The sequence below is a fragment of the Pristiophorus japonicus genome, chromosome 24, assembly GCF_044704955.1.
Source record: "Pristiophorus japonicus isolate sPriJap1 chromosome 24, sPriJap1.hap1, whole genome shotgun sequence".
NCBI classification, from domain to species: Eukaryota; Metazoa; Chordata; class Chondrichthyes; family Pristiophoridae; genus Pristiophorus; species Pristiophorus japonicus.
In genome coordinates, this window is record NC_092000.1 from 14,754,668 (window position 1) to 14,826,756 (window position 72,089).

General features: G+C 46.0%; 2 protein-coding genes across 2 annotated transcripts in view; both read right to left on the reverse strand.

Annotated features, from left to right (window-relative positions):
- Nucleotides 1–14,450: 14,450 nt before the first annotated feature.
- LOC139237945 (UV excision repair protein RAD23 homolog A-like) lies at nt 14,451–47,540 on the reverse strand. The gene is made up of 9 exons (XM_070867274.1): nt 47,232–47,540; nt 43,409–43,567; nt 41,688–41,833; nt 38,452–38,609; nt 33,356–33,483; nt 32,514–32,598; nt 29,624–29,754; nt 24,921–25,076; nt 14,451–15,554 (listed from the first exon to the last, which is right to left on the reverse strand). Exons 1-9 carry the CDS (start codon nt 47,295–47,297, stop codon nt 15,441–15,443), a joined length of 1,143 nt encoding a protein of 380 aa, XP_070723375.1. The 5' UTR covers nt 47,298–47,540; the 3' UTR covers nt 14,451–15,440.
- A 5,270-nt stretch (nt 47,541–52,810) lies between these two features.
- Nucleotides 52,811–72,089, reverse strand: part of LOC139237944 (calreticulin-like) — a 20,106-nt gene continuing 827 nt past the window's right edge. The window contains exons 2-9 of the mRNA XM_070867273.1: nt 66,000–66,101; nt 64,971–65,174; nt 61,878–61,972; nt 60,397–60,606; nt 60,181–60,294; nt 57,980–58,123; nt 56,247–56,339; nt 52,811–54,284 (exon numbers count right to left, since the gene is read on the reverse strand). Coding sequence (XP_070723374.1) covers nt 54,072–54,284; nt 56,247–56,339; nt 57,980–58,123; nt 60,181–60,294; nt 60,397–60,606; nt 61,878–61,972; nt 64,971–65,174; nt 66,000–66,101 — 1,175 coding nt within the window. The 3' untranslated portion in view covers nt 52,811–54,071. The remainder of the gene's footprint in view (nt 54,285–56,246; nt 56,340–57,979; nt 58,124–60,180; nt 60,295–60,396; nt 60,607–61,877; nt 61,973–64,970; nt 65,175–65,999; nt 66,102–72,089) is intronic.

The window sequence follows — 72,089 nt, forward strand, 5'->3', positions numbered from 1 at the left end:
CCAGTATATCTTTCCTTAAGTAAGGTGACCAAAACTGCACGCAGTACTCCAGGTGCGGCCTCACCAATACCCTATACAGTTGCAGCAGGACCTCCCTGCTTTTGTACTCCATCCCTCTTGCAATGAAGGCCAACATTCCATTCGCCTTCCTGATTAGCTGCTGCACCTGCAAACTAACTTTTTGGGATTCATCCACAAGGACCCCCAGGTCCCTCTGCACCTCAGTATGTTGTAATTTCTCCCCATTCAAATAATATTCCCTTTTACTGTTTTTTTTCCCAAGGTGGATGACCTCACACTTTCCGACATTGTATTCCATCTGCCAAACCTGAGCCCATTCGCTTAACCTATCCAAATCTCGTTGCAGCCTCTCTGAGTCCTCTACACAACCCGCTTTCCCACTAATCTTTGTGTCATCTGCAAATTTTGTTACACTACACTCTGTCCCCTCTTCCAGGTCATCTATGTATATTGGAGAGTCAGAAACATTCTTCATTGCTCTGTGCCTTGGTCCCATCTTCTTTGGTTGCTTGCTGCAGAGTTTCTGGCCTTGGACATTCTTAAAAGGAGCATTCTGAGGTCATCATCATCATAGGCAGACCCTCGAAGTCGAGAAAGATTTGCTTCCAGTCTAAAAGTGAGTTCTCAGGTGACTGAAGAGTCCAATGTGGGAATTACAGTCTCTGTCACAGGTGGGGCAGACGGTGGCTGAGGGTAAGGGGTGGGTGGGATGCCTGGGTTAACGCATGCTCTTTCCGCTGTCTGCGTTTGATTTCTGCATGCTCTCGGCGATGAGACTCGAGATGCTCAGCGCCCTCCTGGATGCTTTTCCTCCGCTTTGGGCAGTCTTGGGCCAGGGATTCCCAGGTGCTGGTCGGTTGTTGCACTTTACCAAGGAGGCTTTGAGGGTGTCCCGGAAACATTTCCTCTGCCTGGGGCTTGCTTGCCGTGTCGAAGCTCCGCATAGAGCGCTTGCTTTGGAAGTCTCGTGTCGGGCATGCGGACAATGTGGTCAATGCTTCAATGCTGAGGATGTTGGCCTGAGCGAGAACACTGATGTTGGTGCGCCTATCCTGCCAATGGATTTGCAGGATCTTGCGGAGGCAGCATTGGTGGTACTTCTCCAGCGTTTTGAGGTATCTGCTGTCTATAGTTCACGTCTCTGAGCCATATAGGAGGCATATTCTCTACATGGTACACTTTTAAAGGATCAGAGAGACCTAGGGGCTTACGTACGAATGATAAGGGAGTCAAGAGTTATGAGGAGAGGGCAGGGAAGTGGAGTTGAGCCCAAGGTCAGATCAGTCATGATCTTATTGAATGGCAGAGCAGGCTTGAGAGGCCAAATGGCCTAATCCTGCTCCTATTTCTTATGTTCTTATGTACAGAAACTTTTGAAGATGGCAGGGCAAGTTGGTAAGGCTGTTAAAAAAGCATGCTGGATACTTGGCTTTATAAATAGAGGCATAGAGTGCAAAAGCATAGAAGTTATTGCTCAACCTTTATGAATCACTGGTTAGGCCTCAGATGGAATATTGTGCCCAATTCTAGGCACTGCACTTTCGGAAGGATGCCAAGGCCTTGGTGAGGGTACAGAGGAGGTTTACCAGAATGGTACCAAGGATGACGGACTTCAGTTATGTGGAGGGACTGGAGAAGCTGGGGTGCTTCTCCTTAGTGCAGAGAAGGTTAAGGGGGAAATTTGCAGGACTATTGGGAAATAACAGGGGAGTGGGACTAGTTGGATAGCTCTTTCAAAAATTCAGCACGAGCCCAATGGGCCGAATGGTCTCCTCCTGTGCTTTTTTTTCTACAGCAGAAATTGACTGCGTGGACATTCACCCCCTGGTCTCAGTAGGTGCACTGAGCTCCGCTTTTACATGAGTTTAAGCCACGGTTAAGCCGCGCCTCAATTTCAAAATTCTCATCCTTATTTTCAAATCCCTCCATGGCCCTCGCCCCTCCCTATCTGTAATCTCCTCCAGCCCCACAACCCCCCCCGAGATGTCTGCACTCTTCTGATTCTTCCCTCTTGAACATCCCTGATTATAATCACTCCACCTTTGCCGGCCGTGCCTTGCGTTGCCTGAGCCCCAAGCTCTGGAACTCCCTGCCTAAACCTCTCCGTCTCTCTACCCCTCTTTCCTCCTTCAAGACGCTCCTTAAAACCTACCTCTTTGAAGCTTTTGGTCACCTGCGCTAATTCTCACTTATGCAGCTCGTTGTCAAATTTTTGTCGCATAACATTACTGTGAAGCACCTTGGGATGTTTCACGTCGTTAAAGACGCTATAATATAAGGTGTAGTTGTTGATGAGATGGGCCCCCTACATTTACATGACTGAAAAGGGGTGACCTGAAGGGGTTCGATAGGGTAGGCGCAGTGAAGATGTTTCCACTTGCAGGCGCAACTAGAACTAGGGGCCATAAATATATGACAGTCGCTATCCAAATAAGGAATTCCGGAGAAACATTGTTACCCAGAGATGAGCATGTGAAACACTCTATCACATGGTTGAGGCGACAGATGCATTTAGATAAGCACATGAGGGAGAAAGGAATCGAAGGATATGTTGATAGGGGTAGATGGTAGATGCAGAGCATAAACGCTGGGATAGAGCAGATGGGCTGAATGGCCTGTTTCTGTGCTGCAAATTCTATGTAGTTCCTTGTGCAAAATGTCTCCCTTACCCTGGCTGCTATTTTGGTGAGTATTTACCACCATCGATGTCTCCGCCACATCCTGCAAATCCCCTGGGAGGACAGATGCACCAACGTTAGCGTCCTCGACCAGGCTAACATCCCCAGCATCGAAGCACTGACCACACTCGACCAGCTCCGCTGGGCGGGCCACATTGTCCACATGCCAGGCACGAGACTCCCAAAGCAAGCGCTCCACTCAGGAACTCCTACACGGCAAACGCGCCAAAGGTGGGCAGCGGAAACGTTTCAAGGACACCCTCAAAGCCTCCCTGATAAAGTACAACATCCCCACCGACACCTGGGAGTCCCTGGCCAAAGACCGCCCAAAGTGGAGGAAGTGTGTCCGGGAGGGGCGCTGAGCACCTCGAGTCTCATCGTCGAGATCAAGCGCAGGCAGTGCAAGGAGCGTGCGGCAAACCAGTCCCACCCACCCTTTCCCTCAACCACTGTCTGTCCCACCTGTGACAGGGACTGTGGTTCTCGTATTGGACTGTTCAGCCACCTAAGGACTCATTTTTAGAGTGGAAGCAAGTCTTCCTCGATTCCGAGCGACTGCCTACGATGACGTTCTCCCAAAGAGCTCGGGTATTTAACTTGTGTTTACACAATGACCCACACTACTGGAGGAAAGGCAAACATAGTGATCAATAGAAATTACGCATGCGAAGGTGTGCACTGATTGCTATCCTGCACCTATGTAAGAGCTCTTGCTTGTTTGTGCTGCTTCTGTAAAGAGCTAGCCTAATGCTGCTTTGCCCTACATCGCTCACATTTCATGACTCTTATTTCTACAGTAACCCATTTACTGTAACCCATAGACCTGCATTCCTATAGCACCTTTCACGACCACCGGACGTCTCAAAGCACTTTACAGCCATTGAAGTACTTTTGGAGTGTAGTCACTGTTGCAATGTGGGAAACGCGGTAGCCAACTTGCGCACAGCAAGCTCCCACAAACAGCAGTTTGATAATATTTCCAGATAATCGGTTCTTGTGATGTTGGTTGAGGGATAAACATTGGCCCCAGGACACCGGAGAGAACTTCCCTTGCTCTTCTTCGAAATACGTCCACCTGAGAGCGCAGACGGGGTTTAATGTATCATCCAAAAGATGGCATCTCTGGCGGTGCAGTGCTCCCTCAGCACACTCTTACATGGTACTTACGTGGCAAGGTTTGCTAATATTTACTTTGCAATCTTTGTTCACTGCACTTGGCCTTCCCTGACAGCACTGATTCACGCTGGGGTACAGCTCCCCCAGTACCGTGCCCAAGTTGCTGTCCTTCACCTTGCGAAGGGTCAGTATTCCCAAGTGTCATTTTAATTGGGTGGGATGAGTGGTTCCCAGAGCGAGCAAGGAAGAGAAGGGAAACGACATTTGGAAAAGCAAAATTCGGTCAGGCAGAGTCAGCATGGATTTATGAAGGGGAAGTCATGTTTGACAAATTTGCTGGAATTCTTTGAGGATGTAATGAACAGGTTGGATAAAGGGGAACCAGTGGATGTGGTGTATTTGGACTTCCAGAAGGCATTTGACAAGGTGCCACACAAAAGGTTACTGCACAAGATAAAAGTTCACGGGGTTGGGGGTAATATATTAGCATGGATAGAGGATTGGCTAACTAACAGAAAACAGAGAGTCGGAATAAATGATTCATTCTCTGGTGGGCAACCAGTAACTAGTGGGGTGCCGCAGAGATCAGTGCTGGGACCCCAACTATTTACAATCTATATTAACGACTTGGAAGAAGGGACTGAGTGTAACGTAGCCAAGTTTGCTGACGATACAAAGATGGGAGGAAAAGCAATGTGTGAGGAGGACACAAAAAATCTGCAAAAGGACATAGACAGGCTAAGTGAGTGGGCAAAAATTTGACAGATGGAGTATAATGTTGGAAAGTGCGAGAAACATAGAAACATGGAAAATAGGTGCAGGAGTAGGCCATTCGGCCCTTCGAGCCTGCACCACCATTCAATGAGATCATGGCTGATCATTCCTTCAGTACCCCTTTCCTGCTTTCTCTCCAAACCCCTTGATCCCTTTAGTCGTAAGGGCCATATCTAACTCCCTCTTGAATATATCCAATGAACTGGCATCAACAACTCTCTGCGGCAAGGAATTCCACAGGTTAACAACTCTCTGAGTGAAGAAATTTCTCCTCATCTCAGTCCTAAATGGCCTGCCCCTTATCTTAAGACTATGTCCCCTGGTTCTGGACTTCCCCAACATTGGGAACATTCTTCCCGCATCTAACCTGTCCAGTCCCGTCAGAATCTTATATGTTTCTATGAAATCCCCTCTCATTCTTCTAAACTCCAGTGTATAAAGGCCCAGTTGATTTAGTCTCTCCTCATATGTCAGTCCAGCCATCCCTGGAATCAGTCTGGTGAACCTTCGCTGCACTCCCTCAATAGCAAGAACGTCCTTCCTCAGATTCGGTGACCAAAACTGAACACAATATTCCAGATGAGGCCTCACCAAGGCCCTGTACAACTGCAGTAAGACTTCCCTGTTCCTATACTCAAATCCCCTAGCTATGAAGGCCAACATACCATTTGCCTTCTTCACCGCCTGCTGTACCTGCATGCTAACTTTCAATGACTGATGAACCATGACACTCAGGTCTCGCTGCACCTTCCCTTTTCCTAATCTGCCGCCAATCAGATAATATTCTGCCTTCGTGTTTTTGCCCCCAAAGTAGATAACCTCAAATTTATCCACATTATACTGCATCTGCCATGTATTTGCCCACTCGCCTAACCTGTCCAAGTCACCCTGCAGCCTCTTAGCGTTCTCCTCACCGCTCACACCGCCACCCAGTTTAGTGTCATCTGCAAACTTGGAGATATTACACTCAATTCCATCATCTAAATCATGAATGTATATTGTAAATAGCTGGGGTGCCAGCACTGAGCCCTGTGGCACGCCACTAGTCACTACCTGCCATTCTGAAAAGGCTCCGTTTATCCCGACTTTCTGCTTCCTGTCTGCCAACCAGTTCTCTATCCACGTCGGTACATTACCCCCAATACCATGTGCTTTGATTTTGCTCACCAATCTCTTGTGTGGGACCTTGTCAAAAGCCTTTTGAAAGTCCAAAGACACCACATCCACTGGTTCTCCCTTGTCCACTCTGCTAGTTACATCCTCAAAAAATTCCAGAAGATTCGTCAAGCATGATTTCCCTTCCATAAATCCATGCTGACTTGGACCAATCCTGTCACTGCTTTCCAAATGCGGTGCTATTTCATCCTTAATGATTGATTCCAACATTTTCCCTACTACTGACGTCAGGGTAACCGGCCTACAATTACCCATTTTCTCTCTCCCTCTTTTTTTACAAAGTGGTGTTACATTAGCTACCCTCCAGTCCATAGAAACTGACCCAGAGTCGATAGACTGTTGGAAAATGATCACCAATGCATCCACTATTTCTAGGGCCACTTCCTTAAGTACTCTGGGATGTAGACTATCAGGCCCCGAGGATTTATCGGCCTTCAATCCCATCAATTTCCCTAACACAATTTCCCGCCAAATAAGGATATCCTTCAGTTCCTCCTTCTCACTAGATCCTCGGTCCCCTAGTACATCCAGAAGGTTATTTGTGTCTTCCTTCGTGGAGACAGAACCAAAGGTTTTGTTTAACTGGTCTGCCATTTCTTTGTTCCCCATTATAAATTCACCCGAATCCGACTGCAAGGGACCTACGTTTGTCTTCACTAATCTTTTTCTCTTCACATATCTATAGAAGCTTTTGCAGTCAGTTTTTATGTTCCCGGCAAGCTTCCTCTCGTACTCTATTTTCCCCCTTTTAATTAAACCCTTTGTCCTCCTCTGCTGAATTCTAAATTTCTCCCAGTCCTCAGATTTATTGCTTTTTCTGGCTAATTTATATGCCTCTTCCTTGGATTTAACAGTATACTTAATTTCCCTTGTTAGCCACGACTGAGCCACCTTCCCCATTTTATTTTTACTCCAGACAGGGATGTACAATTGTTGAAGTTCATCCGTATGATCTTTAAAGGTTTGCCATTGCCTATCCACCATCAACCCTTTAAGTATCATTTGCCAGTCTAATCTAGCCAATTCACGCCTCATACCGTCAAAGTTACCTTTCCTTAAGTTCAGGACCCTAGTCTCTGAATTAACTTTGTCACTCTCCATCTTAATAAAGAATTCTACCATGTTATGGTCACTCTTCCCCAAGGGGCCTCGCATAACAAGATTGCTAATTAGTCCCTTCTCATTACATATCACCCAGTCTAGGATGGCCAGCTCTCTGGTTGGTTCCTCGACATATTGGTCTAGAAATCCATCTCTAATACACTCCAAGAAATCCTCCTCCACCGCATTTCTACCAGTTAGGTTAGCCCAATCAATATGTAGATTAAAGTCGCTCATGACTACTGCCGTACCTTTATTGCACACATCCCTTATTTCTTGTTTGATGCTGTCCCCAACCTCACTACTACTATTTGGTGGCCTGTACACAACTCCCACTAGCGTTTTCTGCCCTTTGGTATTCCGTAGCTCCACCCATACCGATTCCATATCATCCAAGCTAATGTCCTTCCTTACAATTGCATTAATTTCCTCTTTTACCAGCAACGCCACCCCTTCTCTTTTTCCTTTCTGTCTATCCTTCCTAAATGCTGAATACCCTTGGATGTTGAGTTCCCAGCCTTGGTCACCCTGGAGCCATGTCTCCGTGATGCCAATCACATCATATCTGTTAACTGTGAGGTCATGCACTTTGGCAGAAAAAAATCAAAGAGCAAGTTATTTTAAATGGAGAAAGATTGTAAAGTTCTGCAGTACACCGGGACCTGGGAGTATTTGTGCATGAAACACAAAAGGATAGTATGAAGGTACAGCAAATGATCAGGAAGGCTAATGGAATCTTGGCCTTTATTGCAAATGGGATGGAGTATAAAAGCAGGGAAGTCTTACTACAGCTATACAAGGTATTGGTGAGGCCACACCTGGAATAATGCGTGCAGTTTGATTTCCATATTTACGAAAGGATATACTTGCTTTGGAGGCAGTTCAGAGAAGGTTCACTAGGTTGATTCCTAGGAGGAGGGGGTTGAATTATGAGGAAAGGTTGAGTAGGTTGGGCCTCTACTCATTGGAATTCAGAAGACTGAAAGGTGATCTTATCGAAAAGTATAAGATTATGAGGGGGCTTGACAAGGTGGATGCAGAGAGTTTCCACTGATGGGGGAGACTAGAACTAGAGGGCATGATCTTAGAATAAGGGCCGCCCATTTAAAACTGAGAAGAGGAGAAATCTCTTCTCAGAGGGTTGTAAATCTGTGGAATTCGCTGCCTCAGAGAGCTGTGGAAACTGGGACATTGAATGAATTTAAAACAGAAATAAACAGTTTCTTAAACAATAAGGGGATAAGGGGTTATGGGGAGCGGGCAGGGAGGTGGAGCTGAGTCCATGATCAGATCAGTGATGATCTTATTAAATGGCGGAGCAGGCTCGAGGGGCCATATGGCCTACTCCTGCTCCCATTTCTTATGTTCTTATGTTACCTCAGTACTGCCTCAGCACTGCACTGAGATGTCAGCCTAGATTTTGCGCTCAAGGCCCTGGAGTGGGACTTGAACCCACGACCTTCTGACTTGCGTTTAAAAAGTGCTATTCGCCTGCTCGGTTGTCGCGAAGTGCTTCACCATCAATTAATTACTTCTTAAAAGTACAGTCGCTTGTTTCTAGACAAATGCAGTTTCCAATTTTTTAAAATTCATTCCTGGGATGTGGGCGTCGCAGGCCAGGCCAGCATTTATTGCCCATTCCTATGTGCCCTTGAGAAGGTGGTGGTGAGCCGCCTTCTTGAACTGCTGCAGTCTGTGTGGTGAAGGTGCTCCCACAGTGCTGTTAGGGAGGGAGTTCCATGATTGTGACCCAGCGACGATGAAAGAACGGCCAATATAGTTGCAAGTCAGGATGGTGTGCGACTGGGAGGAGAATGTGGAGGTGATGGTGTTCCCATGCGCCGGCTACCCTTGTCCTTCTAGTGGGTAGAGGTCGCGGGTTTGAGAGATGCTGCCGAAGAAGCCTTGGCGTGTTGCTGCAGTGCATCTTGTAGATGGTACACACTGCAGCCATGGTGCGCTGGTGGTGGAGGGAGTGAATTTTTAGATGGTGGATGGGTGCCATCAAGTAGAGTTTGTGCTGGATGGTGTCGAGCTTCTTGAGTGTTGTTGGAGATGCACCCATCCAGGCAAGTGGAGCATATTCCATCACACTCTTAATTTCTGCCTTGCAGATGGTGGAACGGCTTTGGGGAGTCAGGAGGTGAGATACTTGCCGCAGAATACCCTGCTCTTGCAGCCACAGTATTTATGCGACTAGTCCAGTTACATTTCTGGTTAATGGTAACCCCCCAGGGTCTTGATGATGGGGGATTCGGCGATGGTAATGCCATTGAATGTCAAGGAACGGTGGTTAAACTCTCGCTTGTTGGAGACAGTCATTGCCTGGCACTTGCGTAGCGCGAATGTTACTTATTAGCCCAAGCCTGAATGTCATCCAGAATTTGGACACAAGGACTCACACATAGTAATGAGACAAAAAAAAATCAGTTCATCTCTTTTTTATCTGTAAAATGGGATTGATTGAGGAATTAATCTTGGCCGGGAGAACACCCTACTTTTCTTTGTAACACTCCCTCAGTCACGCACGAGTGTCAGTTTAGATTATGTTCTGAAATCCTGAAGCGAACTTTGAACCTATCGCCTTCTGATTCATAGGTAAAGGTGTTAGCTGAAACAAACTATCAAAGGGAGAGCAACATCGGGGGGGTGCACAGCTCTACTTCAATAAAGCCTGAAGTTATTTTAGCAGGGTTAATCTGCCTTTATAAATCGCTGCGCTCAAGGGCTGGAGAGCCTGTTGTATTCTTGCACAGCTCCACCTCTTCTTCCTGGCATTTACACAGTTACTTCATCCTTCCGTCAAACACTGGGCAAGTAACAGCCATTTTTTTTTTTTAAAAGCTGCAGGGTTGATTGCGGATTTGTGGTCGGATCTCGTTAATGAGCGGCAGGGCCCGGAGCTTAAAACCAAATACCAGTCTCCCTGTCTTGTTTACGCTCGGTTGACGGGACAAATGTGACATTGTTTGACCTAAAAACATCTTTAAAACCAAAGATAAGAGGCCTTAAATTATTCACAGCATATTTCTGCAGCTTGGACAGTCTCCAGGCTGATCATACTGGGCAGGAGCCCACAGCCTAAACCCGATTTGGCACTGAACCTATAGTCTCACTCAAAAAAGGTCACCGGGCTGGCTGCAGGGAGAAAGCACACAGAATAGCTGAGGCTGGTGTTAAAAGTGCATTGCTGAATACTTTTACTCTGAGTTTAACCCGTGCTATTCCCCCCAGGCGACATCCTCTCCCACTGTGGCAAACGGCCAATCTCAACGTGATTGTCAAAAGGGAATGTTGCAACTTTAACATCCAATTTATTTTTCGCTCGAGGGCGAGACCAACTCTTTTCCTGGTACTTCCCCCATCTCCATTCTCATTGGTTGATCTCCCCAGGCTCAGGAACAAACAGTCAAGAAGACGGGTACATGACACCTCATTCTGATAGTGGCCATCAGCAGGATTGCAAGGAATACCATTATTCCAATTCTTGGCACCCCATCACAACAGTTGATCCACTATCGGGTCACAGACCTGAAATGTGAAATCTGTTTCTCTCTCCACAGATGCTGCCTGACCCGCTGAGATTTCCAGCATTTTCAGTTTTTATTTCAAATTCCAGCATCCGCAGTATTTTGCTTTTGCAGTGTGGGACTTGATCAACTGTACAGGAAAGACTTGCATTTATATAGCGCCTTTCACGACCCCGGTTCGTCCCAATTAACGACTTCTGAAGTGTAGTCACTGTAATAATGTGGGAAACACCGCTTCCAATTTGCGCACAGCAAACTCACGTGTGATAATGACCAGAGAGTCTGTTTTTGTTATGTTGATTGAGGATAAATATTGACCAGGACACTGGGGATAACTCCTCTGCTCTTCTTCGAAATAATGCCGTGGGATATTTTACCTCCACCTCAGAGAGCAGACGGGGCCTCGCTTTAACGCCTCATCTGAAAGACGGCACCTCCGACAGTGCAGCACTCCCTCAATACTGCACTGGGACTGTCAGCCTAGATTTTTGTGCTCAAGTCTCTGGAGTGGGATTTGAACTTGCAACCTTCTGACTCAGAGGCGAGAGTGCTTCCCACTGAGCCACGGCTGACAAGCTCACGATAAAACCAATTCTGAAACACTCATACAATATTAGGCTTCTTCTTTTAATGCTGGTTTCTTTCAGTAATTAATGAACCAGTAATGAAATAGTGCGACGGCATGATTATAAAATATGTTATTTCGGAGAATGGGATTCCATCAACAGGTCATTTCAGAGGAAAAACAGACAACGTTTGTTAAAAGATTTCCATTGTCCAAGAGCATACATTCTTTGTGTCGCCTCTCCTAAAGGTGGTTACTTGTACCACAAGTGATCCTACACTAATTACCTCAGCCAAGAGACTATTCTTTAAGCAAGAGTCTAGCCAGGGAGTGCCATCTAGATATTCAACCAGGGAAAAAGGGACAAAATCACAGTCAAGTCTGATTATGATCTTTTACCCACGATCTTTCTAGAATAGAATCATAGAAATTTACAGCACGAAAGGAGGCCGTTTTAGCCCATCGTGTCCACGCCGGCCGACAAAGAGCTACCCAGCCTAATCCCATTTTCCAGCTCTAGGTCCGTAGCCCTGTAGGTTATGGCACTTCAAGTGCACATCCAAATATTTTTAAAATGTGGTGAGGGTTTCTGCCTCTACCACCCTTTCAGGCAGTGAGTTCCAGACCCCCACCACCCTCTGGGTGAAGAAACTTCCCCTCAATTCCGCTCTAAACCTCCTACCAATTACTTTAAATCTATGCCCCTGGTTGTTGACCCCTCTGCTAAGGGAAATAGGTCCTTCCTATCCACTCTATCTAGGCCCCTCATAATTTTATACACCTCAATAAGATCTCCCTTCAGCCTCCTATGTAGTAATACCAACCCTCATGTATGGATCAGAGGCATGGACAATGTATAGAAGGTAGGAGACATATCACCAACGATGTCGCCACAAGATCCTGCAAATCCCCTGGGAGGACAGGCGCACCAACACCAGTGTCCTTGCCCAGGCCAACACCCCAGCATTGAAGCACTGACCACACTCGATCAGCTTCGCTGGGCTGGTCACATAGTTCTCATGCCAGACACGAGGCTCCCTAAGCAATTGCTCTATGCGGAGCTCCTTCACGGCAAACAAGCCAAAGGTGGGCAGTGGAAACGTTACAAGGACACCCTCAAAGCTTCCCTGGTAAAGTGCGACATCCCCACTGACACCTGGGAGTCCCTGGTCGAAGACCGCCCTAGGTGGAGAAAGTGCGTCCGGGAATCTCAACGCTGCGAGCGTGAAGAGGTCAGGCGCAGTCAGCGGAAAATCAGTCCCACCCCCACACACCCCCCGACGAATGTCTGTCCCACTTGTGACAGGTGTCTGTGGCTCTCGTATTGGACTGTTCAGCCACCAAAGGACTCACTTTAGGAGTGGAAGCAAGTCTTCCTCGATTCTGACGGACTGCCCTATGATGATGATGATATGCATGCACTTTCCAGTAGAGGTCAGCAGCGAGTCACCCCTCCTTTAGCTCGGCTTAGCGAGGTCAATAATAACATTCTGCCCCTCCCTGCGGCTTGACTGAGATCAGCCAATCAGAAATCAACACAGTACCGCACAATGTGATGCATGTGCCGTGGAGTAGCTCCATTTGTTTGCACTCTCCCTGGTGTCCTACAGTGCTGTGGGCCTCTTGAAGAAGCTATCTCTTGGTAAGTGAACTAAATGCCAAGTACCTACCTCAAGATGAGACTGGGATATCCGTTTTTTGCCTCAGCAATATATGCGCACATATACATATACACACAAATACATATACGCAAAGACAGTACATGGCGAGAGAAGCAACATGAGGGAAAACCCTACTTGACCTCGTCCTCACCAACCTACCTGTCGCAGATGCATCTGTCCATGACAGTATTGGTAGCAGGGACGACTGCAGTCCTTGTGGAGACCAAGTCCCGTCTTCACACTGAGGACACCCTCCATCGTGTTTGTGTGGCACTACCACCGCACTAAATGGGATAGATTCAGAACAGATCTAGCAGCTCAAAACTGGGCTTTCATGAGGCGCTCTGGACCATCAGCAGCAGCAGAATTGTATTCCAGCACAAGGGGAACCTCATGGCCCGGCATAACCTTCACTCTGCCATTACCATCAAGCGGGGTTGGGGGGGGGGGGGAACCAACCCTGGTTCAATGAGGAGTGCTGAAGAGCATGCCAGGTGCAGCAGCAAGCGTGCCTAAAAATAAGGTGCCAACCCGGGGAAGCTGCAACACAGGACTGCATGCACGCTAAACATCGCAAGCAGCAATGCTATGGACAGAGCCAAGCGATCCCACAACCAACGGCTCAGATCAAAGCTCTGCAGTCCTGTCATATCCAGTCGTCAATGGTGGTGAACAATTAAACAACTAACGGACGGATGAATATCCCCGTCCTCAATGATGGCGGAGCCCAGCACGTGAGTGCAAAAGGCAAGGCTGAAGCGTTTGCAACCATCTTCAGCTAGAAGTGTCGAGTGGAAGATCTACTTCGGCCTCCTCTGCTGCAGCCATCCAGGCAAGTGGAGAATATTCCATCACACTCCGATATCATGCTATGATTCTATTATTAAAATACACAAATTCTAATGGTGCATTTAACCATGTTATTGTGAAATGTGCACTTTTAATTTTTTTCTTCAGTTTAAAACCTTATTTTTGGAGATTACAAATTTGTTACTGGGTAAAAGAATGGCAAGCAAAGGGATGTCATTTATTTGATTGGTTAGCCTTCACCTTCCTTTTACTGTAGGATCTTCTGACGAGGAGAAATTATTCTGAATACAGTAGAGTTGGAAAGAGCATGGGCTCAGAAACAATTATGGGTTCAAAGTCTCGCATTGTTCACTCAGCCTTCTCTCTATTCTGAAGTGGATCAAGTGACGAGAAAATGAAAGACTTGCATTCTGTATAACAGCGCTCGGTACGTCTCAAAGTGCTTTACAGCCAACTAAGTACTTTTGGAGTGCAGTCACTGTTGTAATGCAGCAGCCAGTTCGTGCAAGCTCCCACAGACAGCAATGTGATAATGGTCAGATAATCCGTTTTTTTACTGATGTTGACTGAGGGATAAATACTGGCCAGGACATCGGGGAGAACTCCCCTGCTCTTCTTTGAAATAGTGCCATCGGATCTTTTATGTCCACGTGAGAGGGCAGATATCTCGGGTTAACATCTGGAGTGTCAGCCTGGATTTTTGTGTTCGAGTCTCTGGAGTTGGGACTTAAACCTTTTGACTCAGAGGCGAGAGTGCTACCCACTGAGCAACAGCTGATACCTGTGCATCCCTGTCTTAACACAAGAGAGGACCATGTTTGGTGGACGCTGAGGTGAATTGTAGCACCCCCCCCAATAACTGCCCCAGTTGAGATCACCTAACTCCGCTTAGAAAAGAGTGAGCAAACCTGGGCCTTTGTGGCCTGTCTGGTTCGGTACCACACCACGGGCTCCCAACGCTGTCGCACTATGTAATCCTTTCACACCACAGGCACAAAGTTAACACACGTCGATGCCATTATTAATTAAAATAACTTTTAATTACACGGAAACACTTGAAGACAGTTTGGGTGTCTGTCATGAGAAAGCGATAATGACACCATGAAGAGAACAAAGTTCTATCCCATCAGTCTTAATCCATTTTAGTGGATAACAAAAAAAAACCATACCCCACAGGCCCGTCGCGTAAGAAATGAACCACTTTACAATGCAAGTGCGCTGACTTCGCTACATACTGTTGTGGTGCCATGGTCTTGACGCGAGATATTCCACTAAACATATACACACACACACAAAAAAAAGTGAACGTGGTAATTAAGGAGTGGAAGGAAAATCAGTAACAAGGTCCAGTCAAGTGCCGATTTGCCCTGTACTCACAGGCTAAGAATCGCCCCCCCTCTCCCTGCCCTCCCACCCACCCCATCGAAGCAGTGTTAGTGCAGTGGTGCTCCTGGATTCACAAACGGATGGGGGAATGCTCTTATACTATTCAGGCAGCTCAGTACAGACCCCCCCCGACACAACGTTCCCTCGAAAATTTAGCAGTTGCGCGCGGCCAGTTTTTAATCCAACGTGAGCATTTTTGGGGCGCTATTCGAGAGCTTGTGAGCAGCCTGCGCACTACCTTCAGGATAGCTGCCCGCGGCTTAGAGGGAACGCTGCTCCCGCTTTTCGGGGTTTAATTTTGAATTGTATCACGTGAAAAACAAATAGATCTCTTTTAAACCCAGTAAACAAGTTATATTTACACTTTCGCTTTAATATTGAGGAACCTCCATCCTCTCTCCCCCGCTTTTATTTGCAGTCTTCCAGGTTAAAATTAGTTGTGTTTCTAACCCCGCCCACCCCCCCTAATCTGTAATGTACAGTCTCTAATAGTCATTTCTACCTCATTATTCACGTACAGAGCTGAATGACAGCTTTTCTATCAATTAAAGTTGGTTTACATGCTGGGACAGCAGATTATCGGACATCAAAGTTGTGCTGATAAGAGCTTCTTTCCTGTTCTTCACTCGTCGTCAAAGTTCTGCTGCAGCAAGAAGTTTGCAGCCAGATTTTCATTCTTCTCACAGGCAAAATAAGCCTGAATGACTAGGCCTTCGGGGAATCCCAACGCTTTCAACTGTGCGAGAGAGAAAGGGGGAAAGCAACATGACAAACAGGTACAACAACAACTTGCATTTATACAGCGCCTTTAATCTAGTAAAACGTCTCAAGGCGCTTCACAGGAGCGTAACCAAACCAAGCTACGCACCAAGCCACGCAAGGAGCCATCCGGACAGGTGATCAAAAGCTCGGTCGAAGAGGGAGGTTTGAAGGGGCGTCTTAAAGGAGGAGAGAGAGGCACGGAGGTGTTAAGGGAGGGAATTCCAGAGCTTAGTGTCATGTATTTAACTGTCATTGTAACCCATGTATAAACTGACCTAAGTTGTACACCGTGAGAACATTGACCACTAGGTGGTGAACTTGTGGGAGACACTCCTAACCTGGACTTTCAGGTATAAAAGGGGAAGCTCCACCCACCTTCATCACTTCAGTGCTGGCTAATAAAGGTTACTGGTCACAGAGTGACCTTTTCTCAAGTATGGACGTCGTGTGCATTTATACTGTATAGTAAGGACATATCATTGGCGACGAGAAACTGGGATTTAAACCACACGAACATGGCCACGAGCAGCACAGACGAGAGGTACTGTGTTGGTGATGATTGGGACGATTTTATTGAGAGACTACAGCAAAGTTTCGTCACTAAGGAATGGTTGGGACAGGATTCGGCGGACAAACGCAGGGCTCATCTCCTGACGGTCTGTGGATCCAGAACGTACTATTGATGAAGGACCTTCTAGCGCCAGAGAAGCCGGCGGACAAGACTTTTGAAGAGCTCAGTAAGTTGATCAGGGAACACCTTAAACCGGCGAGCAACATGCACATGGTGAGACACCGGTTTTATACGCACCGGTGGCGAGAAGAGCAAAGTGTTCCAGACTTCGTGGCAGACCTCCGGCGACTGGCGAGCCTATGTAAGTTCCCAGATGCATGCAGAGCGGAGATGCTGCGAGACTTTTTTTATTGAGGGCATCGGGCACGCTGGGGTTTTCAGGAAACTGATCGAGACCAAAGACTTGACCCTGGAAACGGCGGCTTTGATGGCCCAGACATTTATCTCAGGGGAGGAAGAGGCCAGAATGATGTTTGACAAAAATCGTGGTTTAAATGCAGCAAATGGACAAGGAGTCAACATTGTTAACGCGGCACACAGTTCTCCAGGCAGACAGGGGCAATCGGACATGCCCGAGCATGTAGTTGAACCCAAAGGGGGAAATTCAACAGAGACAATGGCTAGCTGAACGGCGATTCATGCCATCGCAAGGGACAATGCGACCAGTAATGGGGCCATCAACACCTGTCAATGGTGCGTTTAAGGACAGTTACAGAGACAGTCAGAGACGATCGACTGGTAATGGACCTTTTGTTCCCATCAACGGCTCATGTTGGAGGTGTGGAGGCAAACACACAGCCAGAGCTTTCAGGTATCAGCAATATACCTGCAGAAATTGCAACGTCAGCGGTCACTTGGCATGTATGTGCAGGAAGCCTGCAGCCAGGTTGATGTACGAGAAGGACGAGCCCAATGTAAGCCCTACGAGGCCAAATGGACACTGGGGGAAATCGCTGGAAGCTGAAGTTCAGCGAGTTCATGTGGAGCACATATACAGTTCATACACCAGGACGCCACCGATAATGATGAAAGTGCTCCTCAATGGCATCCCAGTATCAATGGAGCTAGATACAGGGGCCAGCCAGTCCGTGATGAGTATCAAACAGTTCGACAAGTTGTGGGCGTCCAAGACCAGGAGGCCAAAATTATTGCCGATTGACGCACAGCTACGGACATATACAAAGGAGATCATTCCGGTGCTAGGCAGCGCCACGGTAGTCGTGACCCACAAAGATTCAGAGAACAGGTTGCCACTCTGGATTGTCCCGGGGGACGGTCCCGCACTGCTGGGGAGTAGTTGGTTCGCTGTCATGAACAGGAAATGGGGCGATGTCAATTTCTTCTGTGGAGCGAGTATCATGCACACAGGTCCTGGATAAATATGACTCACTATTTCAACCCGGCATTGGCACTTTCATGGGGACCAAGGTAGTGATTCACATAAACCCGGACGCCAGGCCAGTACACCACAAGGCCAGAGCGGTGTCGTACTTTATGCGGGAAAAGATAGAAGGTGAATTGGACCACCTGCTGAGGGAAGGCATCATCTTGCCAGTCGAATTCAGTGACTGGGTGAGCCCAATTGTGCCGGTGCTCAAGGCGGATGGGTCGGTCAGGATATATGGTGATTACAAGGCCACCATCAATCGGGTGTCACTTGAAGACCAGTACCTGCAACCGAGAGCAGAGGACATCTTTGCGACGCTATCCGGTGGCAAACTTTTTTCAAAATTGGGCCTGACCTCAGCTTACATGACCCAAGAGCTGGCGAGTGAGTCGAAGAAGCTGACCACCATCACGACACACAAGGGGTTGTTTGAGTACAACAGATGTCCGTTTGGGATTCGTTCGGCCGCGGCGATCTTTCAACGAAATATGGAAAGCCTCCTCAAATCGATTCCAAGGATAGTGGTTTTTCAAGACGACATCCTCATCACGGGTTGTGATACGGAAGAACACCTCCGCAACCTGGAGGAGGTGCTACGCAGATTGGACCGGGTAGGTCTGCGACTGAAAAAGGCGTCTTCCTCCTAGCTCCAGAGGTAGAATTCCTGGGGATGAGGGTAGCAGCAGACGGGATCAGACCTACGGCGTCCAAAACAGAAGCGATCCGTAACACGACGGAGCTGCATTCGTTTCTGAGGCTCCTGAACTATTTTGGTAACTTTCTTCCCAAAATGAGCACGCTGTTAGAGCCGCTACATGTGCTCCTACGCAAAGGTCGCGAATGGGTCTGGGGGGGGACAGCCAGGAAAGGGCTTTTGATAGAGCACGAAATTTGTTATGCTCCAACAATCTGTTAACGCTATATGACCCATGTAAGAAATTAGTTTTAACATGCGACGCGTCGTCCTATGGGGTCGGGTGTGTGTTGCAGCATGTTAATGCCAAGGGTCAATTACAGCCGGTAGCTTATGCCTCCAGAAGTCTGTCCCAGGCAAAACAGGGCTACGGGATGGTAGAAAAGGAAGTGCTTGCATGTGTATATGCTGTAAAGAAAAATGCACCAGTGCCTGTTTGGCAGGAAATTTGAGCTGGAGACAGATCACAAACCCCTAACGTCCCTTTTGGCCGACAAGGCCATAAATGCAAATGCATCGGCCCGCATACAGAGGTGGGCACTCACGCTAGCCGCCTATGACTATACAATTAGGCACAGACCGGGCACTGAAAACTGCGCCGATGCACTCAGCAGGCTCCCACTAGCCACCACCGAGGGAGCAACCGAGCATGCTGCTGAGATGGTCATGGCTGTGGAAGCTTTCGAAAGCGTTCAAAAGCGAAGGCTCACCCGTGACAGCCCGTCAGATTAAATTCTGGACAAATAGAGACCCGCTACTGTCTTTAGTCAAGAAATGCATCCTGAATGGGGACTGGGCAGCCACGTACGGGGCATGCCCTGAGGAATTCAAACCATTTCACAGGCGCAAGGATGAACTCTCGATTCAGGCCGATTGCCTACTATGGGGAAACCGAGTAGTCATGCCCCAGATGGGCAAAGAGATGTTCATCAGAGAACTCCACATTGTCACGATGAAGGCAATTGCCAGGTCACACGTTTGGTGGCCAGGGATAGATGCAGACCTGGAACTTTGTGGTCGCAGGTGCAACACGTGTGCCCAGCTGTGCAATGCGCCCAGGGAAGCCCCCCTTAGCCCTTGGTCCTGGCCCGTCAAGCCATGGTCACGCATCCATGTGGAGTACGCAGGTCCTTTCATGGGAAAAATGTTTTTGGTCGTAGTAGACGCCTACTCCAAATGGATCGAGTGTGACATTCTCAATTCAAGCACATCCTCTGCCACGGTAGAAAGTCTACGGGCAATGTTCGCCGTCCATGGTCTACCAGACGTCTTGGTCAGCGACAATGGCCCGTGCTTTACAAGCACTGAATTCCAGGACTTCATGGCAGGAAATGGTATCAACCATGTCAGAACGGCACCGTTCAAGCCGGCCTCAAACGGCCAGGCAGAACGAGCAGTGCAGATAATCAAACAGGGCATGCTCAGAATCCAAGGGGGTTCCCTACAAAGCCGCTTATCACGCCTCCTGTTGGCCAATAGATCCCGACCACACTTGCTCACAGGGGTCTCACCCGCAGAGCTGCTAATGAAAAGGACGCCCAAAACCAGGTTATCCCTCATACACCCCACCATGAAAGAAATTGTTGAGAGCAGGCGCCAGTCACGATGTGACTACCATGACGGGAATGCGAGGGCGCGATGTATTGATGTCAATGACCATGTCTTTGTCCTCAACTATGCTGCAGGGCCTAAATGGCTCGTAGGCACTGTGATTGCCAAAGAGGGGAATAGGATTCTGGTAGTTAAACTTACCAATGGACAAATATGCCGCAAACACGTGGATCAAACAGAGGTTCAGCAACCTCATAGAAGAAGCAGTGGAAGAACACGATGTAGAGTTCACTCCTCCACAGGTGATCGAACACCGGAACCAAGCGGAGGAGAGCCCAGTCACTGTGGGCAGTCCGGACAGGCCTGAGGCACCGCAAACAGCAGACACTCAGGCCAGCGCCCAACAACCGGAGCCCCAACTCAGGCGCTCTACAAGGGAGCGTAAACCACCAGAGAGACTTAACCTGTGATCCCAATAAGACTTCCGGGGGGGGTAGGGGGAGGTGATATCATATATTTAACTGTCATTGTAACCCATGTATAAACTGACCTAAGTTGTACACTGTGAGAACATTGACCACTAGGTGGTGAACTTGTGGGAGACACTCCTAACCTGGACTTTCAGGTATAAAAGGGGAAGCTCCACCCACCTTCATCACTTCAGTGCTGGCTAATAAAGGTTACTGGTCACAGAGTGACCTTCTCTCAAGTATGGGCCTCGAGTGCATTTATACTGTATAGTAAGGACATATCACTTAGGGCCCGGGCAGCTGAAGGCACGGCCACCGATGGTGGAGCAAGGAAAATCGGGGACACGCAAGAGGCCAGAATTGGAGCAGCGCAGAAATCTCGTAGGGTTTTTACGCTGGTGGGTGTAATGTATGCATCTGTTCGTATGCTCACAGGTTTGTAGAGCTGTTGAAACTAAAATAGTTGTAGAGCTGTTGAGTCTAGTACTGGCTGGAGAGTCTAGAACCAGGGACATAGTCACAAGGACTTGGCCATTTGAGACTGAGATGAGGAGGAATTTCTTCACAGAGTTGTGAATCTTTGGAATTCTCCACCCCAAAGGGCTGCGCATGCTGAATCATTGAGTATATTCAAGATTGAGGTAGATAGATTTTTGGACACTGAAGGAATCAAGGGATATGGAGATCAGCAGGAAAGACAAGTTGAGGTAGAAGATCAGCCATGATCTTCTTGAATGGCAGAGCAGGCTGGAGGGGCTATGTGGCCTACTCCTAATTCTTATGTTATGTTCTTATTCTCAGGGATCAGACGGGTATGGTAGCTTCTGGTATGAAGCTAGCAATCCAGAGGTAGCGAGTTCAAATCCTCCTGTGGCAAGTGGCGAGGTTGAATTCAATTGTGGGTTGGCACTGGAGCATGATCATGAGAGCTGCGGAATGCTTCACGAATATCCTTCGGGGAAGGGAACCTGCCACCTTTACCTGATCTGATCTGTATAGAAACAAAGAAATTTACAGCGCAGAAGGAGGCCATTCCGGCCCATCGTGTCCGCGCCGGCCGACAAAGAGCCACACGGCCCTTGGTCAGCAGCCCTAAAGGTTACATATAAACCTATGAACAATGACGGAAAGGCAAAGAGCACCCAGCCCAACCAATCCGCCTCACAACAACTACGTCACCCCTTATACTTAACATTCTACACTCCACCCCAACCGGAGCCATGGATAAAAACCTAGGCCAATTTAGGGAGAAAACATCTGGGAAAATTCCTCTCCGACCCATCCAGGCGATCAAAACTAGTCCAGGAGATCACCCTGGCTGTATTCTATTCCCTGCAGTACTTACCATTATATCTGCTCCATCCAACAAAAGGTCATCCAGTCTAATCCCAATTACCAGCTCCAGGTCCGTAACCCTGCAGGTTGCTGCACTTTAAGTGCCCATCCAACCATCTCTTAAAAGTGGTGAGGGTTTCTGCATCGACCACTCTTCCAGGTAGCGAGTTCCAGATCTCCACAACCCTCTGCGTAAAGAAGCCCCCCCTCAAATCCCCTCTAAACCTTCCACCAACCAGCTAAAAACTATGCCTCCCTCGTAATAGACCCCTCCACCAATGGAAATAGATCCTTACTATCCACTATGTCCAGGCCCTTCAATATTTTGTACACCTCAATGAGGTCTCCTCTCAACCAATGAGAACAAACCCAGCCTATCCAATCTGTCCTCATAACTAAGATTCTCCATTCCAGGCAGCATCCTAGTAAATCTCCTCTGCACCCTCTCGCGTGCAATCACATCCTTCCTATAATACGGTGACTAGAACTGCACGCAGTACTCCAGCTGTGGCCTAACCAAAGTATTATACAATTTAAGCATAACCTCCCTGCTCTTATATTCTAGCATTCCGTATGCCTTCTTAACCACCTTATCGACCTGGCCTGCTAATTTCACGGATCTGTGGACAAGCACTCCAAGGTCCCTTTGTTCATCTACACTATTAAGTGGCCTACAGCTTAACATGTATACCCTTTCCTTATTAGCCCTCCCAAAGTACATCACCTCACACTTCTCTGAATTAAATTCTATTTGCCACTACTCTGCCCACCTGACCAGTAGATTGATATCCTCCTGCAACCCATGACTTTCTTCTTCATTATTAACCACACAGCCGATTTTAGTGTTGTCTTCAAACTTCTTAATCATACTCCCTATATTCAAATCATTGGTATATAACACAAAAAGCAAGGGTCCCAGTACTAAGCCCTGCGGAACCCCACTGAAAACATCCTTCCAGTCACAAAAACATCCATCAATCATTACCCTTTGCTTCCTACCTCCAAGCCAATTTTGGGTCCAACTTGACACTTGCCTTGTATCCGATGGGCTTTAACCTTCATGAACCAGTCTACCATGTGGGACCTCATCAAAAGCTTTGCTAAAGTCCATATATACTACATCGTACGCGCTACCCTCATCGACCATCTTGGTTACCTCCTCAAAAAATTCAATCAGGTCAGACAGACACGATCTTCACTTAACAAATCCGTGCTGACTGCCCCTAATTAATCCTTGCCTTTTCAAATGCAGATTTATCTTGTCGTTCAGGATTTTTTCCAATAATTTTCCCACCACTGACGTTAGGCTGACAGGCCTGTAATTACTCGGCATATCCCTTTCTCCCTTCTTAAACAAGGGTACTGCATTAGCAGTCCTCCAATCCTCCGGCACCATGCCCAGATCCAAAGAGGACTGGAAAATGATGGTCAAGGCCTCTGCTATTTCCTCTTTTACTTCACTCAACAGCCTGGGATGCATTTCATCCATGCCTGGGGACTTATCTACTTTCAAACTCCTTAATACTTCCTCTCTCACTATATTTATTTCATCCAGAATATCACACTCCTCCTCGATAGCAGTATCTGCAATGCCCCTTTCCTTTGTGAAGACAGATGCAAAGTATTCATTAAGAATCCTCGCAACATCTTCCGCCTGCAACCATCATGTGCTTGACTCTTGGTGCTCTCGGCTCTGCTTTGTCCAAGAACAAACGAGGAGGGGAAAAAACTAACCATACCATAGGGGCTTCACTCTTGTAGCTTGTATCAGCTGATTAGACTGCAGACACATAACATACCGCCATCTGTCCTGTACCCTTTCTCTGGTCTGAGTCACCCGAGCCAGTGTGGGCCCATATGTTGCCTTTCCGCAGCTGTACTCCTGCAGCATAATCTCTCTCGCTGAGGGGTCAGGTCACCGCAGTAATATTGGAGAACAGTCAAAAAAAGTAATCATCTGCTCCAATCTTCAGCCGAGAAACACATACACTTAATAAAAAAATTTAAGTACCTGTAAGGACCTCCATGGGATTAAGAGAACCGAGTTTGAGATTTGATATAAAGCTACGAGGCCACTGTGAATTGCAGCCCCTGGCTGGCTGGCTGACAGAAAGAAAGAAAGACTTGCATTTCTATAGCGCCTTTCATGGTCTCAGGACACGCAAAGCGCTTTACAGCCAATGAAGTATTTTTGAAGTCACTGTTGTAATGTAGGAACTGCGGCAGCCAATTTACACACAGCAAGCTCCCACAAATAGGAATGTGATAATGACCAGATAATCAGTTTTAGTGATATGGATTGAGGGAAAAATATTGGCCAGGACACTGGGGAGAACTCCCCTGCTCTTTTTCAAAATAGTGTCATGGGATCTTTTACATCCACTTTTGAAGAACAGGCGGTTTAACGTCTCATCCGAAAGATGGTACCTCTGACAGTGCAGCGCTCCCTCAGCACTGCACTGAAGCGTCAGCCTAGATTTTTGTGATCGAGTCTCTGGAGTGGGACTTGAACCCACAACCTTCTGACTCAGAGGAGAGAGTGCTGCCCACCTGAGCCACAGCTGAAACGGCAAGTCACGGTTAAAAAGTTCACCGAGTTCCTTTTCCTGATCCTTTCCCCTGGTGGACAAGGATCGGACCGGGTTTGGCTACGACAGTCGAGCAGCCTGCCGACGCTCATGAAGAATGGCCCCTGGGACAAGGTACTGGAGAATGCCTGGCACCCTATGTAACCCTACTCAGCATGAGTCAGTACCTTCCTGAAATAAGGGGAGAAAAGATAAAGCACAAATGGCATCACTTTTGAAAAAATTTCCATCTCGAAAATGTTTGAAGAGTCAACGTGAGATGTTGGGTGTGTTTTAGGAACAGGAGGAGGCCATTCAGCCCCTCAAGACTGTTTCCAACCCCATTTAATTAGATCATGGCTGATCTGTGACCTAACTCCATATCCTGCCTTTGCCCCATATCCCTTAATACCTTTGGCTAACAAAAAGCTATCAAGCTCAGGATTAAAATTAACAATTGACCCAGCACCAATTGCTGTTTGCGGAAGAGAGTTCCAAACTTCTAGCACCCTTTGTGTGTAGAAGTGTTTCCTGAAAGGTCTGGCTCTAATATTTTGACTGTGCCCTCTAGTCCTAGACTCCCCAACCAGCGGGAATAGTTTCTCTCTATCTACCCTATCTTTGTTTTAAATAGCCCACGACTGAAAATCCCACCGATTGATTTGAGAGAGTCAGGGCTCCATGGGACATAGGAAGGATCTGTTTTCAATTCGATGAAAAGCTCTCTCCTAGTTTAGCTACGTTTCATTGCTGGTTTTCACTGACCCGCTCTATGGCTTCTTTCTCTTGGGGTGTAACCTGAATGTAGTTCGTCTGCGATGTATCCTCTCCGACCGCTCCCATCTCCCCTTCGATCACAACAACATCCTCCATAGGCTCGTTCAACATCTGGATGAAGTGTTCTTGGTGCTGGCTGATTTGCTGCAGGCAAGTCATTAATGGTGATTATACTTGCATTTGTCTCGCAACCTATTACATCAAAACATCTACAAGCACTTCATGTACAAGGAATTCATTTTGTAATTCAATTTACTGGTTTTTTGCAGGTAAACCTGGCGCACAATCAATGCTAGAAACATTCCGCAAACAGTCTTGGTGACATTGGTGAAGAGAAATATTGGCCTGAAGACAATAACTTGTATTTATATAATGCCTTTAACCTGGTAAAACGTCCCAAGGCTTCACAGGAGTGTTATAAGACACAAAGAGAGATTGGGAGAATGCCTGTTTACAATAATAATAATAAAAAACTTGGATTTATATAGCACCTTTCACGACTACCAAACGTCTCAAAGTGCTTTACAGCCCATGAAATACTTTTTGGAGTGTAGTCACTGTTGTAACATGACTATTAACGGCAGAACCACACCACTCAAGGCTAGCCTCTATCAATTACCAAAGAAAGAAAATGAAGCTCATGTATTTACATACCACCTTTTATATCCTCAGAACATTTCTCGGTGTTTCACAGCCAATGCATCATTTTTGAAGTGTACCCACTGTTAGGTAGACAAACACAACAGAAAGGTCCCACAGACAGCAAACACAATCAATGGCCAGTTTTTGGTGGTGTTGGTTTGGCAGAAAAAAAAAATCAAAGAGCAAGTTATTATTTAAACGGAGAAAGATTGCCACAGTACAGCGGGACCTGGGGGTACTTGTATATGAAACACAAAAGGATAGTATGCAGGTACAGCAAGTGATCAGGAAGGTCAATGGTATCTTGGCCTTTATTGCAAAGGGGATGGAGTATAAAAGCAGGGAAGTCTTGCTACAGCTATATAAAGGTATTGGTGAGGCCACACCTGGAATACTGCGTGCAGTTTTGGTTTCCATATTTAAGGAAGGATATACTTGCTTTGGGGGCAGTTCAGAGAAGGTTCACTAGGTTGATTCCGGGATGAGGAGGTTGACTTATGAGGAAAGGTTGGGCCTCTACTCATTGGAATTCAGGTAATCTTATCAAAACGTGTAAGATTATGAGGGGGCTTGACAAGGTGGATGCAGAGAGGATGTTTCCACTGATGGGGAAGACTAGAACTAGAGAGCATGATCTTAGAATAAGGGGCCGCCCATTTAAAACAGAAATAAGGAGAAATTTCTTCTCTCAGAGGGTTGTAAATCTGTGGAATTTATTGCCTCGGAGAGCTGTGGAAGCTGGGACATTGAATAAATTTAAGACAGAAATAGACAGTTTCTTAAACGATAAGGGGTTATGGGGAGCGGACGGGGAAGTGGAGCTGAGTCCATGATCTTATTAAATGGCGGAGCAGGCTCGAGGGGCTGTATGGCCCACTCCTGCTCCTATTTATGTTCTTATGGTTGAGGGTGAAATGTTGGCCGGGACACCAGGAGAACACCCCTGCTCTTTTACAACTGGTGCCATGGGATCTTTAATGCCCACTTAATAAGGTAGATGGGGCCTCAGCTTAATATCTCAGCACCTCCGGCAAGGCAGCACTGCCCCAGTAACACTATATAATGTGCTGAAGCCTATAGTGGGGGTTTGAACCAATCCTGACTCAGGCGAGACTGCTACCAACAAAGCCAATCTGGTACCGTTAAAGATACCATTCATTAACTGCAATGCAACATGTAGGCTACTCCCATTACAAAGGATTTGCTGGATTAGTGCTGGAATCAATTTTTTGGTCGAGGGGGAAGGAAATAAAAAGTTTTCAAATTATTTTCTTTCATGTCTCCAACTCATTCCTTCGTGGTACGAGACCTTGCTCTGTAGTCCCACCTCTTTTCACAGCATGTCAAAGCAACATTCATTACAAAACTTATGACTACTAGAGGCTACGGTAGACTCATTTAAAAAAAAAACTTGGATTTATATAGCGCCTTTCACGACCATCAGACCTCTCAAAGCGCTTTACAGCCCCTGAAATACTTTTGGAGTGTAGTCACTGTTGGTTTCAGCAATGGATTAACAACCTAGGGTGCTGAGATCAAGTCCCACCATGTTGTGAAACTAAATTTAATAAACGTGGCCAGTTGCAGGCTAGCATGAATTACCACGACTGATTCCAATGGTTGACTTTTAATGCCCTCAGGACAACAAATGCTGCCTTGCTAATGTCGCTCACATCCCAAGCCTAAACTAAAACCACGCGCACAGACACTACGGAAAGAAAATTTGCTTAAAGTGAAAAGTTTTTGGCAGGTGAACCAGTCGATTAAACTTTAACCAGATCAAATAATTGATCACTTCAGATAAGAAGCTGGACAGAAGTAATCATTGATCAAAATATACGGTAACGCAGAAGCAATGCTGACGGACACTGGAAGATTATTGAGTCTCTTGCCTGTAATTTCAGATAGGCAATTCCCCCACCCCATCAATGTGTGCGCGGGAGTAACCATTGGAAGGAATTTTATATCCCCATAGCAATGATACTTTGAGACCAAAACACAGTACATTTTCCTTATATATTGTTTTACGCGCGCATTAAGGTCACAAGGTAAGATATATTGAGGAAGGCCTCTCCTCTACCTTAGTTTAGCTTGATTAAAAACTCTCCCCGGTCCAGTCACACCATCTGAGTGCTTCTTAAATTATGTTACATTTTATGCCTCAACTATCCATTCCACAAATTAAGAACATAAGAAATAGGAACAGGAGTAGGCCATACAGCCCCTCGCGCCTGCTCCGCCATTCAATATGATCATGGCTGATCCAATCATGGAATCAGCTCCACTTCCCCGCCCACTCCCCATAACCCCTTATTCCCTTATCGTTTAAGAAACTGTCTATTTCTGTCTTAAATTTATTCAATGTCCCACAGCTCTCTGAGGCAGCAAATTCCACAGATTTACAACCCTGAGAGAAGAAATTTCTCCTCATCACAGTTTTAAATGGGCGGCCCCTTATTCTAAGATCATGCCCTCTAGTTCTATTCTTCCCCATCAGTGGAAACATCCTCTCTGCATCCACCTTGTCAAGCCCCCTCATTATCTTATACGTTTCAATAAGATCACCTCTCATTCTTCTGAACTTTAACGAATACAGGCCCAACCTACTCAACCTTTCCTCATAAGTCAACCCCTCACCCCGGAATCAACCTAGTGAAACTTCTCTGAACTGCCTCCAAAGCAAGTATATCCTTTTGTAAATATGGAAACCAAAACTGCACGCAGTATTCCAATTGTGGCCTCACCAATACCTTATATAGCTGTAGTAAGACTTCCCTGCTTTTATACTCCATCCCCTTTGCAATAAAGGCCAAGATACCATTGGCCTTCCTGAGCACTTGCTGTACCTGCATACTATCCTTTTGTGTTTCATGCACAAGTACCCCCAGATCCCGCTGTACTGTGGCACTTTGCAATCTTTCTCCATTTAAATAATAACTTGCTCTTTGCAACATTATACTCCATCTGCCAAATTTTTGCCCACTCACTTAACCTGTCTATGTCCTTTTGCAGATTTTTGTGTCCTCCTCACACATTGCTTTTCCTCCCATCTTTGCATTGTCAGCAAACTTGGCTACATTACACTCAGTCTCTTCTTCCAAGTCGTTAACATAGATTATAAACAGTTGGGTCTCAGCACTGATCCCTGCGGCACCCCATTAGTTACTGGTTGCCAACCACAGAATGAACCATTTATCCCGACTCTCTGTTCTCTGTTAGTTAGCCAATCCTCTATCCATTGCTGTGTGTGTGAAGAATTCCCTCACTTCAGTCTTTTTGCTGGTCACATGTTTGTCTTACTGTCGCAGTTTAACTGTAAGTAGTTCTACCTTTGCTGCACCATTATGCACCTCTATGGTGGGGAACGGGTTATTTTTCCATTCCCACCCCCCCATCGCCCCCCACATTGTGTCATCATCAACACTTCCGGAGGGGATAAAGCATGGATTAGATGTAGAAATAAGAACATAACTCAATCCTAAACGGCATCACACTCTCACAATCGCATTTCTATAGCGCCTTTCACGACCTCAGGACATTCAAAAGCGATTTACAGCCAATGAAGTACATTTTGAAGTGTCGTCACTGGTGTAATGTAGGAAACGCGGCAGCCAGTTTGCGCACAGCAATGTGATAATGGGCAGGTAATCTGTTTTGTTATGTTAATTGAGGGATAAATATTGGCCCAGGACACCGGGGAGAACTCTGCTGCTCATCTTCTAAATAGTGTCGCGGGATCTTTTACATCCAACTGAGAGGGCAGACGGGGCCTCGGTTTAACGTCTCATCCAAAAGACGGCACCTCCGACAGTGCGGCACTCCCTCAGCACTGCACTGGGAGTGTCAGCCTGGATTTATGTGCTCAAGTCCCTGGAGTGGGACTTGAACCCACAACCTTCTGACTCAGACGTGAGAGTGCTGCCCACTGAGCCACGGCTGTGTCGAGCTTAGTCAAAAGCCATCTTTCTCACTATATTCTGTTTCTGAGGTTAGGTAGCTGTAAACAATAGCACTTTTCCTAAAGCTCCAGATAGGATTTCCACCCTTACCTGCAGTAGCTGTGGGTTTTCTCTGCCCAGCTGCTGAAGTAGGGCTGGTAACATTGACGGGTTCTGCTGAAGTACTTGCCTCATGTTCTGGAACTGGGGCAGATCTCGCAGGAACTCCAGAGGACTCTCACCTAAGCGGAGGAGAGAGAAGAACCGGAATTTAAAAAAAAATGTTTAAGCCAAGCAGCATAATCGGAACAGCAGGGGAAACGGCCTGTTGGTTCAGAGTATTGTGCACCAAACTGCTAAGTTCCTGAACTCGTGCGACTGTGGGGAGCTGCCAAACATTGACTAAGTGCTATAGGGCGGAAGGGAAGAAAACAAAAGAGTTAGTCTCCTCCTAGTGGCTGGTTTCATAAGAACATAAGAAATAGGAGCAGGAGTATGCCACCTGGCCCCTCGAGCCTGCTCCGCCATTTAATAAGATCATGGCTGATCCGATCATGGACTCAACTCCATTTTCCTGCCCGCTCCCCATAACCCTTTATTCCCTTATTGCTCAAAAATATGTCTATCTCTGCCTTAAATATATTCAATGACCCAGCCTCCACAGCTCTCCAGCATTTTCCCAACGGCAGATGTTAGGCTTACTGGTCTATAGTTTCCTGCTTTTTGTCTGCAGTAATGGCAGAGGCTTGCAATCTAGTCAAGTACAATCTCAGGGGATGACGGCACTTGGAGAGCAATTACCGAGTTTTTTAAAAACTGCGAAAATGAATTCGAAACATAGAAAATAAGTGCAGGAGTAGGCCATTTGGCCCTTCAAGCCTGCACCGCCATTCAATAAGATCATGGCTGATCATTCCCTCAGTACCCCTTTCCTGCTTTCTCTCCATACCCCTTAATCCCCTTAGCCGTAAGAGCCATATCTAACTCCCTCTTGAATATATCCAATGAACTGACATCAACAACTCTCTGCGGCAGGGAATTCCACAGGTTAACAACTCTCTGAGTGAAGAAGTTTCTCCTCATCTCAGTCCTAAATGGCATACCCCTTAACCTTAGACTATGTTCCCTGGTTCTGGACTTCCCCAACATCGGAAACATTCTTCCCGCATCTAACCTGTTCAGTCCCGTCAGAATCTTATACATTTCTATGAGATCCCCTCTCATCCTTCTAAACTCCAGTGAATAAAGGCCCAATTGATCCAGTCTCTCCTCATATGTCAGTCCAGTCATCCCGGGAATCAGTCTGGTGAACCTTCGCTGCACTCCCTCAATAGCAAGTAAGTCCTTCCTCAGATTAGGAGACCAAAACTGAACACAATATTCCAGGTGAGGCCTCACTAAGGCCCTGTACAACTGCAGTAAGACCTCCCTGCTCTTATACTCAAATCCCCTCGCTATGAAGGCTAACATACCATTTGCCGCCTTCACCGCCTGCTGTACCTGCATGCCAACTTTCAATGAATGATGAACCATGACACCCAGGTCTCGTTGCAGCTGGCGTGTTAATATAGGAAGAAAAAAAGAGTTGCATTTCTATAGCACCTTTCATGACCACCGGACATCCCAAAGCTCTTTACAGACGATGAAGTACTTTTGAAGTGTAGTCACTGTTGTAATGTGGGAAACGCAGCAGCCGACTTGTGCACAACAAGCTCCCACATACAACGTCATGTATCCTACATGGCTACTGTTAGTACTATCACAAGGTGTGCCACCAGAGGGCACAGCAGTGGGAGACTTGTAGGTTACCTGTACAGGTGTGCCTGGCCTAGTATAAAAGGCAGGTCACCAGGTGTGATCCTCACTCTGGAGTTAACTAATAAAGGACTAGGGTCACTACAGTTCAGTAGAGCATCTAAGGACACAACACACAAGATGATGAGCAGCTACGTATGCAATTAGAATGAGGTGCCCCATGTAGCAGGAGTGGGAAGCAAGAATTGCTGAAATGTCATTGGGTGATAGCAATTTCTAATTCCTTGTATTGCAATGTTTGATGAATGTTGTTTGTGCAGTCGTGCTTTGTTACTTGTGTATAAAAATAATTAAAACCCTTATAACAAAAGGCAAAAAATCACTTCGGATGGCCTAGAGCACAAGTACATTGCCTAGTGAAACACTAAGCTATACAATCCCAACTGTCCCACATTGATTCTCTGGTCCTTAGTGAATGAGCACTCTCAGAAGAGGGCAGTAGTAGGGGCAGTAAGACCAGCTTTAGTGTCCTCGAGTTAGAGAGGGGGGAAAAGAACCTCGGGTTCCCACTCCTGACCCCTAGCCAGAGTGACCCCGCTGGAAGTCAGATGGAAACAGGATCCGACTCAGCAGCGATGTTCCCCGAGGCCGAATAATCTCTTGACATTCACCATCAAGATACCGGCACGGAATCACGAGAGCGAGGAAGGCGAGGTAAACCGGCAGCAAATAAGCAATCGCAGCTGGGGCACAAGTAGAATCAGTTAGGGACAAGAGCTATCCAGCGAACTCTGCTGGAAGTGTATGGAAACAGGAGAGCGGGCAGGAAAGTGGACCCGAGTCCATGATCAGATCAGCCAAGATTGTATTAAATGACGGAGCAGGTTCGAGGGGCCGTATGGCGTACTCCTGCTCCTATTTCTTATGTTCTTATGTTCTAAGTACATGACTGGATATCACTTCAGGTAACAGCGCTTACAGTCAAACAGCCCGCCACTCTCAGTGTCTCGACACACACATAAATAGTGATCATACAGGAGGGTCCACAGCACGTGTGGCACCGTAGCCCAGCAAGGAGACACAGCTTCAAGAAAGATGGGGAGAAACATTGGCAAAGTTTTTTTTTTTTAAACTGTTCTGACATCTGCTGCTAAACAGCCACAAATATTTCAGTACATGTAACCCAGGTAAACAAGCAGAAGCATTGGCAAGTTATTTGCAAAGGATAGTGCACAGTTGCCCTTACCTAGTGGTTCTGGGTTAGTTACTTGACCAGATACAAGATTGTCCTGGGGCATTGCACTCTCCTGCACTGAAGTATCAGGCATACCCTATAAATAAAAGAAAAGAGGTCAACAGAGGTTCAAGGTGGCTCTGCCAGCAACAACAACTTGTATTTATATAGCGCCTTTAACATTGCAAAATGTCCCAAGGCGCTTCACAGGAGTATTGTGAGATTTTTTAAAAAGCAAGATCAAATAACTAATTTTAGGAGTGAGATCTGGTATAAATGCTCCATAGGAGACTCTCCCTCCTTCGTTTATTTCATTGCACTAGCTCACACACCATCACTAAAAAGTTTGTACAAAATACTGGTTATTATTGTTTAGTAAAATGTACTGTAAATATAGAAAAGGCTGCACAAGCTACACTCCCTCATTACTAAGGACATTACAGCTTAGACAAGGTCGACATGACCCACACCGAGAGAAAAAAACGCTTGCTGTTGGTATTCTGCATTTCATCTAGCTTCTTACTTGGTGTCTTATGTGCACAGATTAATTGTGCACATCTTTTTTCGGGAGATGGCAGTTCAACTAACATCCTTTACCGAGAACAAGCCTCCTCATTACTTTGCCTGGAACAGTCAAGAGAAACTTGCACTCCATAGTGTGAGCATCACCCAACCAATGTTCCAGTTTAGCTGCAGGGCCGAGCGACTGTCTGAAACTCCCGCACAGGCCTCTCGCCGGTTTCTCAATGGAAAAGCCACACATGTGGGGATGTGGGAACGGGTCGCGCAGCCCCTGAAAGGGGACATTTAGGAGGAACACTGCACCCCAACCCTGTCACACACACACACCTTACCGTCAGCAGGTACTCCACAGCCCTGTGTGGGTTGTTGAAGCTTGCCCTTAATGCTGTCACCACCTGCTCACGCTCATAGCCCATCGATATGATTTCGGATAGCATGGTCTCGTAAGCCGGGGTTGTCACTGGAAAGGAAAACCGAAGCAAGAAAAGCAATTCAATGTTTCAGAACCTAAATACACTTGCGCGGTGCGCTGGCAATCACTTTCAAATTGACATCCTTCAGTACAGCCGTCAACATCCAGGAATTACCCAGGGCAACGCAGCGACCAATGTTGAACAGGACACTCTTCAACTTTCATCATCATCATCATCATAGGCGGTCCCTCGAACGAGGATGACTTGCTTCCACAAGTTCACAGGTGTTTCGATGAAGGACCCGATGTTCCAGTCCTGAACTCCAATTGAGGGGGTGGAAGATGCCTGTGTGTGTGAGAATTTTTTTTAACGTGTGGTGACCGTTGCACATCAGCCACCACACGGGCTCGACAGAGCTAGGCCTTTATCCAGTGGCAAGGGTTAACCAGGACAACTGGAGACCAGCTCTGCTGCACGGACCTAGTGCGTACACGTATCACAGTGTGGGCTGGGCCCGTGCTTCCCCTGGGCCCTGGGCTCTTCTGGGCCCCGTACTCTCATTTGCTGCATCTCCGCCACAATCTCTCGCCGCTCCTCCGCCACAAACAGTCACCGCATTTCCGCCACAATGTCTCGCCGCTCCTCCGCCAAACATTCGCCTCACCTCCACCGCGATCCTAGACCGCTCCTCCGCCACAATCTCTCGCCACTCCTCCACCACAAAAACAATCACTGCACCTCCGCCACGATCTCTTGCCGCACCTACGCCACAAACTCTCGTCGCCCATCCGCCCCGACGTTCCAATTTTCAGGTTACAGATATAATAAACACACGCACGAGCAGAACTTCCATGGAGGATACACTGTTTTATAATGGGGGAGTTACCAAAGTGCGACAGAGAAACAATGTTCCGTGTAATTCTTTTTGGGCCACGCGGCCCCTTTAACAGGCTGAGCAAAATTCCGCTCATGCGTGATTGTTTTCAATTTAAAAGCTGGCTCACTGGCTGCACAGGACCACAAGGGTGCTGCACGGCCTTGCAGCTTAAAGGGAGCATTGCAGAGAAAGTGTTACCAGAAGTAGGCGTGACATTAACAGGAGTGCAAACTATGGCACAGGACTTTCAAAAAATTAAGACATTTTTAAAATAAATTTCTTTTTTTACGTAGGATTAATTGCCTGGCACTAATAATAATCAGGGGACAATCAGACAGTTGAGACCATTTATGGATCCCTCCTGCAGTTTGATTGTGGAATCCTGCTGTCACTGTCCACGACTGGTTTATATTGATTCCAACTTTGGAGGACATTTCATGGCAGTAGGAAATCATAAATTGACAATACAGAAGGTTTTTAATAATAGATATTTGTAGACTTACTGTTTTTTCTTGAAAGAAAGACTTGGATTTATATTGCGCCTTTCACGACCACCGGACATCTCAAAGCGCTTTAGAAACATAGAAAATAGGTGCAGGAGTAGGCCATTCGGCCCTTCTAGCCTGCACCGCCATTCAATGAGTTCATGGCTGAACATGTAACTTCAGTACCCCATTTCTGCTTTCTCGCCATACCCCTTGATCCCCCTAGTAGTAAGGACTTCATCTAACTCCTTTTTGAATATATTTAGTGAATTGGCCTTAACAACTTTCTGTGGTAGAGAATTCCACAGGTTCACCACTCTCTAGGTGAAGAAGTTCCTCCTCATTTCGGTCCTAAATGGCTTACCCCTTAACCTGAGACTGTGTCCCCTTGTTCTGGACTTCCGCAACATTGGGAACATTCTTCCTGCATCTAACCTGTCTAAACCCGTCAGAATTTTAAATGTTTCTATGAGGTCCCCTCCCATTCTTCTGAACTCCAGTGAATACAAGCCCAGTTGATCCAGTCTTTCTTGATAGGTCAGTCCCGCCATCCCGGGAATCAGTCTGGTGAACCTTCGCTGCACTCCCTCAATAGCAAGAATGTCCTTCCTCAGGTTAGGAGACAAAAACTGTACACAATACTCCAGGTGTGGCCTCACCAAGGCCCTGTACAACTGTAGCAACACCTCCCTGCCCCTGTACTCAAATCCCCTCGCTATGAAGGCCAACATGCCATTTGCTTTCTTAACCGCCTGCTGCACCTGCATGCCAACCTTCAATGACTGATGTACCATGATGCACCTCCCCTTTTCCTAATCTGTCACCATTCAGATAATAGTCTGTCTCTCTGTTTTTACCACCAAAGTGGATAACCTCACATTTATCCACATTATACTTCATCTGCCATGCATTTGCCCACTCACCTAACCTATCCAAGTCGCTCTGCAGCCTCATAGCATCCTCCTCGCAGCTCACACTGCCACCCAACTTAGTGTCGTCCGCAAATTTGGAGATACTACATTTAATCCCCTCGTCTAAATTATTAATGTACAGTGTAAACAGCTGGGGCCCCAGCACAGAATCTTGCGGTACCCCACTAGTCACTGCCTGCCATTCTGAAAAGTCCCCATTTACTCCTACTCTTTGCTTCCTGTCTGACAACCAGTTCTCAATCCATGTCAGCACACTACCCCCAATCCCATGTGCTTTAACTTTGCACATTAATCTCTTGTGTGGGACCTTGTTGAATGCCTTCTGAAAGTCCAAATATACCACATCAACTGGTTCTCCCTTGTCCACTCTACTGGAAACATCCTCAAAAAATTCCAGAAGATTTGTCAAGCATGATTTCCCTTTCACAAATCCATGCTGACTTGGACCTATCATGTCACCTCTTTCCAAATGCACTGCTATGACATCCTTAATAATTGATTCCACCATTTTACCCAGTACCGATGTCAGGCTGACCGGTCTATAATTCCCTGTTATCTCTCTCCCTCCTTTTTTAAAAAGTGGGGTTACATTGGCTACCCTCCACTCGATAGGAACTGATCCAGAGTCAATGGAATGTTGGAAAATGACTGTCAATGCATCCACTATTTCCAAGGCCACCTCCTTAAGTACTCTGGGATGCAGTCCATCAGGCCCTGGGGATTTATCGGCCTTCAATCCCATCAATTTCCCCAACACAATTTCCCGACTAATAAGGATTTCCCTCAGTTCCTCCTCCTTACTAGACCCTCCGACCCCTTTTATATCCGGAAGGTTGTTTGTGTCCTCCTCAGTGAATACCGAACCAAAGTACTTGTTCAATTGGTCCGCCATTTCTTTGTTCCCCGTTATGACTTCCACTGATTCTGACTGCAGGGGACCTACGTTTGTCTTTACTAACCTTTTTCTCTTTACATATCTATAGAAACTTTTGCAATCCGTCTTAATGTTCCCTGCAAGCTTCTTCTCGTACTCCATTTTCCCTGCCCTAATCAAACCCTTTGTCCTCCTCTGCTGAGTTCTAAATTTCTCCCAGTCCCCGGGTTCTCTGCTATTTCTGGCCAATTTGTATGCCACTTCCTTGGCTTTAATACTATCCCTGATTTCCCTTGATAGCCACGGTTGAGCCACCTTCCCTTTTTTATTTTTACACCAGACAGGAATGTACAATTGTTGTAGTTCATCCATGCAATCTCTAAATGTCTGCCATTGCCCATCCACAGTCAACCCCTTAAGTATCATTCGCCAATCTATCCTAGCCAATTCACACCTCATACCTTCAAAGTTAGCCTTCTTTAAGTTCTGGACCATGGTCTCTGAATTAACTGTTTCATTCTCCATCCTAATGCAGAATTCCACCATATTATGGTCACTCTTCCCCAAGGGGCCTCGCACAACGAGATTGCTAATTAATCCTCTCTCATTACACAACACCCAGTCTAAGATGGCCTCCCCCCTAGTTGGTTCCTCAACATATTGGTCTAAAAAACCATCCCTTATGCACTCCAGGAAATCCTCCTCCACCGTATTGCTTCCAGTTTGGTTAGCCCAATCTATGTGCATATTAAAGTCAACCATTATAACTGCTGCACCTTTATTACATGCACCCCTAATTTCCTGTTTGATGCCCTCCCCAACATCACTACTACTGTTTGGAGGTCTGTACACAACTCCCACTAATGTTTTTTGCCCTTTGGTGTTCTGCAGCTCTACCCATATAGATTCCACATCATCCAAGCTAATGTTCTTCCTAACTATTTCCTTAATCTCCTCCTTAACCAGCAATGCTACCCCACCTCCTTTTCCTTTTATTCTATCCTTCCTGAATGTTGAATACCTCTGGATGTTGAGTTCCCAGCCCTGATCATCCTGGAGCCACGTCTCCGTAATCCCAATCACATCATATTTGTTAACATCTATTTGCACAGTTAATTCATCCACCTTATTGCCGATACTCCTTGCATTAAGACACAAAGCCTTCAGGCTTGTTTTTTTTAACACCCTTTGTCCTTTTAGAATTTTGCTGTACAATGGCCCTTTTTGTTCTTTGCCCTCCACTTTTCCTCATCTCCTTTCTGTCTTTTGCTTTTGCCTCCTTTTTGATTCCCTCAGTCTCTCTGCATTGGTTCCCATCCCCCTGCCATATTAGTTTAACTCCTCCCCAACAGCACTAGCAAACACTCCCCCTAGGACATTGGTTACAGCCAATTAAATACTTTTTGGAGTGTAGTCACTGTTGTAATGTGGGAAATGCGTCAGCCAATTTGCGCACAGCAAGCTCCCACAAACAGCAACGTGATAATGACCAGATAATCTGTTTTTGTTATGTTGATTGAGGGTTAAATATTGGCCCAGGACACCGGGGATAATTCCCATGCTCTTCTTAAAAATAGTGCCGTGGGATCTTTTACGTCTACTTGCAAGAGCAGACGGCGCCTCGGTTTAATGGCTCATCCGAAAGACAGCACCTCCGACAGTGCAGCACTCCCTCAGCACTGCACTGGGGAGTGTCAGTCTAGATTTATGTGCTCAAGTCCCTGGAGTGGGACTTGAACCGACTACCTTCTGACTCAGAGGCGAGGGTGCTACCCACTGAGCCATGGCTGGCACACTTGGTCCTCTGCCTTGTGTTTACAACAAGAGAAAATTGTGTGTTTACTGACCTGGTGTCGTATTCGCACTGTCGTGGGGCAACTCCTCAGGCGCGTCACTCTGCAAGCCTGGTTCCGAGAGTAAATCGATCATTGATACTGGTGTAGGGAGCAGATCACTGACTGACAATGGGGCAGAGAGTATGTCACTCCCCGAAGAGGGCATTGAACTGTGAATACAAATTTAAGAGGCATCTTTACCCAATAACTTTAATTACATCAAATAGTTCTAAAGCCTCTAATAGTTCTAAAGCCTCTATGACACTGGTGCATGTTTAGATCAGCTTCCAGGATGTCAATGTCCACAAGTTGTCTCCCTGCATTGGCACTACTGTGTCTGATTCCTCATCCTGGTGGCAGACCCATGTATTTGTGGGTGTAATGTATGCACCTTTGAGTATGCTCACAGGTTTGTACAGCTGTCGAGAGTTGTAGAGCTGTCGAGTTGGAAGTGGCTTAGCCAGTCACATGATGTTCGCAAGACTCAATAAAACCCCAGCCAGTTGAGCTCGGGGGATCCACGATGAGGCAGGTGGTTGTGAGGCTGGTGGATGAACTGATAACGTGTAGTGCGATTGTTAAAAATGTTGCTAATAAACCAAGTGGTTCTTAATAGCAATGTGTTGCTATGAATTCTTAAGCAAAGAACCCATGAAGCAAATACATTGCAGTGGGATTACAATGTTGCTGCTGGAACGAGGGAGACAGATTGCGCGGTGCAAGTGGGGAGAGCCTGCTCCCAGACACCGGTCTCGCAGAATCTGAAATTTTAGAAAAATGAATTCACAGGATGTGGGCAAAGCTAGCATTCATTGCTCATCCCTAGTTGCCCTGTTAAGGTGGTTGTGAGCCGTTTGGAACAACTGAGTAGCTTGCTGGGCCACTTCAGAGGGCAGCTAAGTGCCAACCATATTTGAGTGATGCTGGAGACACATTCAGGCCAGACCGGGCAAGGGCGACAGATTTCCTTCCCCCAGCGCTGGTAAGAAAATCTGACAGCTTCATAGTTACTTTTTATTTTACTGATACCTGCTTTTTATTTCAAGATTTGTAAAAAAAAAGTGAATCCAAATTCACAAACTGCCTTGGTGGGATTTGAATTCAAATTCAAGAATTATTACTCCCAGGCCTCGGGATTACTAGTGAAGATAAGAGGAGACTTGGCTATCAGCTGACATCACAGTCAAACAGCCTGTTTACATTCACAGTCCAGGCTCACATGTGAAGAGTGGCCATTTCGACGAGATACCGGAAAGTGCTTGGTGCTTGTGGAACCGTCCCCCAGCAAGGAGTCAATGCCTTAGAATCATAGAATAGTACAGCACAGAAAAAGGCCATTCGGCCCATCGAGTCTGCGCCGGCTCTAGTCCCACTCCCCCCATCCTTTCCCCAAATCTCTGCAATTTTTTCTCCTTCGAGTATTTACCCAATCCCCTTTAGAGGGCTACTATTGAATCTGTTTCCACTCCAAATCCTAACCACGCGTTGCATAAAAACGTTTTTCCTCATGCCGCCTCTGGTTCTTTTGCCAAGCACCTTGAATCTGTGCTCGCTGGTTACCGACCCTTCAGCTACTGGGAAAGGTTTCTCTTTCATTTATTCTATCTAAACCCGTCATGATTTTAAACACCGACAGAGAAACATTGCTACAAAAGCAACATACCACAGATGCTGGGAACCTGAAATAAAAACAGAAAATGCTGAAAATACTCAGCAGGTCAGGCAGCAGAGAAAAACTGATGCTGTTTATGAAACATATTTCTGTGTACTCAAATCCTACCCACAGCAGAGTGCGTTGGAGCTCTGACACACCAATGTGCTGTCCCAAGTGTCCGTTTTAACTGAATTCCACCGAGAAACTGCTGTAAAGGAACACAGCTCTGAATTACTTGTTTCAGAGACAGGTTTACCACGTTCCTTTCTTTATTCCTGCTTTCTCCCCTCCTCTCCTAAGTCACTGACACTGGGGCACAGTTTCATATAATCATAGAAATTTACAGCACGGAAGGAGGCCATTTCGGCTCATTGTGTCCGCGTCGGCCGACAAAGAGCTATCCAGCCTAATCCCACTTTGTAGCTCTTAGTCCGTAGCGCTGTAGGTTACGGCACTTCAAGTGCCTATCCAAGCACTTTTTAAATGTGGTGAGGGTTTCTGCCTCTACTACCCTTTCAGGCAGTGAGTTCCAGACCCCCACCACCCTCTGGGTGAAAAAATTTCCCCATAAATTCTCTCTAACATAAGAACATATGTTTGACAGTTGCTAGCTGGCATTCTTACTGACTGGACTGACAACACCAATGTGCTATTCTTCATTGGATGGAATCACAGGCCAGTTTGATTTTAATCCTCATTGGACAATCACGCACTTTCTGGAGGCAGTTGTAGAACGGTGATCATAGAAACATAGAAAAACATAGAAAATAGGTGCAGGAGTAGGCCATTCGACCCTTCGAGCCTGCACCACCATTCAATAAGATCATGGCTGATCATTCACCTCTGTACCCCTTTCCTGCTTTCTCTTCATACCCCTTGATCCTGGAAGCTGGAAGCTTGGCATTGTTCACCTCCCTAGACCACTCACTCCCTCTACCACCACCGGCGCCCCCTGGCTGCAGTGTGCACCATCTACAAGATGCACTGCAGCAACTCGCCAAGGCTTCTTCGGCAGCACCTCCCAAACCCGCGACCTCTACCCACTAGAAGGAAAAGGGCAGCTGGCGCATGGGAACACCACCAACAAGTTCCCCTCCGAGTCACACACCATCCCGGCTATATCGGCCGTTGCTTCATCGTTGCTGGCTCAAAATCCTGGAACTCCCTCCCTAACAGCACTGTGGGAGCACCTTCACCACACGGACTGCAGCGGTTCAAGAAGGCGGCTCACCACCACCTTCTCCAGGGCAGTAAATGTTGGCCCCTCGAGCCTGCTCCGCCATGCAATCAGATCATGGCTGTTCTGATCTTGGCCTCAACTCCACTCCCCATAACCCTCGATTCACCTATCGTTCAAAAATCTGTATCTCCAGCTTAAATATAGTCAATGACCCAGCCTGCACAGCTCACTGGGGTGGAGAATTCCAAAGATTCACGACCCTCTGAAAGTAATCTCGCAAGTGCCCCTGCATTTTTCAGCAAGTCAAAGATGCTTTTTCTAAACCTTGGGGAGAAAAGAAACCCATCGGGGCATTCCTCGTTGCTCCTCACGGGAAGCTGAGGGCCACTAGTTTGATCTTGCATTATCTCGTACCTGGATATTGAAACAGAGCTGGTAATAGTCTGGGCCTGGCTTCCATCATCTGCATTCTGTTTCTCTTCTCCTTCTAGTGACTGGGTGGCTGACAGCCCAACTGTCGAAACAGATCCCGTTTCTGTGGGGGTTGAAGTACCTCTCGGCTGCAGATTTTTGGAGAAAAAAAAGGAGCGTTCTTAATTAAGACGTTATGCAAAGGCTTTGAAAGACTTGCATTTATATAGCGCCTTTCACAGCAGGCAATGAAGTACTTTTGGAGGGTAGCCACTGTTGTAATGTGGGAAACGCGGCAGCCAACTTGCGCACAGCAAGCTCCCACAAACAGAAATGTGATAATGACCAGATCATCTGTTTGTTTGTTATGTTGATTAAGAGATAAATATTTGCCAGGACACTGGGGATAACTGCCCTGCTCTTCTTGTGTGTTAATTAACAATGAGACATCCTTTTATAGCGTACAAAGAATGCATTATTCCCCTGTAACATAGTGAAATGAGATGAAGGAATTCATGATGGGAGGAGTGTGGAAATTGGACAAAATACAAAACTTGTTAAACTTTACCTGCACATGTACAACACACAAGAATTCAGATTAAAGTGGGGTTCAGAGCAGTAACACATCAGGAGCTGAGAACACATTGGAAAACAGCTCAAATTTCACAGCAGCATCTCAACTACTTTGTGCGTTACTGATATCCAAACAACTTATCACATCACCCACACTAGAATACAGATCCAAGCAACTTGCACTTGGCAGGCTGGGAGGAGGCGAAGAGAGGACCTGGGAATAACAAGTGACTAGGAAGGTTTTGGGGTAACTAGCCAGGACCAATGTTCCCACTAAGCTGAGTGGCGTGCCGTTGTCTGGAGGTCCCGTGCAGCCTGGGACCGGCTTTCCAATTGCAACATTTTGCACTTGCGCGAAATTTTGAACCGCGCACCCAAAATAAATTATAGTCACAGAGAAAAATTATGACACAGAAGGAGGTCATCCGGCCCATCGTGTCCATGCCGATTAATATGGGGAACATTGGCTAGGATACTAGCGTAACAGAGGTGCGCCAGTCTGATTCCTGGGATGGGGGAATTATCCTATGAGGGAAAAATTGAGCAGACTAGGCCTATATTCTCTAGAGTTTAGAAGAATGAGAGGTGATCTCATTGAAACTTACAAAATTCTTACAGGGCTTGACAGGGTAGATGCAGGGAGGATGTTTCCCCCGGGCTGGGGAGTCTAGAACCAGGGGTCACAGTCTCAGGATAAGAGGTCGGCCATTTAGGACTGAGATGAGGAGAAACTCCTTCACTCAGAGGGAGTGAATCTTTGGAATTCTCTACTGAGGGCTGTGGAGGCTCAGTCTTTGAGTATATTCAGGACGGAGATCGATAGATTTCTGGATATTAAGGAAATCAAGGGACACGGGGACAGTGCAGGAAAGTGGAGTTGAGGTAGATCAGCCATGATCTTAGTGAATGGTGGAACAGGCTCGAGGAGCCAAATGGTCTACTCCTGCTCCGAATTCTTATGTAACCTCCCCTCCATGGGACCTTTATTGCCCAGCTGAGGAAGCAAATATTATTGCATTTTAAATAGCCCATTTGAAAGGCAATGCCTCCATCCATGTTGTGAATCCTTAAAGTAGCTCAAGGCACCCAGGAGATCTTGCAACCCACAAGGCATCAGTACACTGCTATGAACCCCCAAAAATATTGCACACCTTTGTTACCATAACAACAACAAAATTCTTCTCGTCGATCCTGTATTCCTTGAGTTGCAATTCATTGTTAAGAATCTTTCCAGCGTATATGAGTTTCTGACCAGCAACAGGGAAACTAGTGCCCTTCTCTGCTTCAATACGTTCTTTCAATGCTTGCACCTGTCAAATAAAACATTTCAAAGACATTAAGAAATAGTCAGACACTGGTAGCATATCACTGAGAATAAGCAGAATCACCAGAGCAGTGACCATTCCAGCTATGAGCTGAACCCAAATATTTATCACCTTAAACGCTGTGCTTAATAACTCCTGGCTGTCCCCTTGATGGTCTTTTTTTTTTTAATGCATTTTTAGCATTTCCCTTCTAATTTTCAGGTTTTAAGCACAGTGTAATGTTTTACCGAGGCACACTGCTTCAAAAGCTCCCCGCTTCAATTCCTGTTCTGTACCGAGTTTTAAAAAAATTAATTCCTGGGATGTGGGCATCGTTGGCAAGGCCGGCATTTATTGCCCATCCCTAATTGCCCTTGAGAAGGTGATAGTGAGCCGCCTTCTTGAACCGCTGCAGTCCATGTGGTGAAGGTGCTCCCACAGTGCTGTTAGGGAGGGAGTTCTAGGATTCTGACCCAGCAACGAAGAAGGAACGGCCGATATATTTCCAAGTCAGGATGGTGTGTGATTTTGATGGGAACTTGCAGGCGGTGGTGTTCCCGTGCGCCTGCTACCCTTGTCCTTCTAGGGGATAGAGGTCGCGGGTTTGGGAATTAGCTGATATCAGCCTGGGAAACACTGGAGAGCTCTACAAATGGCCCCTGTGCCCATGGGCTATGGAATTAAAACACCCAGCCAGGGTTTCCAGTGCTGACTGCTAGCCCATGGGCAAGTAGAGCAGGGTTGGTGGTGCCAATGAAACCATGGCACAAGAATCAATGGCTTCAAGAGAGTAAGGGGAAAAAGATACCACTGGCCTAAATTATAATATAAATAATCTAAAATATAATTTTAATCATATGTTTGCTGCTAACAATCGGAGTTCAAATTGTCCTATTGGTAATTCTATGAATGGCAACTTAAGGAATACATTTTGTTTTAATTATGTTGGTATATAACAGTTATTAACAGTTTAAAGTGCACATATATAATTCACTTCTATTAACACTCAATATATTAGAATTGATGATACAATATAAACAACAATACTTCATGTGAAAGAACATAAGAATTAGGAACAGGAGTAGGCCATAATGCCCCTTGAGCCTGCTCCGGCATTCAATAAGATTATCACTGATCTTTGACCACAACTCCACTTTCCCGCCCGATCACCATAACCCTTGATTCCCCTCGAGTCCAAATTATCGATCTATCTCGAATACACTCAACAACAGCCCTTTGGGGTAGAGAATTCCAATGATTCACAACCTTCTGAGTGAAATCTCTCCTCATCTCAGTCTTAAAATAGCCGCCCCCTTAAGATATGACTGCGCCTACCCATCAGTGAAATAAGACAGACAGAAAGGATGGCCCATCGCACAACCTTGAAGAAACCTCTGGGTATTAATACTCCCAAAGATTACAGCCAATGAATTACTTCTGAAGTGCAGTCATTGTTGTTAAGAAAACAAATATTGGACAGCAAAGTTCCACAAACATCAAATGGGATGAAGTGAGTAGTTCATCTTTGTGGAGTCCACCAAGGGATAAATATTGGCCAAACCTCTGGGAAAACATCCTATTCTTCTTTGAAAATTGCCATAGATCTTGTATATCTGTCTGAACAGACAAATCCTGAATTTAATGTTTCATGTGAATGGCAGTACTTTGTAACAACACAGCACTCACTGCTGCACTCAGCTTACAGCCTAGATTGTACCATCGAGTCCGCAATGGGCTGCCCCGGAGGCACAAGTGCGACCACTGAGTCATGCTAATGGCAGCACTTAAAGACTGCTGCCATGTGATACAGGTTAATACTCCCAACAGTTGAACACATTGTATACAGAGAGGTACAAAGTACTGCCCTGGGTCCTGCAGATTTTTACTAATTACTCCCATTTAGACAGTGTTACCTGTGGCTCAGTTCGTAGCACACTCGCCTGAGTCAGAGAGTTGTAGGTTTGAGTCCCACTCCAGGAACTTGAGCACATTAAAAAAAGAAATCTAGGCTGACACTCCAGTGCAGTGCTGAGGGAGCGCTGCAATGTCGGAGGTGCCGTCTTTCGGATGAGACGTTAAACCCGAGGCCCCGACTGCCCTCTCAGGTGGACGTAAAAGATACCATGGTACTTTTTCGAAGAAGAGCAGGGGGAGTTATCTCACCAGTGTCCTGGCCAATATTTATCCCTCAATCATCATCGCTAAAGCAGATTATCTGCTCATTATCACATTGCTGTTTGTGGGAGCTTGCTGTGTGCAAGTTGCCTGCCGCGTTTCCCACATTACAACAGTGACTACATTTCAAAAGAACTGCATTGGCTGTAAAGCGCTTTGGGATGTCCGGTGGTCGTGAAAGGCGCTATATAAATGCATATCTTTCTTTTTAACCAACAAGTTCCACACAAACAGTGATGTGATAATGACCAAATAATCTGTTTTAGTGATGTTGATTGAGAGATAATTCCACCTGCTTGTGTTCGAAATAGCGGCCGGGAGAATCCTTTTACGTCCACCCAAGAGGAGGCGGCGGGGGGGGGGGGGCCTCGTTTTAACATCTCATCTGACTGACGGCACCCTCCGACAGCGCCGCGCTGGGAGCGACAGAAAGAAAAAAATACCTGGATTTATATAATAGCGCCTTTCACGATCTACCTGACGTCTCGAAAGCACTCTATAAAGGGCATACGAAGTGCTTTTTTGGAAATGTGTAGCAGTCACTGTTGTTAGGTCAGTGTTCTCAATCAGGCCAACATTCCCAGCATCAAAGTACTGACCACACTCGACCGGTTCCGTTGGGCGGGCCACATTGTCCGATGCCCGGCACGAGACTCCCAAAACAAGCGCTCTACTCTGAACTCCTACACGGCAAGCGATCCCCAGGTGGGTAGAGAAAACGTTACAAGAACACCCTCAAAGCCTCCTTGATTAAAAAAAAGTGCAACATCCCCCACTGACACCTGAGAGTCCCTGGCCCAAGACCGTCCTAAGTGGAGGAAGAGCATCTGGAAGGGTGCTGAGTACCTCGAGTCTCGTCACCGAGAGTATGCAGAAAGCAAGCACGGGCAGCAGAAGGAGCGTGCGGCAAACCACTCCCTCAACCACCGTCTGTCCCACCTGCGACAGAGATTGTGGTTTCCTGTATTGGACTGTACAGCCACCTGAGAACTCACTTTTTTAAAGAGTGGAAGCCAGTCTTCCTCGAGACTGCCTGTGCTGATGATGATGATGTGGGTGGGAAACCCAATTTTGCGCACAGCAAGATCCCAGGCGACTAACTACATTCAAACAGGAATGTGATAAGCGACAACCCCAGATTATCTGGGTCACTATCACATTGCTGTTTGTGTGCGGGAGTTTGCTGTGCGCCAGTTGCCTGCCTGCGTTTCCCCTACATTACAACAGGCGACTAACTACATTTCAAAAGAACTTGCATGGGGGGGGGGGGGGGGGGGCTGTAAAGCGTTTGGAGACATCGGGTGGTGGTGAAAGGTGCTATATAAATGCAAGTCTTTCATTCCATCTCCAGTCGTCGAACCGGTGTGTTAGAAACATAGAAAAATAGGTGCAGGAGTGGGCTATTCGGCCCTTCGAGCCTGCACCACCATTCAATATGATCATGTTTTTTTTTTGGGGGGGGGTCAGCCTGTGGGGATTTTTTTTTTTGTCTCACCGTCTGCTCGGGGTCGATCTCGATTCTGAACGTCTGCTGCTGCAGGGTCTTCACGGTGATGATCATGGTGGGGGAGGGAGATGTGTGTCCCCTCCCGCAGTCCCTCCCCCCCTGCCTGCCGGGGAGAGGGAGGTCTCGCCGACAATCCCGATTTTTATTTTTTTTATTTTCTTTCCCTTCTTTCTCTCGCTTTCTATCTTCGAGAACTTGCTGGAAATTTCTCCTCTCCTTTTCTCTCTCTCTCTCCACACACGACAGGTGTCAGCGCCTCACACCGCCGCCATCTTCAGGCGACCCGCCTGCGTCAGCGCGCAACGTCGTCGCCACGGGAGACGCCCCCGCGCCGCCTGATCCGCGTCACGTGTGGCCATTTCAAAATGGCCGCCGGCCTCTCAGTCACCTCTCTGGGCAAGAAGCACAAGCTGCTGCTCCTCTTCAGAGTGTGCTTTGTACAAACCTTTCATTCACTGCTTTAACAACTGCCTCTTTTTTATTGTGCTGCATCATTCTATGATTTTTTTTAAAGTGTGTGCAAACAATTATATATATATATATATTTTTTTTTAAACAAAAGCAAAATTACTGCAGAGGCTGGAATGTGGAATAACGACTGAAAATCTCAGCGGGTCAGGCAGCATCTGCGAAGAGAGACAAGAGTTAACGTTTCAGGTCGACGACCCTTCGTCATCGACCCGATAGAAACATAGAAAATAGGTGCAGAAGTAGGCCGTTAGGCCCTTCGAGCCTGCACCGCCATTCAATATGATCATGGCTGATCATGCAACTTCAGTACCCCATTCCTGCTTTCTCTCCATACCCCCTTGATCCCTTTAGCCGTAAGGGCCTCATCTAATTCCCTTTTTGAATATATCTAACGAACTGGCCTCAACAACTCTCTGCGGTAGGGAATTCCACAGGTTCACAATTCTCTTGAGTGAAGAAGTTTCTCCTCAGCTCGGTCCTAAATGGCTTACCCCTGATCCTTGCCTGACCTGCTGAGATTTCCAGCATTTTCTGTTTATATATTTGCGGGTTAAAAAACAAAATGTGTGTGGAGTTGATTAATCTAACTTTTGGGTGACAGGGTAAAAGAAAGCCCCCCCCCCTCCCCGCCAGCCATGGCTCAGTGGGTAGCACTCTCACCTTTCTAAGTCAGAAGGTTGTGGATTCATATCCACAATCCAGATAGAGACCTGCACTTATGTGGCATCTTTCACCACCACCGTACGTCTCAAAAGCGCTTTACAGCCGATAAAGTACTTTTTTGGAAGTGTAGTTACTGTCCTAATGTGGGAATCGTGGCAGCCAATTTGCGCACAGCAAGCTCCCACAAACAGCAATGTGATAATGACCCAGATAATCTGTTTTAGTGATGCTGGTTGAGTGCTAAATATTGGCCAGAACACTGGGGATGACTCCCCCTGCTCTTCTTCCACATAATGCTGTGGGATATTTTATGCCCACCTTTGAAAGCAGCCAGGGCCTCGGTTTAATGCCTCTTCCAAATGACGACATCTCCGACAGTGCAGCGCTCCCTCAGCAATGAACTGGAGTGTCAGCCTAGATTTTTGTGCTCATGTCTCTGGAGTGGGACTTGAACCCACGACCTTGACTCAAACTGACCCACAGCTGGCACTTAATGGACCTATTGGTGTGTTCTTAAATCATTATTTTAGTGAGGAGACATCCAACAGTGATGGTACTCTTGGGTAGTAATATATCGCTGAGACTTTCAACACAACTTAATTGCACTGCTTCATACATTTTCTAAATAAAAATAATAAGAAATGGAATTGCCCCAGTGTCTTTGGAATTCTCTACCCCAGAGGGCTGTGGATCTCAGTTGTTGAGCATATTTCACATAGATCAGTAAATGTTTGAATATTATGGGAATCAAGGGATATGGGGTTCGGGCAGGAGAGTCGAGTTGAGGTAGATCAGCCATGAAGGGCCTACTTCTGCTCTTATTTCTCATGCAAGGAAAATTTTACAATACAGCAAGATTTTCCTGTCTGCATCAGAGCTGTGAGGGCTGCAGAGGTATTAGGAGTGACATATTTTGCAAATCCATTTGAACATGCATTTATTTTTAAGAAATGACCTGTGTACATGACTCTGAGTAACTGTTAATGAGCAACACTTGGGTTTTCTTCATGGCTTTGCACCTCACTCTTCCAAACAAAAAATATTTATAGGCAGTAAGAAAGACTTGCATTTCGATAGCACCTTTCACGACCACCGGACGTCTCAAAGTGCTTTACAGCCAATGAAGTACTTTTGAAATGTAGTCACTGTTGTAATGTGGTTAAACGTGGCAACCAATTTGCACACAGCAAGCTCTCACAAACAGAAATGTGATAATGACCAGATAATGTTTTATGTTGATTGAGGGATAAATATTGGCCCCAGGACACTGAGGATAACTCCCCTGCTCTTCTTCGAAATAGTGCCATGGGATCTTTTACATCCACCCAAGGCCTCAGTTTAACTTTTCATCCGAAAGACAGCACCTCCAACAGTGCAGCACTCCCTCAGTACTGCACTGGGACTGTCAGCCTAGTTTTTAATATGCTCAAGTGCCTGGAGTGGGATATGTAAATATGCAGTATCCACAAATAAAAGTAGTTGGTCAGAATAAACTAGCACAACTATGAAAATTGTTTTTAAATCAACTATCAACATTACCCTGTCCACAACTTCTCCACGTTAAGGTTTCAACAACCATTCACCCAACGGCCAGACAAGAGCAGAGCTATCTTACTGCGTCAATATACAATTCGATGCAAATTGATTTTATGTTGTGCAATCATCCTCCAGCAATGCAAAGTCCAGTTCTATCGGTTGTTTATCCACAATGTTATCTTCAACCTGTTGAGAGGCCCACCCCCCGATCCATTTTGAGGCTACACAATGTGTCAGGCCCCTCGGGTCTAGTATGAGGACACGTACTTGGGTTTGACGAGCACGGCAGTCAACCATCCTCCAGCTCCTTACCCAAGAAGTGGTTCTTTTAGGAAGCAAGACTCCATCGGCATTCTCCAGAGCTTAGAAATGGTTTAAATAGTAAAGGAGCATCCATAATTAGTACAATAGAAATCTTGTAGAGAAAGCTACCAACGTTCCAAAATGATATGGTCAAGTGCATTTGCTATCACACTTTAATATAAAAATCACAAAAATGCAAGTCTGGTATGTCTGACTAGAGGGCATAAACTGACATCAAAACAACAAGAGGGGGTTAGAATTACATAGAATATTCAACACACAGGACATCTAGGGTTATGGAGATTGGGTAGGGAAGTGGAGTTGAGGCCAACATCAGATCAGCCATGATCTTATTGAATGGCAGGGCAGGCTCGGGGGCCAAATGTACTACTCCTATTTCTTACGTCCAAACAGCTATTTGGCCCCACCAATCCATGCTAGCATTTATGCTCCACTTAAGCCTCCTCCCATCCTTCCTCATTTAATTAGCATAACCCTCAATTCCCTTCTCCTTCATCAGTGCTGGGGCCTCAACTATTTACAATCTATAGTAATGACTTGGATGAAGGGACCGCAGATAATGTAGCCAAGTTTGCTGATGATAAAGATTGTTGAGAAAGCAAATTGTGAGGACACAAAAAAAATCTGCAAAGTGATAAGACAGGGCAAGTGAGTGGGGAAAAAATTTGGAAGATGGGAGTATAATATCAGAAAATGTGAGGTTACCCACTTTGGCAGGAAAAAATAGAAAGGCAAATTATAATTTAAATGGAGAAAAATTGCAAAGTGCTGCAGTACAGAGGGACCTGGGGGTCCTCGTGCATGAAACAAAGTTAGTATACAGGTACAGCAAGTAACCACAAAGGCAAATGGAATGTTGGCCTTTATTACAAGGAGGGGTAGAATATAAAAGCAGAGAAGTCCTACTACAGCTGGACAGGGTATTGGGGAGGCCACACCCCTGGAGTGCTGTGTGCAGTTTTGGTCTCCGTATTTAAAGAAGGATATACTTGCTTTGGAAGCTGTTCAGAGGTTCACTAGCTTAATTCCGGAGATGAAGGGGTTGACTTATGAAGGTAGGTTGAGACTATACTATACTCATTGGAGTTCAGAAGAATGAGAGGTGATCTTATTGAAACATAAGATAATGAGGGGGCTTGACAAGGTGGATGCAGAGAGGATACTTTCACTCAAAACTAAAACTAGGGGACAGTCTCAGAATAAGGGGCTGTCCATTTGAAACTGACAAGGAGAAATTTCTTGTGGGTTGTAAATCTGTGGAATTGTCTACCCGAGAGCTGTGGAGGCTGGGTCATTGAATATATTTAAGGCAGAGACACAGATTTTTGAGCGATAAGGGAGTAAAGGGTTAAGGGGAGCAGGCAGGGAAGTGGATCAGAGTCCATGATCAAATCAGCCATGATCTTATTGAATGACGGAGCAGGCTCAAGGGGCCAAATGGCCAACTCCTGCTCCTATTTCTTAGGTTTGTTTTCATCTCGCTTCCCCTTAAATTCAATACTATCCCTGTGGTGGAGAGTTCCACATTCTCACCAATCCTTGATGTTTCTTCTAAATTCCCTATTGGATTGCTTGGTCATCTTGTATTGACGGGCTCTATTTGCTCGCCCTCACAAGTGGTTCTTGAGGGGATGAGCAAATGCAAGTCCTTTTAAAAGGCACAATATAAATGCAATTCTGTAAAGGAGGGATATAAATGCAAGTCTGTTTAAAGGAGGGTTTAGGAGTTTGTTGTATTTTTTTTTAAATAAAAAAGGGTTTTTAGGACATGGAAGGCCCAACCAGAAACAATGGTGGAAGCAGAATCTGGAATAGCTTTTAGTAGGCTAGTAGGTAAATATTTGGAAGGTAAAAATGTAACAGTATGGGTTGTGGGACTTAGTGGATTAACTATTTCAGAGAGCCAGCACAGGAATAATGGGCCAATTGGCCTGCTACTGTGCTGTGTAACACACCACTTCAATGATTCAGCACCTTCAAGGCAGGCGAGAAAATGAGGGCGAGTGGCCTGTGCGGGAGCTCAGGATCGGTGCGCGGTCAGGGTCATGCACCTTAAGACTTACATTTATATAGCAACTTTCACGACAAAGTGCTTTACAGCCACTGAAGTACTTTTTGAAGTGTAGTCACTTCAAGTATAATGTGGGAAATGCAGCAACCAAATTGCACACAGCAAGCTCCCACAAACAGCAATGTGATAATGACCACAATCTATTTGTGACATGGATTAAGGGATAAATATTGGCCCAGGACACCAGGGATAACTCCCCTGCCCTTCAAAATAGTGCATGGAAACTTTTACATCCATCAGAGAGAGCAGATGGGGCCTCGGTTTTAACGTCTCATCCGAAAGACGGCACCTCCGACAGTGCGGCACTTCCTCAGCACTGCACTGGGAGCGTCAGCCTGGATTTATGTGCTCAAGTTCCTAGAGTGGGACTGGAACCCACAACCTTCTCGACTCAGAGGGAAGTGTGCTATCCACTGAGCCACAGCTGACACTGGGGGCGGTGGGAACATTGACGGTGAGCACTCAAGCCAGACGCGGAGAAAAAAAAACACAAGACAAAATCCACAGTACCCATTTCACTTCCATTGGTATATTTATTGTAGAAATGTGATCAAACGTATTTCTGTATTGCACACAGAGAACTTAAGTTTTCCAAAAACACGGTCATCGATTAAATCACCAATTTACAACATTTAAATAACGGATTAAAATGACAAACTTTAGCCTTGGTCTGTACAGAAATTTTTAAGTTTCCTTTTGAAATTTTGTTGGAAATAGATTGTTTTTTTTTGTCCCCCTCTTCTTCGTGAAACCCCTATATAAAGAATGTAAAATACAACGGCAAAGTTGACCCTGGATTTGGAAAGAGCCAATAAACGGCCATGTGTATAACCAGTGCAGTCCTGCTTGACCCAATTGTTCTCTCTGAATGAATAAAGGCAGTTGTACAATTACACTTACAGTTGAAGCCGGTTAAATGGGAAAATTCCTGATGGAAGTGAAATTATTCCAACTTAATTCAGATCATCCCCATTATGCAAAATCCCATCACCAGATTTTTTAGTTACACTTGGGAATTGAGTGGTTCTCAACAAAAAAAAAAAAAATACCCCCTTATAAAGCAGTGGAAATAACTGGCATGAACTGTAAAACCTCAGACACGCTCAAGTACACTCTTCAGTGTATTACATTTATCTAGCTAAGTAGATACATTAAAACAAGCTAACCTAACAGCATGGGGGCCCAAGCCTGGAAAGTACTGGCAGCGAGTGTGAAGGGCTTGTGCCGAATTTTAACCGAGGGGTTGACCCATTTAAAAATAAGAGTTAATGCCTCAGTTAATAAACAGCAGAGAGAAAAAAAAAAAGAGGGGAAACTGATGCAAGCCAGTTTAGTTTGTACGTGAACGATGCTCGGGTGAGTTCCAGGCTTAAGTTGACTAGTTCATTGCAGCCAGTCAGGTTGGTGTGTTCAGAGTGCAACACATGAGTCGGGAGTTCTGCAATCAAATTAGATTCCCCCCCACCCCCACCCCCCCCCCCCCCCATTATTGTGAGCCGAATATAATTTTACTACTCAAGCTTGAGAAATCTCAGTAGTCCCCTTTTTCCTCAGCGGGTGTATTTTCAGTGGGAATTAAAATCTCATTCCCCTTTTCTTCATTTCCCCAAACTAAAGACCCAAAACCATATTTTTTTCTAATCTTTGTTCGTAAACAAGAGAGCACATTCCAATAAGAGGTCCCAATTGCTTTGTGTAAAGGTTCCATTCTGCACGTTGCCTTGCTGCCATTCATTCTCCCAACATGTTTTATATTACAATCTTTATAACTCATCCTTTGGAGCAGTATCTGTTGCATCGTCATCTTCCTCCTCTTCATCTTCATCCTCTTCCTCCTTCTCTTCTTTCTCTTCCTCATCATCATCATCCTCCTCGTCGTCACCCTCGGCATCATCTTCCTTATCCTTCTTGTCTTCCTCCTCTCGCTTCTTTCGATCCTCTTCATCTTGCTGCTCCTTCATTTTCTTTTCGGGTTCCTGAGCAAAGGACAACAGTAAACAATCAACTCCCTTTCACTCTCTGGGGGGGGGGGGGGGGGGGGGGAGGGGGGGGGAATACAAAAAAAAAGACAGCCATGGACATGGGACATATTCAACTTCAGTGAAGCATGAATCACAGCCATTTGAAATGTTTCACATTGCCAAAAAACCCCACCAAGCATTCGATTTACAAGTTTCGTCAGTTGCATGAATGAGGGACTTCAGTGACGTGGATAGACTGGAGAAGCCGGGGTTGTTCTCCTTGGGGCAGAGAAGGTGGAGAGGAGATTTGATCGAGGTGTTCAAAATCATGAGGGGTCTGGACAGAGTAGAGAGAGGGAAACTGTTCCCATTGGCGGAAGGGTCGAGAACCAGAGGGCACAGATTTAAAGGTGATTGGCAGAAGAACCAAAGACGAGTGGTTGGCATCTGGAAGGCACGGCCCGAGAGGGTGGTGGAGGTACACAATCTTATCTTTCAAAAGAGTTGGATAAGTATGCGTAGGAAAAAAAAATTGTAGGGTTACAGGGAAAGGGCTGGGGAGCAGGACTAGCTGAGAGTCAGCACGGGCTCGATGGGCCGAACAGCCTTCTGTGCTGTAACCATTCTGTGATTCTATCCCTACAATACTGGAGTTTTGTAAGAGACCATTTTGACTTATATAACACTAGGGTGAAGTACTGACAAGCCTCACTGGTTATGGTAGTACAGAGAAATTACACAGCAGCGCAACACTGAAGTGTAATTTTCCTCTCAGCTAGTCTTGCTCCCCTGCCCTTTCCCCGTAGTCCTGCAATTTTTTTCCCTTCAGATACTTATCCAACTCCCTTTTGAAAGATAAGAATGAGTCTGTGTCCACCATCCTTTCAGGCAGTGCGTTCCAGATCCCAATCACTTGCCGTGAAAAAAAAAAGGAGTATTTTCTTACATCACCTTTGGTTCTTTTGCCAAATCACCTTCAATGCGTGTCCTCTGGTGCTCGACCCTTCCACCAATGGGAACAGTTTCTCTCTATCTGCTCTGTCCAGACCCCTCATGATTTTGAACACCTCAATCAAATCTCATCTCAACCTTCTCTGCTCTAAGGAGAACAACCCCGGCTTCTCCAGTCTATCCAATTAACTGAAGAAACATGTAATTAGAATTTTAAGGGGCTGTGCGGACCATTCCAAATACCGCCAGGTTTGAAAGCCAGTGATCCAGCTGAGCAGAAGTGTGAGCGTTGCGTGGGTGCACAGCTCAATAGGACCAGTGACTGCATTGCGCTGGAACCCAGACTGATCAGAGAACGCTTGTCCATAGAGAACATTTCAGCTCAACATTCCCGATAAGCTGCATAGCTCTGTGCCAGTTCCCGCGCAGCCCCAGACCGGCTTTTCACAGTTTGCAGAACCCATGAAGGGACTGCGTACCCAAGAAATTGTGATCTTTGGTTCGGATATGGAGTGGAAACAAATAACTGGTTTTATTTGCTATAGGATGGGATTACTAAATTTTTTTTTAGAAAAGGGACTTTACCCCTAACTGCAGGCATTAGTACATTGGTAAATTGTATGTGCAAGGGATATAAAGTCTTTTCAATGTTAGTTTAGAACTCTAAAATTTTGAGGATATCAGCCTAAGAAAACCAAGCATTTCCCAAATCCCCAATTTCCATGCACATAGCTATTCTTATTGACTGCCAATTTAGCACTCATTCACACTGAATTGTTAGTGAATGCCATAAAACTGCTAAGAACCAGACTGCAACAGTCTAAACAACTTGTGCACCTTGAGAGAGAAGGAGCTTTCATTCCAGTCCCAGTTGCATTGAAACACAAGCCCCACTAGGGAAAGGACAGAGTGCATCAAGGGCTGGGAGACACGTTTCAAATCAGGCTTCAATCCCACTCGCATACGGCCTCCTGCAGCCAATTCCTTGTACAACTGCCATCCTGCAGAGATCAGTTACACCCTTACCTTAGTTGCTCCCCAGGTTTCCTTTCCAACTTCCTCAGCATATTTTTCATCGTCTGCAATTAGGAAGTTATCGAATATTGTCCCAGATTTGACCTGAAAAATACATTAAAACGGGGCTCAACAACTTGGTCACATCTGTACAGAAACAAATTCTATGCAAGGCACTCCCCCTCCGTGGAGATAACTGGTTTGGGGGTGGTGGGGAGGGCGGTAAGAATAAAGAAAAGATGTGGTGCAAGGAACGTTTCGGTTAAGCTGGGCGGCCGAGAAGCGGTCTGGAGATGCCGCGCAGGCCGTTTTAAAAATAAAATGGAAGTCGCACATGCATTGAAATTCGAATCAGCCATGCGCCCTGTTAAAGGGGCTGCTCAGCCCACCCCCCCCCCAAAAAAAAATTTAAGTGACAATTGGGTGCAATGTAGATAACTGAGAAAGACTTGCATTTCTATAGCATATTTTCATAACCACCGGACGTCTCAAAGCACTTTACAAAGTGTTTTTAGTGATACTGATTGATACAATATTGGCCAGGACAACAGGAGTAACTCCCCTGCGCTTCTTTGAAATAGTGCCACGGTATCTTTGACAACCACCCGAGGGTAGGCGGGGCTTCGGTTTAACGTCTCGTCCGAAAGACGGCACCTCCGACAGTGCAGCACTCCCTCAGCACTGCACTGGGAGCGTCAGCCTAGAGTTATGTGCTCAAGTCCCTGGAGTTGGACTCGAACCCACAAGCTTCTGACTCCGAGGCAAGTGCGTTACCCACTGAGACACTTACTCCCAGGGTCTTTGGAACTGGACATTAAAATGCTAGCCCCTACAGTGCTGGTTTCCACAAAAGGGAGGGGGGGTGGGGGGCAAACAAATTACTACAAAAAAAAGATAAAATTACATTTAATATTCCAGCTCACATTGGCTGTACTTGTTTCTTGTTCTGCCAGTGGAAACAGTTTCTGCTTATTTATTCTGCTGTAAAGCACTTTCGGTGGTCGTGAAAAATGCTATATAAATGCAAGTCTTGATTTCCTTCATGATTTTGAACACCTCTAGTTCAACAGAATTTGCTACTTAAATTGTTTATCCCTCGAATGAACTATGGAAGAAATATTTTAGAAGAATGCACAAGGACAGGTCATTTTAGTCCTTTCAGGGAATCAATCCTAGATTTATGCTGAGCCCTCCCCAGTGATACTGCAGAGCAAACAGGAATTGAAACTGCATTTAATTTTTTTTTAAACTATTAAGAGCACATGTGCGCAGTCAAGTGGTTATTCATCTTGTGGGCACAGTTGGCCTCATCAATAGTTCACTGTTGCGCAGCAGTGTCCAAAGTGTGCCTTTATGGACCACTTGGGTGCTTACCTCGAAGCACTGCAGGCCAATAGCTAATTAACATTTCTGTTAATTAGGTCTCAAGATGGGTACAGTTTAAAAACACTCACGAGAGAAGGACTCAAGAACAGAAATTTCCATGCCCCTGGGTCATGAACTTCAAAAACAGGACAAGAGGAACAAATAAGCAGTCAGATGGAAACTGCCTTTCCAAGGCTTTGCCAGCTACAAAAAAAAGTTCTTGTATTCAGTGATTCAGACACTGTTAGTGGCTTGAGCGCCTGTAGAACGAGACTTCAACAACAGGGAACGTTACTACAAACCTCTCCGTTTCCGCTGTGGGGGCCGAGGGTGTGGGGGTGGGGGGGGGGGGGGAAGGAGAAATCTTGCATTGCACAAACCTGCCACAAATCTAGGCCAAGCACACTGATATCCTTATAGCTGTAAAGGTTGGCATCTGGTGTGTACTCTGGATTATCAATTTCAGGGTGAATCCATTTCCCCTTGTAATCTGGATTATCAATTTGCCGTGGTTTCCATTCACCCTAGGGCAACAAAAAAAAACAATTAGGTTCAGTCAAGAGGACAGGATTAATAATTGTTCTAAAAATAGAAAATGCTGGAAATCTCAGCGGGTCAGGTAGCATCTTTGGAGAGAGAAACAGAGTTAACGTTTCGAGTCGCCGACCCCTCTGTCAGAACTGGCGAATGTTCGAAAGCTAACAGATTCTTAAGGAGCACTGAAAGGGAGAGTGGAGGAAGATCTGTGATGGGGTGGAAGACGGGTGAGATGAGAGAGACAAAAGGCCGACTCGAGATGGTAATGGCAGAAGTTAGAAAAAGACGAGTCGAGATAGGGTGTAAATGGCGGAATAATTACCGGCTGCCATGGGAAACAGAAAAAAATGACATAAGCTAATACACAATTGTTCTATCTACTTGCTTTGTATTTTTTCTGAACCTTATATTGGGGAAGGAGGTACAAGTCTAAACGATGTAAAAAAAGACAAATAGACATCGAATAGATCATTATCCAAGCAGCAACAAACTGATACTATTTCTGTCACTGGACCGGCACCATTCAAATCGTGAAGGCCATCGACAAAAATCCATTACCAACAGTTGAGACTCCCAGGCTCGTGAGAGGGACAGCAGATGGGTATGGAAGGGCAGGCGAGCCCCTGGAGGGCAGAGAAAACACCAAGGACACCCTCAAAGCTGGAAACAAATGTAACATCCCCACCGACTCCTGGAAAACCTGGCCCAAGACCGCTCAAAGTGGAAGAGAAACATCCGGGAAGGCACAGGCACCTTGAGTCTCTTCGCCGGGAGCAGGCGGAAGCCAAGTACAAACAGCGGAAGGAGTGCACAACAACCCAAGCCCCCCACACCCACCCGTCCCTCAAACCACCGTCTGTCCCACCTGTGACAGAGACTGTAGGTCCTGCATCGATCTCATCACCTTACTGTGGAAGCAAGTCATCCTCGACTCCAGGGGACTGCCTAAGATGATGGAAGGGCTACCGTGGCATTTAAAGCAAGTGGCAAGGTCAATACAGTTCAGTCTGTGCTTTAATTGGTGAAAATCAAGGAAGGTCAAGCAATTGCAGATCAGTGAATTCACAAAAATGACTTCATATCAAAGTTGATCTGAAGGCCCAAGGCCAAACCAAAACTTTGGTAGATTGTACTTTGAATGTCGATGAGCTACCACAGAACTTCACAACGTCTTGTAGAATTTTGTGACAATCAATTACAAAAACCAGACTCTAAGCAGGCAGGTGTCACACCAGTGTGAATGTCTGGCACTTGCCATTGCATAATAAGGCACTAAATAAATTAAATGTTCTCTAAAGTAGTCTTTGCACGATAAAGACAACTGCAGGGATTGCAGAGCTCCTATCCAAACTCGGGTTTTGAGAGACTGTCTTAAGGTGTGGAGTCATTTACACTATCGGCACGTTCAAAAAGCTGACAATCGAGGCAGTTTTGCACCCATTCACACAGCACTGATTCAATGTAACGCTGCCAGGCATGCAGCTTTCCTGTAACTCCCACGCAACTGGCTCCTCAATGCAAAAAACCATACACGTGCGGAATACTGAACGGGCCGCTCAGCCCTTTAAAGGGCAACTTTACCTGCCCCCCATGGGAACATTGATCCAATGGTGAGGACACTCGGGTGGATTGTACAACAATTTCCACCAGTGCAGAGTGAAAATTGGCCACATTCTTCTAAACCCACCCCCTCCCCCCAAAAAATACAGCCTGCAACAGATTCGCAGGGGTCCCTTATGAAAATACCATGCACCAATGGATTAGACTACTGCCTGCAACTTACAGAACAATGGATACCAGACTATTACTTCAATGAACCTGATGTTGACAGTCATTGAAACATCTGCAAACTCATTCTTTTTGGTGTGAAAGCAAGTCATCCTCATTCAAGGGACCACTATGATGATGATCCGAGTAATAATGTAATCTGGGTAACAATGCTCTCGAGTCAGGTACTTTGTCAGTCTCGCTACACACAACTCAATTCAATAAATCAATGCAGAACACAAAATAGGCGAGCTCTTTATAAGTTTAAAAAAGTCACCTTGTATTCGGAGTTCTGAATCATAGGGGGCTCCCACTCGCCATCCATCTCATCATCCCAGTCTTCAGGTTTCTTGGCATCGGGGTCAGGAATGTGCTCTGGTTTCTCCCAGTCCTGATGGAAAAGTTTTAAAAAGTTAACCATCCCCATCGAGCGAAGGAGGCAGCAAGGAACCCACTTCCCCCCCCAAATTTGCAGCATTCCCACTCAACTTGCCTCCGGTTTCACATCCTCGGGATCGTCGATCTTGGCACGTTCATCCCAGTCTTCCGGCTTTTTAGCTTCCGGATCTTTGATTTTCTTGGCTGGGAGGAAGTCCCAGTCTTCTTCCAAACTGCCCGATTCAACTTTCTGGTTGTCAATTTTCACTTCGTAAGTATTGTCTGGACGGACGATGAGGGTGTAGAGATGTGTAAATTCATCATCCTAGGTTTATTAAAAAAAGGTTTAGAGCCAATGTTCCCTGTAATTCTTTTGTGGGGGGGGGGGGGGGGCGAGGAGGAGGGGCACAGCCCCTTTAACAGGCTGCATGGCCCATTCAAATGTCCGAGCATGCGCGGTTTTTCCACTGGAAAGCCGGCAATATGGCCTGCGTGGGACCGCCAGGTGTTGTTTAGAGCTGCATTAACCAACTTGGCTGAACAATTAGCCTTGTCTGCCCCGTGCATATACTCCCTTCATCCATTCTTCTTACTGGTGGGGGGGGGGGGGGGCATAGTTTCAGAATAAGGGGTCGCCTATGTAAGACGGAGACTAGGAGAAACTTCTGCTCTGAGGGGCATGAATCTTTGGAATTCTCTACCAGAGAGCTGTGGAGGCTGGATCATTCAAGGCTGAGGTGGGCTGATTCTTGAACTACCGGGGAGTAGGCAGGAAAGGGGGAGTGGAGGCGAAGATCAGATCAGCCACAATAGTGTTGAATGGCAGAGCAGCCTCGAGGGGCCGTATGGCCGACTCCTGCTCCCATTTCTTATGGCAAGCCAGACCACCCTGATACGACAGACAAAATGCCGCATTAGACTGCACCTTCACCAGCTGGTAGTTTCACAAGAGACCAGCTATCTGTGGTCAATGGTGCATCACCACAACTGGGGAATGGAATGCACACCAGAAACAAAAAAAGATGTACTTGATTAATTTTGCTTCCGTCACCAGCACCACTGCAACATGGCCATTTCCTATACAATTTATTTTTCTGTCCATTACTGCAAAGTCTTCCAAACCAATAATTTTGGCCGCAGGGGATCAATTAGCATAGACCATTCCAACAACAAAAAAAAGGGTCAATACACAATCAGATATAGTCCCTGAAAAAGGAGCTCGACTCAATCTACCGACTCTTGAAGACAGATCCGTACAAGAAGCAACAAAAAACACAATGGTGAAGCAGGGACATTATCGAGCGCAGGAACCGGACTGTGACATTACAAACTATTGTACTATTCAGTATGCCCAATGAATAGTACAATATTCATATATTAACATTCAATGTGTACAATGATGAAACAATGAACCCCAGTTTCACTTTCTCCCCCTCCCATTCTGACGAGGGAGCTGCATCTCAATATTAACCCCGTTATTTCCCCCCCCCCAGATCCTGGCAGTGTTGTGCATTTTTCCAGCCTCTGCTTTTATTTCAGGTTTAGTAAAAATGGCCACTGCAACTCCCAACACAGAAAGGCGAAGCAATTACTCACTTTGCAACGAACATCCTTGGAAATCAAGTGATTCTTTCCTTTGTAATTGAAGATGACGTGGACTTTTTTGGTTCCTGGGCCACAAATGTCAGGACCTGGAATTATAAGAACAGTAAAGAGTCATCCCTCACTCACAATGGCATTTTCCAATATCCTACAAGGTAGAGTTATGTTATGGCTCCCTAGCATTGGGAGCCGTTTCATAGTAATTTTTAATATGGTTCCTAACATTGTAGACAGGTAGGTTCTTAAAGCACAGTATAGGGATATAATCTGAACTTTACTTATTGATCTAGTGCAAGTAATGAAACCAATTATAAACAAACAGGATACACGATGCATCTCCGAAATCCCTTTTAAGAACGCAACATAAAAATTAGGAGCAGGAGTAGGCCATTCGGCCCCTCGAGCCTGCTCCGCCATTAAATATCATGGCTGATCTTCTACTTTCCCACCCGATCTCCATATCTTGATTCCCCTAAAGTCCAAAAATCTATCGATCTCGGTCTTTAATATACTCAACAATTCACAACTGAGTGAAGAAATTTCTCCTCTCCTCGGTCTTAAATGGCCGACCCCTTATCCTGAGACTATGCCCCCTAGTTCCAACTCTCCAGCCAGGGGGAAACAACATCTCAGCATCTACCCTGTCAAACCCCCTCAGAATCTTGTCTGGTTAGAAACATAAAAACATAGAAAAATAGGTGCAGGAGTAGGCCATTCGGCCCTTCGAGCCTGCACCGCCATTCAATAAGATCATGGCTGATCATTCCTTTAGTACCCCTTTCCTGCTTTCTCTCCATACCCCTTGATCCCCTTCACCGTAAGAGCCATATCTAACTCCCTCTTGAATATATCCAGTGAACTGGCATCAACAACACTGCGGCAGGGAATTCCACAGGTTAACAACTCTGAAGAAGTTTCTTCTCATCCCAGTCCCAAATGGCCCACCCCTTATTCCAAGACTATGTCCCCCGGCTCCAGATTTCCCCAACATCGGGAACATTCTTCCCACATCTAACCTGTCCAGTCAGAATCTTATATGTTTCTATGAAATCCCCTCATCCTTCTAAACTCCAGTGAATAAAGGCCCAGTTGATCCAGTCTCTCCTCATGACAGCCCAGCCATCCCTGGAATCAGTCTGGTGAACCTTCGCTGCACTCCCTCAATAGCAAGAACGTCCTTCCTCAGACTAGACCAAAATTGAACACAATATTCCAGGTGAGGCCTCACTAAGGCCCTGTACAACTGCAGTAAGATCTCCCTGCTTCTATATTCAAATCCACTAGCTATGAAGGCCAACATACCATTTGCCTTCTTCACCGCCTGCTGTACCTGCGTGCCCACTTTCAGGTGACTGATAAACCATGATACCCAGGTCTCGTTGCACCTCCCCTTTTCCTAGTCTGCTGCCATTCAGATAATATTCTGCCTTCGTGTTTTTGCCCCCAAAATGGATAGCCTCACATTTATCCACATTATACTGCATCTGCCATGCATTTGCCCACTCACCTAACCTGTCCAAGTCACCCTGCAGCCTCTTAGCGTCATCCTCACAGCTCACACCGCCACCCAGTTTAGTGTCAATGAGATCACCTCAGGTCTTCCAAACTTGTGTATAGACAACCCTCTAAATCGCAGGAATCAATTTAATGAACCTGCGTTGCACCGTCTCAAAAAGGCAAGGATATCCTCAGATAAGGAGATCAAAACCGCGCATGGTTTAATGAGCATACAATTAAGAAATTGCATAGATCAATACAAACTGTACAACCCATAGCGAACACAAACTGAGGCATAAAGTTTGAGAGATGGTGGTGGATGGGTATCATCCTATTACCACTCTCCCACTTATCAATAAGAATTGCATTGGGTTGGCATTCTTGGGCTCTTTTCATAAACAAAAATGCCAGCTATGCCTCAGTGGGCAGCACACTCGCCTCAGTCAGAAGGTTGTGGGTTCAAGTCCCACTCCAGGGACTTGAGCACATAAATCTAGGCCGACACTCCCAGTGCAGTGCTGAGGGAGTGCTGCACTGTCGGAGGTGCCGTCTTTCGGTTGAGACGTTAAACAGAGGCCCGTCTGCCCTCAGGTGGACCTAAAAGACCCCACAGTGCTATTTCGAAGAAGAGCAAGGGTGTTATCCCCGGTGTCTTGGCCAATATTCATCCCTCAATGTTCCCCACATTACAACAGTGACTACACTTCAAAAAGTATTTCATTGGATTATAAAGCGCTTTGAGACATCCGGTGGTCATGAAAGGCGCTATATAAATGTAAGTCTTTCTTTTTCCAATCATTATCACAAACAGATCATCTGGCCATTATCACAATACTGTATGGGGGAGCTTGCTGTGCGCAAATTGGCTGCCATGTTTCCTACATTACAATAGTGACTACATTTCAAGTACTTCATTGGCTGTAAAGTGCTTTGGGACTCAGGTCAGGAAAGGTACTATAGAAATGCAACTTTTCTTTTTCATTACTGTGAATTCTGGAGAATAAATGCGATTATACTTTGCTGTGCAATATTCTAGATTTGTGTGTGTGTCTTTCCCAGGAGATTGCGTAGCTGCTGTGGGAGGGTAAGGAAGTGTCTACTCTTGACGCTCCAGGCATCCAGGCATGTGGGACAGGCTTGATGGACCAGCTGTTCATCAATCGTGTACGGTCTTATTAGGGTTGCGCCAGCACGGGGGGATGCTGGGATAGCTCCATTGTCATCCCGTGCGCGCTCTCTTCTGCTCTCCCGCTCGCGTTCTCTCGCAAGATAAGTGTTAGAAGTGATAGGCGTGGTCAAGCTGTTGTCCCGTGTGGGAGATGGCGATTTTCAGGTCGTCTCTTGCATGAGGCAGTAGGGAGGAGTGGCACAAGAGCAATGACTATTCCATGCAACAAGGGAAGGTGGGATAGCACCTTCAGCCTCCCAATGTGCGGCATTTCCAGTCTCATCCAAGCTCCTGTGGGCAGGGGGAGACCACTGTTTCCTCACACACATCCTCAGTGCTCCTAGGCTTGGGGGGGGGGGGGGGGGGGGGAAGCGGAGGGGAAAAGAGATAGGGTACAACCTTAAAAAAAAGGAAATACTTGCCAAACATGATGTTGTAGTTGGAGTCTCCGTGCATGTCAGACTGATCAAGATCCGAAGGGAAGATCTTCACGTATCCCCCGCCGCAGTCGATGGTCTGCTCGTGCTTGACTGTGAACTGAATGACAAGGGTCTTCGCCTCATTGCTGAAGGGTTCAAACCTTGCCGACATTGCGTAGAATCTGGCGTCCTCGCTCGTCTGGAGTCCTAGAATTGGGGAAAAACAGAAGATAATGGGCACAAGGGGTTAAATAAATGAGTGGCCTCCCACATTCTGCCCTACGTAAACGTCGGTGCTCCAAAACTCGGCTGCCCCTGTCCTAACTCACACCAAGTCCCGCTCACCCATCACCCCTGTGCTCGCTGACCTGCATTTACTCCCTCTTAAGCAACACCTCGATTTCAAAATTCTCATCCTGGTTGTCAAATCCCTCCATGGGCCTCACCCCTCCCTATCTCTAATCTCCTCCAGCCCCACAACCCCCCCTCCCCCACGATGTCTGTGCTCCTCTAATTCTGCCCTCTTGAGCATCCCTGATAATCGCTCAACCATTGAGTGGCCGTGCCTTCTGTTGCCTCAAGCAGCCTCTGATTCTTTGCCAATCGCCTTAAATCTGTGCCCTCTGATCAGCAACCAGTCAGCCATTGGAAACAGCTTCTCTATTTACTCTATCTAAACCCTTCATGATTTTAAACACCTATTTATTTATTTATTTATTTAAGAAAATAAATTAAGGTCGAACATTCAGAATGTGGAGTACCAACTTTATTCATGGACATTTAGACATCGACAGTGACCAGAGGTCAGAGGTCAATATGCCAGAGTCATCCTACCCACACAGCCAGGAAAGGAAGCTTGGCAGCTGGAAAAGACCATGAGGCTCCCGACAGGGAAAGATTATATCTAACAGTACCTGTGACAGCAACGCAGTGATAATGCACGGGAACCCCCTTTTCACTGCAACGGGAGGCAAGAAATGGGAAAGAGCACGCGCCATTCAGAGTTTAAACCCAGGAGGGGAATTCTCCTACCTTTGTCTTTCTCGGCATCGCCGTGAAATTTGCCAGCGGTCAGCTTGAACTTTCCGTAATCGGTTTTGTGCTTTGATTCGGCCCATCTCTGTGTCCAGGCATCTGTTGCACAAGAATTAAAAAAAACACAGCTACAGTTTAAAGTGTTTCGGCATGTGCTGGCAATGCACAGGACAGTCAGTATCTGAAAGGATTTTTTTTTGAACGATGAGTGAGTCAAGGGTTATTGAGAACAGGCAGGGAAGTGGAGTTGAGGCCAAGATCAGATCAGCTGTAAAATGCTAAAAAAAAAATATATATAATATATATATATATACAGACCCAAAGCCAAGAGAATATTACAAGAATTTCTAAAAAAACTTCTCACTATAGTAAAAGCAAGTACAAGGGTTGATGGGCAATAGGTTCAGTATGTGCACATCGACACCATTTTGTCAGACCTCTAGGTGGCATCTCAATAGGATTTTCTCCATTATCAAACCATCAGTTAAGTCATGTCTGCAGCTGCACATTTATACCATTAACGTCAGGACTAGTAGAACGACACACCAACGCCCAACATTCCCAACCTAGATTTTACAGCAACTATTCAAAGTTACCGTTTACTTTGTACCAGAATTTAAATGATGCCACTGAAAATATGCACGTGGTAACATTTAAGCCAGATTGGAAACAAAGAAAGGTAGAGTTGTGCAATTGGGATTAGAATGAAATATAAATGTGAATTAGCTATAAAATGGTAATTTATTAACTTGAAGCGTGCCATTATCTGCCGATTGTGTTGACTCAAATTTTAAAAAGCCAAGCGATTCCCCAGTTGCTCACCAAGTTTATCCAGCGAGCACTAGACCCTTACAATGAAGGTCCACGGCTTAATGCCAAGGGTTATGGGGAGCGGGCAGGAAATTGGAGCCGAGGCCAAGATCAGATATGATCTTATTAAATGGCGGAGCAGGCTCGAGGGACCGAATGGCCTACTCCTGCTCCTATTTCGTGTGTCCTTATGAAACACTTGGTGCTGGAAGTATTACATCAATGAGTCGCCTGCCCCCTAGGCTAGAGGTGTAAAAATCCACTGGAGCTCCCGTTTCTTCCACAGCATCTCCCAAACCTAAAAGGTCAAGGGCTGCAGGAACATGGGAACTCTCATCTCCTCCAAGTCACACACACCATTGCCTGAAATATATCAGCCGTTCCTTCATCGTCACTGGGTCAAAATCCTGGAACTCCCTCCCTCATAGCACTGTGGGAGCACCTTCACCACACGGACTGCAGCGGTTCAAGGTGGTGGCTCACCACCAACTTCTCAAGGACAATTAGGGATGGGCAATAAATGCCGGCCTTGCCAGCGACACTCACATCCCTGGGACAATTTTTTTTTTTTTTTTTTTTTTTTAAACACTACATTTTAGATATTAAGGGAATCAGGGATTATGGGAATAGTGCAGGAAAAGTAGAGTTGAGGTATAAGATCAGCCATGATCTTACTGAATGGCAGAGCAGGCTCAAGGGGCCGAAAGGCCTAGTCCTATTTCTTATGTTCTTTATTACCCAGTGACATCTACTAAAAGGGCTCGTGTGTGGATCTCATGCCAGAACAGGAGCAGGCACTGCCGTGATGCCCTCATGTGGGTAAATAGTTTGCTGGAGGCTTCCCGGCGAATAATGGCTGCTCGGGAGTGAAGTACCAAAAGGGTGACCCAGGACCTGTGGAACGGTACAACAATAAGGATTCAACACGCACTGGGGCTGAGGGAAGCAGCAACGGTGAGGGGAAGAAATTTGTTCGGCCAGGGGGGGCACATTATTCTAGGAGAGACACGAACTCAAGCATTGGAAGCAAAAAAATTATTTTTTTTTTTTTATAAAGTGTATCAGCATGTGCTGGCAATGCACAGGAGAGAGTCAGCATCTGAAAGGTTTTCATTTTGAACTATGAGGGAGCCAAGGGTTATGGGGAACAGGGAGGAAAGTGGAGTTGAGGCCAAGCTCAGATCAGCCATGATCTCATTGAATGGCAGAGCAGGTTCGAGGGGCCGAATGGCCAACTCCTGCTCCTATTTCTTATGAAAAAGATTAATATTTCGGATCTTTCAGAGAAGTTCTAGTAACCCAGTTTACCGGTTATGAGGCCCAGGTGAACATCCACCCATCCCCCCTCTCCCCCAAGCTTATATTATAAATCAATAACCTGCAATTTAAAAAGAGCAAAATACTGTGGATGCTGGATATCTGAAATAAAAACAAAAAGTGCTGGAAATACTCAGCAGGTTAAGGCAGCGTCTGCAGAGAGAGACAAAGTTAACATTTCCAGTCAATGACCTACAGGAGAACCTGAACATATATACTCTTGGAGCTAGCATCTGCCACACAAAAAAACCTTCACAAACTGGCATTATTTTATATATAAAGCTGTTTTTATACTGTTCTTTCCACTCAGATTCCAAGAGCCCAGTTTACCAGGTTAAAATGATTTCCTGCAGCCCAGCGGCACACTCCGATCCAGGTAAAACTGGGTCCACAAGTCCACTGCCTGTACAGGGAAAACAAACAGGTTTTAAACCGGCATCAGGAACCAGCTCAAAGACACTGGGCTGCCAGAATCCAAATGACGAAGAAAAGGGGACAGTCAGAACCGATTATTAAAAAGGTGGAGTGGAGGTTGTGTGGTTTAGAGAAGCTTTGAAGCTTCCACTACCTGGTTAAGGCCACTTGCCAGTTTTATTATTCTTTTTAGATAGTCTCATGTTTAAGACTTCTCCTCCCTCCTCTCCCCCCCCCCCCCCACCCAAACAAAAAGTTAAATAGAACACACAACCAAAAATCAAAAGGAAATAAGGAGCAAATACACAAAACTGTGTTACATTTGTCCTATTCCATTTACTGGGAGATTAAAGCAGACAGGAGACCTTGAAGTGCAGGACCAACACACATGGCAAGTGGCTACTCGAAACTGGCAGTACTTCAAAGCCCCACGCAAAGCAGGGATGCTGGTACTATATAAACTAACCCTGCTGTAAACCTCGCATGTGCTCAAGTGGAAGAGACGCCAATTTTTGCCTGAAGTACAGCAGACCATGGCTTTAAAATTATACGGAGGGGGATTCCAGTCCTTTGAAAAAGGAGAGCTGTGACCATTCAGGAGCAAGTGGTCCATGGTACTTTGGTTCACACCTTGCTTCTAGCTATACCCCAGAGGATGTACAAGAGAACCAGGAACATATTGGAGGTAGCATCTGCCACATTAAAAAAACCTTAAAGCTGTATTTATAGTTTTTTTCTGCTCAGACTCCAAGAGCCCAGTTTACCAGGTTGCACCTATTTCCTGTAGCCCAGCGGTACATTCTCAGATTCAGGTAAAACTGGGTCGACAAGTCTGCCGCCTGTACAGGGAAAACCGGTTTTAAACAAGCAGCGGGAGCCGGCTCAAAAAGGCTGCCAGAATCCAAATGACAAAGGAAGACCGTACAAAAGCAGCTAGTATTTAATAATAAAATGCAGGAAACACAGAGTAGGTCCGACAGCATCAGGGGGAGAGAGTTTTAACATTTCAGCATTAGAAATAGATGAAAGATGACCGACCTGAAAGCTCGCTCGCTCTCTGCTGCCTGAGCTGCAGAGTGCTTTCTGCATTTTCCGGTTTTATTCCAAATTTCCCAGCATTGGCGGTAGTTAGCTTTTGCTTGGAAGAAAGCGTGCGTGCAAGAACATTTTGTTCAAAGCCATCAGGCTCGAGTATTCTGGCACCCATAGCGTCAAGGGCTAATGAAGCTTCAATTCAAGAGCACTTGCACCTCCTGATTCATTATGTTAACATCCCGTCACTGAAATGCGCGCAAGCTCACCTTTAATTGCATCTTCAGGAGACGACAAGAATACTCAAGAGCTGGTTGAATCAATACATTTTTTTTAAAGTTAGATCCATCTTTTTAAATATTTTGTGCAATTAAGCACAAGCCTGCTCCTTGCACAAGACACCGCCATACTAATTGATCAACTGCGCCCGCAGCCTGCCCATTTATCAGTTGGCCTTGGAACCAGATAGGACATCAAACAATGTCAGCACCAACTGCCACCGTAGAAGAAACCTACCTCCCGGGAAATGACTGCTCGTTACCAGCCCAGAGATTAAGATCTTATCTGCGACTGGAAGGAGGAGTGCCAGCACTTGTTCTGGCCAGGCATTGGTACCGCAGCAATCTTTGTTCCCCGCCCACCGCCAACCGTAACAATTAAATGCTTGCCACAGAAGCAAGTACTCAGGTCAGACACGCATGCCTAACAGAGAAGGGGGGAAGCACAAAAAGACAAAGAGCAGTCGTGCGCTCCTCCACAGACACGGGATGGTTCCAGCACTGAGACAGTTCCACCACCAGGCGAGCACCAGTCGAGTTTGAGGAACTGGTCGCCGGTCATGTCTGGAATGCAGGGTTGAGAGAAAATATAGCTGACAGGAGGGAGAAAACCAGGAATTTGAATCATTCATTTCCTGAAGTGGTTTACATTCTTGTAAACACTTGTTACTTCAGAAAGTCCAGACTTACCTCAAACAAGCATCCTTCATGCCTTTCAAGGAAGTGGTCATCCACTCCCCTACATGCAGTCAACTCAATCCAACATAGCAGTCATTTTCCACACCGAACACCTTGCTTTAATTAACATATGCAAAATAACCAATTGATCATGACTAGATACTTTATGAGTCAAGATTTTTTGGCTCGCTCTCTCTCTCTCTCAAAACACTTATTCCTCTGACAAGAATTTGGTCACCTGTCCCAACACCCACCTTCTTTGACTCTGTCACGTTTTGTCTGATTATGCTTGTGAAGCACTTTGGGCATTAAAAGGAGTTTTATAAATGCAAGTTGTTAGTGAAGAGATGGATACTCTTAGTTCAGCCTTATCCTCCTACTTGCCAACTGAGCCAATGGTGGACAAGATCACCCTCCAAAACAAGGAAGCCAGCATGACTCAGGTATGAACACAAGTGGCACATTCCCAAAAAGGAATTAGTAGGTTACACGAACTGGAGGCAAAACTAACCAAAAAATTGGAAATAAGTTATAGCTATCCATTTAAAAACAGGATTCCATTCCTCCCAAAGGCAATCAGTGCTGGCACTTGTAAAGTGGGGAAATCATCTTGTATTTCACAACTTGGCAGTTGGCTTGTGCAACCTTACATAGTACGTGTCTTCAGGTTTTTGGACAGGGGGAGGAAGAGGAGGAGCGGAGGTCAATTAGGAACAACCTAACTGAATCTGATCCACTTTGCAGGAGTGGCTGAATAGCGATTAGAAACCAGGCACTGGCCGATTTCCCTTCTTCCCCAGCCCAGGAAATCATAATCAGCATTCCCTCAGTCACCTGGCAGACTGAAGCTAATTCAGCAGAGAGCGGGGTTTGGACCTGGCTGGGACCTTCCCGCTCTCTTTCTGCCTCAGTATCACACTTATTATTGACTGGGACATCAGAAAAAACACAAATAGCTTTTATTTCCATACCAAGCCAGATCAGACAAGAAATGATAAGTGAGTTACTCTGCCTGAAATCCATTGACAACTGTTTAATGCATGGGGGCTAAGTAGTTAAGGGTCTTCGATACTCACCCATTCATATGGTATCTCATCTCGTGACATGGCAACGAGCTTGAACCCTCCCCCAAACGCCAAAAAAAAACTTGCTTTATTAGTCACTGAAGTTGATGTAATAAAAGTTCAAGATAATGAAGACAATGAAATAAGTCTTGGATATGTACTCTCTCTCACCACTCTACAATACCTTCTTACAAGCCTGAAAACCAGAACAGTCACAAAGCATGCAAACCAGAAGATTTAGTGACAGCATTTATTGCAAACAAGCACAAGGAAATGTGTTTCTAAATAGGGGGGAAAAAAATCAAACCCCCTTAAATTCAGACTTTTTCTTAATACTTCTATTAGATTCAAAACTGACTAATTAAAGCTTTATTTGGATGGATAATTGAGACACACATCTAGGTGGGATGAGAACCTCAACTACTGTAAACTCAAGTAATCCCACTCCATGGAGCTAAGTAATTAAGATTTAACAAATGTTCCCTACAACAACT

Coding starts and splice junctions, on each gene's coding strand:
- LOC139237945 (XM_070867274.1), bottom strand. CDS start 47,297: ATGATCATCACCGTGAAGACCCTGCAGCAGCAGACGTTCAGAATCGAG. Junction 41,834..43,408: donor TTGTTGTTATGGTAACAAAG/GTGTGCAATATT, acceptor AAAAATCTGCAG/CCGAGAGGTACTTCAACCCC. Junction 33,484..38,451: donor CAGTGCGAATACGACACCAG/GTCAGTAAACAC, acceptor TTTCCTTTCCAG/TGACAACCCCGGCTTACGAG.